At 41.8% G+C, this 72,089-nt stretch overlaps 1 protein-coding gene and 2 pseudogenes across 3 annotated transcripts; all 3 read left to right on the top strand.

Moving 5' to 3' along the window:
* The first annotated feature begins 21,945 nt into the window (after positions 1-21,945).
* Positions 21,946-37,835, top strand: LOC308304520 (myosin heavy chain, fast skeletal muscle-like; annotated as a pseudogene). Its single transcript has 39 exons — positions 21,946-22,152; positions 22,464-22,607; positions 23,009-23,165; positions 23,522-23,549; positions 23,645-23,762; positions 23,867-23,959; positions 24,048-24,111; positions 24,212-24,310; positions 25,013-25,116; positions 25,220-25,358; positions 26,304-26,422; positions 27,003-27,152; positions 27,243-27,413; positions 27,944-28,247; positions 28,451-28,515; positions 28,785-28,872; positions 29,296-29,413; positions 29,493-29,616; positions 29,706-29,801; positions 30,045-30,300; positions 30,758-30,999; positions 31,090-31,266; positions 31,350-31,495; positions 31,580-31,670; positions 31,773-32,162; positions 32,355-32,481; positions 32,640-32,758; positions 32,847-33,068; positions 34,794-34,960; positions 35,048-35,213; positions 35,430-35,554; positions 35,628-35,936; positions 36,046-36,249; positions 36,343-36,468; positions 36,563-36,733; positions 36,823-36,927; positions 37,037-37,132; positions 37,576-37,707; positions 37,815-37,835. The product of its transcript is annotated as a myosin heavy chain, fast skeletal muscle-like (transcript).
* A 4,827-nt stretch (positions 37,836-42,662) lies between these two features.
* LOC308304521 (myosin heavy chain, fast skeletal muscle-like) lies at positions 42,663-58,234 on the top strand (annotated as a pseudogene). The gene is made up of 32 exons: positions 42,663-42,869; positions 43,305-43,448; positions 43,682-43,838; positions 43,933-43,960; positions 44,052-44,169; positions 44,285-44,377; positions 44,467-44,530; positions 44,690-44,788; positions 44,906-45,009; positions 45,128-45,266; positions 45,789-45,907; positions 47,755-47,904; positions 47,998-48,168; positions 49,291-49,594; positions 50,013-50,077; positions 50,214-50,301; positions 50,437-50,554; positions 50,642-50,765; positions 50,985-51,121; positions 52,417-52,672; positions 53,696-53,938; positions 54,040-54,216; positions 54,299-54,444; positions 54,528-54,618; positions 55,260-55,649; positions 55,939-56,065; positions 56,241-56,359; positions 56,540-56,736; positions 57,115-57,298; positions 57,390-57,555; positions 57,799-57,923; positions 58,042-58,234. The product of its transcript is annotated as a myosin heavy chain, fast skeletal muscle-like (transcript).
* A 4,004-nt stretch (positions 58,235-62,238) lies between these two features.
* Positions 62,239-62,559, top strand: LOC308303897 (cytochrome c iso-1/iso-2-like; the record flags this gene model as incomplete). Its single annotated transcript, XM_080748416.1, has 1 exon — positions 62,239-62,559. One exon carries the CDS (start codon positions 62,239-62,241, stop codon positions 62,557-62,559), a length of 321 nt encoding a protein of 106 aa, XP_080604542.1.
* Positions 62,560-72,089: the final 9,530 nt, after the last annotated feature.

The raw sequence follows: 72,089 nt of genomic DNA, 5'->3' as shown, positions 1-72,089 counted from the left end.
ATTTACCTCGTGGGATGAATAAAGGTTAAAGAGTTACCAAGTATTCTTTTTCCCGCAATGAATAAAGATATATAAAATAAACTAAATTAAATTCATTAAAATTACATTTGCGTGGTAATAAAACCTTTCGGTATAGTTTGAGGTCAGTTATGTGCAAAAAAAGTGAGTTGAAGAAGTCTGTTCAACTTTTGCCTCTGAAGTAGGAGTACTTTCTTCTCTGACAGAGATGGTATGTTTTATTCAGCTCAAGACTTTCTTTGATTTAGCTCGATCTGGGTTATGCTAATGTTGCACTAGCTAGGAACGTTGCCTCCTCAACGCCTACACTACGCAGAAAGATCCTTTGCTTATGAGCACAACAGATGATGTCACGATGGATTCACTGGGCCTGATCGTTGCATTATGTAGATGTGATTGAATTTTGATCGGCAGCCTAGCCATGTCTGAAAAGTTTTTCTTTACACTAGAGAGAAGAATCTCAAGACAGAGTTCATAGTGTCCAGAATTCCCCTAAGAGCCTGCTGGTGTTTTATACCTTTTTACTGTCTGCCATTGTGCCAACATAACCCACACTCGTCAAAACATGTTTACATTAAAGCATACAAAACTTGTAATGGATAAAAAGACAGAGTCACAGAGCAGCAGTCCAGTGACCAATGACTCTCTCCTGGCAGAGTGCTGGTGTCCGGTGGTGTCACAGGTCCCCTCACAACAACTTAATTCTGCATATCTGCAATTATACAATGTGCCACAGTGGGAAGTTATTCAGTAAAAGGGCTACAATTGATCTGAAATCGCATCACCATCAGCATATGAACACACCTGACATAACTGTGAAGCCCGTTTGTCACTTTCACAAATCGTATGCTGTATAATAGCATTTTTATGGTGTATCTATATCTATTTAGCCTACAGTACCTTTTGTGACCACACATGTTAAGGGAGGGGCGCTGTTGTTCAGGCCATGCACAATCACACACAAACCCACACACACACACACACACACACACGGGGGGGGGGGGGGTGAGTGTGGTGTGTGCAGGCGGGCAGGCGGGCGGGCGGGGGGGGGGGGGGGGGGGGGGGGGGGTTCTGGCCCTGTTACAGATGTTGTCCAAAATCATGCAGATCGGTACACAGTATCTCTGTAGCCGTTACATGGAACGGGTATTTCTTACATTGATGCTCCTACATATTAGCATGCAAGCACCAGTTAAAGTTACTTTCCATCCCTCATATACTGTGTGCACAGTGCACATCCCATAATCCACACACTGCACATCATTTCGGAGCTCATATCTTTGAACGGGTAAGAGCTAGTTGAATTAAAACAGCATTTTACTCTGTACTAGAGTGATACCAGCCTGACCTCACAGAAGTGCATTGCAATATTTGTCCCTTTTTTATGGAGTTATTATTGTAACTAAATGGAGAGAAGAGATTTCTGATGTTGAGCAGTTGTATATTGAGATTTGTGCAGTCGTACCTCTGAATTTGCAGACTTGTATGATGGAATTTGAACGTGAAAAGGAAAAACAAATACAAATCCCTGTCTACACGTTCACAAATCGTCTTTTGCGACCTCAAATCCCCTTCTACACTTGCTCAAATTAGTTGAGACTGTTGCTCTCTAAATTGAAACATATTCCTCGATATGCCGATGCAATATTTGGCAAAAGCGAGCAGGCGACACTGAAAAAATGCGAGCATCTGCACATGATGATTCGAGAGGTTGTAAACTGACATCTGTACGTACACATTTACTTTTACAACCTCAACTGCCTGTCTACACGTTCACAAATCGTCTTTTGCGACCTCAAATCCCCTTCTACACTTGCTCAAATTAGTTGAGACTGTTGCTCTCTAAATTGAAACATATTCCTCGATATGTCGATGCAATATTTGGCCAAAGCGAGCAGGGGACACTGAAAACATGCGAGCGCTTCTAATCTTGATTTGATAAAGTGTACATGGCGATTTGCGAGCGTGTACAGACGAATCTGAGCGAGCAGAGGTCTGATGCGAGCGAGCGAGAGCACAGTGTCTGTGAGATGTGAGGGAGGGATTTAGAGATGGGATTTATGGCTCTTTGGAGTGAGCCGGATCTCTGGGATCCGTTCCTTTCAAAGAGCCGTTCAAAAGACTCATTCTCATTCTAGTTAGTAGTTACTCTGTAGATGTTTTTTTATAATTACAAATAACTTCAAACCTATATACATTTATTTCGGACATATAAAGGTACATACCTGCCATTTGAAAATAGCCGATCTACAAGCTCACAATACGTCGCATTGTGAGCTTGTAGATCGGCTATTTTCAAATGATTTTTCTAAATTTGTACTCATTGGAAAACATGTGATTATATTATAATCATTATAATACAATATAAATTTGTATTACAACTATCCTAAATTATTGCGACCGTCAGGGAGCAGTTTACTATGAAAACCTCCACCGGCCGTCCGTCCGTCCGTCCGTCACACCTTTGTGACCATCAACAAACGTCACACCTTTGTTGATGTTTAAATCGAAGAGTCTTGGTCAAATACTTCTGTTGGTTTCTGCACTGATCATTTATACAATTCAGCTGTGTTTGCTCGTGTCATCATGATGAGGTCATAAATCAGCCATGCCCAAATATAGATTTTACGGGTTTACATGCTTACTCAGTTATTCGTTATGTGAAAGTCCTATGACGTCTATGATATCTGACATCATCATACATACATTCCCTTTTATGCCCATAAATGGAGATCCCCTCTGTAGAACCAGCCACTGACATCACTGTAATGTCAGGGGAACCAAATCCCTTTTATGCCCATATATGGAGATCCCTGTGATGCCAGGGGAACCAAATCCCTTTTATGCCCATATATGGAGATATGGAGATCCCCGTGTTGCCAGGGTAACCAAATCCATTTTATGCCCATATATGGAGATCCCTGTGATGCCAGGGGAACCAAATCCCTTTTACGCCCATATATGGAGATCCCTTATGTCATCAATATTAAGCCCATATCTGTGAATATCTTTGGGTACCAGATGTCTCCATATATGGTTAAATGGTCCGATATACATCACTGGCCAGAAGACCAAGAAATGGTGCAACCTCGCCCTTTGCTTTTCTCCCTATAGGCATCTTACTGGTAGGTAGTTTAATGAGGAATGCAGTATGGTGGTAGGTAGGTAGTTATGGCCTTTGATGTAAGATTTTCACTTTCTAGGATAACTATATTTGCTATTCCCAGATGATGACCTTTTAGGGTACCCCTCATGCCCATATATGGAGATCCCCAGGCTTTACTAATTAACATAAGTTTTATGCCCATATATGGAGATCATTGTCCCAATGTCATCAGATATATGGGCATAAATGGACACAGGCAAACTAGATGGGCTGTATGGATATCCAGATGTGTGATGTAAGTGTTTTATTCCAAATGTGGCACCCCACAGACATATTTCCAGAAACAAAATCCCTTTCATGCCCATATATGGAGATTTCTGATGTCATCAATCCCAGGCCCTGTAAAAAACATGGTTGCTATGGTATGAGCAACTTATGTCTCCATATATGGAGATTCAACTTCAATGAGTAACCATGGCAAACTGTCAACTGCCCGTATGTCTTGATAATTGGTAAAAAAAACTTTTGGCCTATTTGTGGAGATAAGCGACCAACGGTCGCTTATCTCCCGATTAGGGAGTCTTACTGGTAATACACTATAATGGATTATAACAGTGATTGTAATACAATATAAAGTATTAATGTATTACTATGATAATTATAATACGCTATAATAGATTATAAAAGTGGTTATGACACAATAGGTACATACCTGCCATTTGAAAAATAGCCGATCTACAAGCTCACAATGCGTCGCATTGTGAGCTTGTAGATCGGCTATTTTCAAATGATTTTTCTAAATTTTTACTCATTGGAAAACCTGTGAAACAGGACATTCTGCATAATGAGTACGTTCTAATATTGGTAAGTAGGCCTACATTTCGATACAAATAGACTACTGTTTTGCTTTTACTCAAGACAACATTCCAAACTTCTACTTGATTGCAGTATTGATATTTTTACTTAAGTAGAGAAATTGAGTACTTTTCCCATGCACCACTGTTCATTAGAAAGGAACGGCTCCCTACTATGAACCAAACCCTATTGTTCATTTCAAAGCCGTTCAAAAGACTCGATTCGTTCATGAACGTCCCACCTCTACCGCAGTGTGCTCTGTGTGCTTTAAGCAGTCAACCTGATGCTACTAGGCAGCTAAATGTATCATCATAAGTGGAGATAAGCAGCGTACAGTGTTGGAGGAAGACATTATGTGCGTGTCTGCGTGGGGAAAATAGCCATGATTTTCCAGGTACAGTATACATGTTTTAATGAATACCTTTGCGCGCCGCCGCATCCTGCCATTGTTTACGTGGTTAGCTTGTAGCTAGGTAGCATGGCTAACACTCTAGTGACATCGCTTGTTATTCCTTAAAACGTAATAAATAAAACGTGGTACATGTGTACAGTTTTAGGCTATGAACATGATTTTCTGGAACAGCGTTGGACTGCCCAGAAGTGCAAGATCTCATACTCTCATTACTCCGACCTTAGGCATTGTTTGATTGATTGATTGATTGATTGAAGACATTATTAGAAGTTTGCAATAGAAAAAAGTACAGTTTCATGACAGTACAAATCACTGGTTATCTGGTTACAGGTGCTGAAGGCAGCCTCAGATGAGGTCCTTCTAGCTGGTCTATCGGTTCGCAGTGTGGCACGTGCATACAAAATGTGCCATGTCACATTACATCGATATGTGAAAAGAAGAAAGGCAATGACAACAGAAGGGAGCAGAGAGCTGCCCGTGCGTGCCAGGGTACCGCTCCCATTTTAGGGTCTTCTCTGACGAGCAGGAGCAGGTCTTGGGGACTTACCTGAGCAAGTGTGCAGACCTGTATTTTGGATTATGCCCAAAGGAGGTGAGAATAGATTGAATTATTATAACTTGTTAGTGTAGGCTATGTGTGTTAAAACATTCTTACATAGGACATTGGTCTCCAATTCATAGATAATTTAAATAAATAGGCCTATACATTTATTTTTATTTATTTATATGAATATATAAAATAAGTGTGTGTGTGTGTGTGTGTGTGTGTGTGTGTGTGTGTGTGTGTGTGTGTGTGTGTGTGTGTGTGTGTGTGTGTATGTAGGCCTATATATATATATATATATATATATATATATATATATATATATATATATATATATAAATAAGTGTGTGTGTGTGTGTGTATATATGTAGGCCTATATGGGTAAAAATAAATGTGTGTGTGTGTGTGTGTGTGTGTGTGTGTGTGTGTGTGTGTGTCTCACACACACACACACACACACACACACACACACACACACACACACACACACACACACACACACACACACACACACACACACACACAGTAGGCTATATAAAAACAATATAAACACTATAATTATAAATAAATAGCCATATTTTTATTTACATTTTTCAGGTCCGCAAATTTGCATACCAGCTTGCCAACAGATACAACGTGAAGTATCCAGCGTCATGGAACAAGAAAGAAATGTCAGGGAAAGATTGGTTCCGGGGATTCATGCGGAGGAACCAACAGCTGTCCATACGCCGTCCAAAGGCGACTAGCCTTTCACGTGCAACAAGCTTCAACAGACACAACGTTGACGCTTTCTTCAGAAACCTGTCTACTGTCCTGGAACGCGCCACCCAGCCCTTTGAAGCAATGGATGTCTGGAATATGGACGAGACTGGTATTACAACTGTCCAGACCCCAGACAGAATTGTCTCCAGGAGGGGGGTGAAACAACTGGGGGCAATGGTGTCAGCTGAGAGGGGCACCCTCATCACGATGGCTTTTGCAGTGAACGCCCAAGGAAATAGCATTCCTCCCATGTTCATCTTTCCCAGAGTGAAATTCAAGCCCTTCATGATCAACGGTGGCCCTCCTGGCTGTATTGGGACGGCCAACGGATCAGGATGGATGCAAGCTGAAGATTTCGTTGTGTTTCTGAAACACTTTGTAAAACACACACGACCAACACCAGAGAACAAGGTGATTACTATTTCTATGCATTTGTTATTTATGTTGATGTATTGATGCATTACCTTGCTTATTGTAAATCACTCTGGATTAAGAGTGTCAGCTAATCCTAAATTGTACATTTTAAGGTGATCCTCCTGTTGGACAACCATGGCTCGCACCTGTCTCTGGAGGGAATTGACTTCTGCAGGGACAATGGGGTAGTTCTCCTGTCATTCCCACCCCATTGTTCCCATAAACTGCAGCCGCTAGACAGAATGGTATATGGGCCGTTGAAGCACTATGTCAATGCTGCTGCCGATCGATGGATGAAAAACAATCCAGGTAGCCTAATGATAAATTATATATGTGTGTGTGTACGTAGGCCTATGTGTGCGTGTGTAGCATATGTTCAAAAGCAACTGGAAAACCTGATTTTTGTATTTTCTTTTTTTATTTTCTTTTTTGTTTTACAGGCACAACATTGGGGATCTATGATGTGCCTGGTATTGTGCAGAGTGCTCTGCCATTTGCAGCCACCCCATCAAACATCATGGCTGGGTTCAGAGTGTCCGGGATCCATCCCTTCAACCCCCAAGTTTTTACTGACCAAGAGTATTCCCCGTCGAATGTCACCGACAGGCCTGATCCCTCCGTGATTGTCCCTCAGCCAACCGATGCCCCTCCTCCTGTCTCTCCTGAGGCTCCATCCTCAACTCCTCCTCCTGTCTCCCCTGACGCTCCATCCTCAACTCCTCCTGTCTCCCCTGACGCTCCATCCTCAACTCCTCTCTCCCCTGAGAGTCTGGTCTCCCCTGGCCCCAGTTCTGCTCATCCCACTCCTGCCATTCCTGAGAATTCCTCTCCTATTCAGGTAGGCACCATTGTTTTTCCATTGATTTACTGTACGTATGTAGGCTACAGTATGTATGTGAGTGTGTCTATAGTGCCTAGTAACATTCATAGTTAAGGTCACTGGTCTTCAATTCATAGATCATTTAAATAAATATATTGGCCTAGGCCTGCATATAAATAATATAAATAAGTAATTGGCTAGATAAATTCATAAATAAATTAATTCATAAATAATATGAAAATGATCTCTTCTCCTCAGCCCCCTTCTACTTCTCTTTCTCTTTTTACGATGAAGCCTCTGATGTGACAATCTGATTCTGATTTCAGGATGAGGCAGCGGAGGTGTTCAGTCCGGTTTCACTGCGCCCTTTCCCGAAGGCTGGGGCCAGGAAGGCGACAAACAAGGGGAGAAAGAAGCGGTCAACCGCAATATTGACCGACACACCAGAAAAGCTGGCCTTGGAAGCGGAGAGAGATAAGCGTCTGGCACCACGCAGGCTTAGTATGCCTACCAATGTTCCAACTACCTCAAAGGCGACCGCTGCACGCTCTTCTCTCTCCTCTGCCAAGGCCACCACCTCGAAGGCTACCTCTGCCACGACCACCGCCGCTGCCAAGAGGGTGACCACCAAGAGGGCGAAGACTACCACCTCCTCGGAGGCTGCTGCCACTGCCAAGAGGGTGACCAGCAAGAGGGCGAAGACTACCACCTCCTCGGAGGCTGCTGCCGCTGCCAAGAGGGTGACCACCAAGAGGGCGAAGACTACCAGCTCCTCGGAGGCTGCTGCCTCCTCTGACGAAGAGTGTTGTGTTTGTGGGGAGGACTTCCAGAGTTCAAGGCCTGGAGAAATGTGGGTGAAGTGTAGCTGCGGGGAGTGGGCACATGAAGAGTTCACTGAGGGAGAGGCCATCTTCAGATGTCCCAACTGTTAGCTCCATTTCATCTTTTTTAAAGTAGTGAACATAGCAGATCTACAAGCTCACGACGTGAGCGTGAGCACGTTGTGTGCTTGTAGATCATCTATTTTCACTACTTTGGGGTCTCAAAAAGAAATAAAATATCTCTTTTGGGTCTTAAGCTAAAATGATTGGGAACCACTGGTCAAGATCCAATTTGGATCCATTTAAATAGGCTAGTCAGTGTAGGCCTATATAGTTTATTATACATTTGGGATAAAAAAGGGGTAAATAATAATAATTGGCTTCTCTAATAATAATAATTGGCTACTCTAAAATACTCTAAGTTTGTGTAGTTCATGTTCTGAAAAAGGGGTAAATTATAATAATTGGCTACTCTAAAAAAGGTCAGTTTAATAAAGGCCTAGCTAAAAAGTGTTCTACCTCTAATTGGCTATTCTAAAATAGCCTACTCATTCTGTAGTTCATGTTCTGAATGAATGAATGTAGCCTATGCCTTTTAAGCACTATATTGACCTGAGAGGTCAATTTCATAAAGGCCTAGCTAAAAAAATGTTCTACCTCACCTTGCGAATGTGATAATCCAATGTGATGTGAAGTTTTCATCTGGGGTCTGTCTTAATGTAGGCCTAATGATGTTCTGTTTTTATGCACTTGAACAGTTGTTTACAATATGCACAAGCTATGTGTTAATTGCACTGAAACTACCTGTTCTATTCTTTCCAATGCACCTTTGATGCAATGTTTCCTCTGCATGAATCCCTGGAACCAATCTTTCCCTGACAGTTGCAATAAATTAATGCAAAAGTAAAGGAGTTTCTTTTCTGACATTGACTGTTCTGTTGGTTGATTTGGTGTGTAGTTATTTATTTGAACCTGCAGGGGTCAGTGCAGATATCCATGGTCATATGACAAAAACTCCATATTGCCATATTAACCAATACCGGTATGTTGTGTTCTTCTGTCAGCTGTCATCCAACTATTCTAAATCAGATTGGGATTGTAAACGTCTTTTTTAACACTCAATCAATCAAACTTTAACTTTAAAGGTCTAATCAATGTGTTTTTCCAACAAGGAATGTGGACAAACGTACTGAATGGTAAGTTTGAATAATAATCTCATCTTTGATACATAATTTTATCACATCCTTGGTATGAAAACAAGGTTAAACAGTTGCGTGAACGAAGTATAATTGATTTGACCTTAAAACGAGTAGTTTAATGACGTTTTTTAGCCGTGTTACATTTAAAACACCTGGTGTTACATTTATTACGCTGTGCGCTTTATATGTAACATCGGAACAGCGTCCACTTATGGTTTAATAACTCACGACCGGTTTCATCAATTGAAAAACTTTAAGCGGTTAATGATAGCAGACATGTGTAGGTCCTTGGCTTGCAAGTATTACATATGAAGGTTAAACGGCCACTGAGTAAAATATTCAAACGTGCAAAATGTTACATTTGAAGCGGCTCTCCCCTAGTTGTAATACATGATAATAGATTATATTGTGTCATAACCACTTTTATAGTGTATTATAATTATCATAGTAATACATTAATACTTTATAGTGTATTATAATCACTGTTATAATCCATTATAGTGTATTATAATTTAGGATAGTTGTAATACAAATTTATATTGTATTATAATGATTATAATCACAGGTTTTCCAATGAGTAAAAATTTAGAAAAATCATTTGAAAATAGCCGATCTACAAGCTCACAATGCGTCGTAGATCGGCTATTTTCAAATGGCAGGTATGTACCTTTATATGTCCGAAATAAATGTATATAGGTTTGAAGTTATTTGTAATTATAATAAACATCTACACAGAGTAACCACTAACTAGATTGGAAAACCTGTGAAACAGGACATTCTGCATAATGAGTAGGCCTACGTTCTAATATTGGTAAGTAGGACTACATTTCGATACAAATAGACTACTGTTTTGCTTTTACTCAAGACAACATTCCAAACTTCTACTTGATTGCAGTATTGATATTTTTACTTAAGTAGAGAAATTGAGTACTTTTCCCATGCACCACTGTTCATTAGAAAGGAACGGCTCCCTACTATGAACCAAACCCTATCGTTCATTTCAAAGCCGTTCAAAAGACTCGATTCGTTCATGAACGTCCCACCTATGAGACAGTCTTTTGAACGGCTCTTTGAAAGGAACGGATCCTAGAGATCCGGCTCACTCCAAAGAGCCATAAATCCCATCTCTAAATCCTCCCTCGCGCTCCCTCGCATCAGACACACACACTCTCCTCGCGCTCGACTTAGCCTCTGCTCTCGCACAGATTAGTCTGTACACGCTCGCGAATCGTCCTTTGCGACCTCAAATCCCTCTCTACACTTGCTCAAATTAGTTGAGACTGTTGCTCTCTAAATTGAAACATATTCCTCGATAAGTGGATGCAATATTTGGCAAAAGCGAGCAGGCGACACTGAAAAAATGCGAGTATCTGCACATGATGATTCGAGAGGTTGTAAACTGACATCTGTACGTGTAGAGAGTGTTTTTTTTTCCAGATTCCATTATACACGTATGTGCCCTGCCGTGCTCACGCACACATTTACTTTTACAACCTCAACTGCCTTTCTACGCGCTCGCAAATCCTCATTTTTACATGCTCGCGATATTGCAACATAATCATCGATATGTCCCTTCCAAAATCTGGCAAAACCGTGCAGGGTACAATTTGAGAGCGTGTAGACAGGATTCGTATTTGCAAAGAGAAAAGCGTGCGAGTGTTGGAGTTTTTTTTCCTTTTCACGTTCAGATTCCATCATACAAGTCTGCAAATTCAGAGGTACGACTGCACAACTCTTAATATACAACTGCTCAACATCAGAAATCTCTTCTCTCCATTTAGTTACAATAATAACTCCATACTTTTTTACGTTATTCTTTTGGGCCTTTATTGATAGTACAGTGGAAATTAGACAGGGAACAAGGTGAGCAGGGGTGCTGGAAGTGGGGTGCTGAGGGAGCTGCAGCTCCCCTGGTGGTGGGGAGGGGGAAAAAAAAGAAGAAAAAAAGTTTTTTTTTCTTTTTCTTTTTTCTTTTTAGTTCTTTTTTAAATAAGCCTATATATACACACACAGAGAGCTATACTAAAACAATAATGTATTTGACTTTGGGGAATAAAATATGTTGAAAACAGGTATTTGATTATCACATGGTGACCTAATCACATGGTCACCTTGCCACTTCCGGTCAGAAGGGAAGTCAAATTTAAATCCCGCTTTGATGGCACACCAAAGTCTATTTATTTGAGAACTAGAAACCGTCTATAGGCTCATTGTTGCAAACTAACACCGTTGTATATGGGGAATAAAAAACAGTAGAAAACTGTTACAAAAATAATACCCGATTTTGTAGTGTGTGCGTGAGTGACTGTGTGTGTGCATGCGTGCTGTGTGTTGCACTGTGTGCTAAAATAACTAGTAACTATACAGCTCCTTGTTACACCGTTGTGAGGGGAATAAGCAGTACCCGAAACCGTAATAAAAATAACCCAAAACCGGATAAAAAACGTGAATTTTTCGGCGGAACTCCTCCAGGCTCAGCTCCCCTTGGGATTTGGGAGTTCCAGCGCCCCTGAAGGTGAGTGACGCGCAGCCCGAGAATCTAACAGGGGACTCGCTGTCAGCAGGCAGGTGTCATCCAGAGCCCATGAGGTTTATGCCATAACCTTAGCCATTATCGTCTTGTTTCATGTTTCGTTTTTTTACGTAACCATGTTTCAACGATGATCTTGGTAGGATAGGATGTGAAAGAACAGTGTCAGGATCCTTTAAGAGAGGTGTTGAGATGATGTCCTCCATGGTCCCTTGAGCTATTTGTCAACACTTCTCAAGGTGTACCCAGATGACAGGGTCCCAGGTCCCTGTCCTTGCTCGTCATTATCCCTTGTCCTCCAGCCCTAACACAGATAAATAACCCGACAAGGCCCACAGCGCCAAATACAACCAACGTCCCCATGTTTAACAGCCAGTCTTTCAGAGTGGCTGAATATCAAACAGGCCTTGTCCCGCTGTACCAAAGGAATTGATTTATTCTGCGCTTTAGTATACATTTATATTCAGATAATAAACTCTGGATGTTTTCTTTTTTTATAAAAGTTAAACTTTCTTCTCGTGCCGTGCATGAGGTATTTGTAGCTAGGGTGCCCAGTTGGTTCAAATGGTAACGCTACATACCAGAAAGCTCTTCCTGCACCTGGCTCGGGTTCAAAACCGAAGCACTTTGCTGCGCAACTCCTCTCTCCAGCCTTTTGTCACTATTGAAAAATATAATAAAATATAATAAATACAAATAATTAACTTAAATATTTGGAGCCTTTCTAACAGCCATCCTTGAACACGTCTGTGTGACTTGTTGCATGCTCCAAATGAAAGTCCTCATCCCCAACATTGAACCCCTAATATAGAGGTATTCAATCTTGTATCACAGGTGGTCAGAGTGTACATGTTCATACCACCCCAACACTACAAGGTGATTTAGCTAATTAGTGCAACTTCAAACTCAGAGGGGGGAAGCAAAATGAGTGCACTCACCTTGTGCAGAGTCGTATCGGGTCGGAAAGGAAACCAACTTGGACCTCCGTGGCACATAATTGAATATAATACCCCTGCCCTAGGCCTTCCCTACTCGGCTCTATTCTACTTCCAGCCATGGGAGGGCAGTGGTGCACCTCATGACGGGAATCATCACGCTTGCTGTGTCTTCACCACAGGATGTGCACATGCTTTAATCATGATTTGTGCAGGACGACAGGCTATTTGGGAAGCATATTTTCCCCCAGAGGTCGGCTATTCCATTAAGGACGGTGCAAATTACCAGTTTTGCATCGGCACAAGTCAATCCTTACTTACTAAAGGCAGTGATTATGTTTGTCTGAAATGTCGTTGCCCTTTGTGCAATGACATGGCCTTTGTGATGACCCCCCCCCCCAAATCAAGGAAAAATCAAGGAGAAATGGTCAAAATCAAGGAGACTCCTTGAGAATCCATGAGGGGTGGCACTACAGAGAACATTGCCACCTCTTCCATACTTGTCTACTGTTGTCTACTGTGTGTGTGTGTGTGTGTGTGTGTGTGTGTGTGTGTGTGTGTGTGTGTGTGTGTGTGTGTGTGTGTGTGTGTGTGTGTGTGTGTGTGTGTGTGTGTGTGTGTGTGTGTTTGCTTTTATAATCACCTCAGCAATGAGGTGTGGAGAGCTAGAGAGAAGCCATCATGCAGGGTAATCTATCCTCCCTAACCGCAGAGGTGGCAGTGGTGGCTGAACATAATGGTCTCGTTGTCATCATCATCATCATCATCATGATACACTTTATATCATTACCTTAACCAGCAGAATGAGTCATCTTCTGGAAAGGGCAGGATGCCGAATAACTGTACACACACATAGACACAAATGCATAATTAAAAATCCACTTATCTCTCTTATACGATCCAAACTTATTTAAAGCGTCTGTTGAAGTGCTGTACATTCTAAAATAATAAAAACCCAACGACCAGAAAGGACGATAAATTAAAAGCAATCAGACAACAACAGTCGTAGCAAAAACAGCCAGTGTGTGTGGGGGCCCGTCATGTGAAGTATCATTTTGGACTTTCTCTGCAGAATGACATTGAATTGAACAATGGCATCTGGAGAGAAGACTCAACCGCCGTCAAAGATGTACAGTATGTGTGTTTGCGTATATGTGAGTACAACTATTTGACTTTGTGTGCATGTCCTTGGGTTATGGCTATGATTGCGTGTGTGTGTGTGTGTGTGTGTGTGTGTGTGTGTGTGTGTGTGTGTGTGTGTGTGTGTGTGTGTGTGTGTGTGTGTGTGTGTGTGTGTGTGTGTGTGTGTGTGTGTGTGTGTGTGTGTGTGTGAAAATGACCCCCCAGCCACAGGAGAGCGAACAATGCTTGAAAGAGCATGGTGGCGCCAAGGTCCAGTAATGAGGCAGGCCAGACGCTTACCAGTGGTACCACACTGTGAAATCCCCAGTGTTAATCTGACTCTGAGAGAGTAAAGATTGTCAATTTGTTACTTAAAATGAACACTGTGGATTTTATGGTGTAGGAGGTCAAGAGTTTGAATGTGACAACATACCATGTTCCATTATCTCCTCACACCACTGACCCGTCACCTACACACACACGCACGCACGCACGCACGCACGCACGCACGCACGCACACACGACTCATTAAACATTTCTGCCCTTCTCTGAGGAGGAGTACAGGAGGAATTTGGAATAGGAATTGACGAAGGAGAAGCAGAGATTGGGAAGGATGTACCAAGGTTATTGTAGTTAACTATAACTATGAAAATAACCAAATAACAAAAACTAGAATTGGAAAAACATTTTGGTTAGTATTTACAACTATGTATGTTGTAGAAATGTCCTTGCTTTTAGTCTTTGTCAAAAATGGCAAACAAATTTTAGATCTATTTTTTCTGACCTTGCCGAATCTTTCCCCCTGACTAATTCATATTATTAAAAAAGCTAATTATTAAAAACTAAAGGAGTGAGGCAGTGCGTTGGTGCAAAGGAGGGAAGGTTGGTGTGGTGTGCTTGCTTGAGTCTCAGTGTGGGGTCTCCTGCACAGTACGTGCCTGAAGCATATCGCCGCTGTCGGGATGTTCTAACATTTGGTGTTTTTTCGTAAATTAATGCCCTACTTAATCATCCTTCAGCGTCACACAATGGCATCAAAAGTAGTAGATAACAGTTTTTGTTTTTTTAACATATGAGGTTTCCACCCGAGATGATATGAGAGAGTGAATTTATACTTCTACTCCATAGTGGCACTACATCTCGGAGGCAAATATTGCACTTTAGATTATTATTTCAAAACATAGTTAAGCTAAATCTTATCCTTTCGGCAGCTCCTGTGAGTTAAGTTCATTAAATACATACACATACAGACAAAGCCAGATGTAGGAGTGGTTGGCACAGCTCAAACATCTGAGTATTTCTCCCACCACTGGGTGGGAGCTCTGCCTCTGGTGGGCTCAAGGCTCAGTGTGGGGTCTCCCTGCCTGCAAGCTGATCTAGGGGGTAAGAGGAGAGCGGGGAAGAAGGAAAACAGTGGGGAGGAGTAGCAGTGGTTCTCAAACCTCTTCATGCCCAGGACTCCCAGAAATCTATTTGGCCACGGACCACGATCTTTAAGGGTTTTTTGCCGGGGGGACAGAAGAGAGGATTTGTGGGGAAAAAAAATCTAAATAATGTACAATATTTGGAATAATTTAGAACTGGTGGAGTAGAGGAAGATAGATCGGTGCAGATAGAGGGGAAGAAATGGGCTTGGGGGGAGGGGGCAGAGATGTAAGATGGAGAGAATGAGAGAGAGAGGAGACCTAGATACCCCCTGCCGTGGAAAACAGGGAAGAGATTGATGGAAATGGATGAGAGAGGTGAAGGGGCGTAGTTAGTGCGAGACCCCCGATGCCCCAAGCATATGCAAGGCAGCAAGGGGAGAGATCTCAAGAGGGAGAGCAGGGAGAGAATGTGAGTGATGGAGTGAGAGGAAGGGAAGAGAAAGGAAGTAATTTGCAAGCCCCTCAGAAGACAGGAGTGAGAGAAGAAAATGAGGGAGAGAGAGAAGGGTGGGGGGGGAGTGATCTGACCACCTCTGGTGTCTCAGAGTGTTTCCAACATTTCACTGCTTGTACCTTTATGAGTGAGTGACAAATAAATCCCACTTGATTCTCTTGAATGTTGAGATGAAGGCAAGTCTTGATCACATGACTATAGAGATATAGTCATGTGATCAAGACCGATCTGTCCGATATTTCATATTCCATCCTTGGCTATAATATTGCCTTCCACAAAATGCCTCAAATCATGAACGCAGCTTGAGATTACCATGAAATTTGCCACACATATTCCCACTAAGTCAAGGAACAAATACCACCCTTTTCACATTGGCCTATTATAGCGCAACCTGGACGCCTGACCTGGCGGAGACCTGTGCTCGGAAGAGCACCGTTTCTAGTTCGCTCAGTTTTTTTGTCAGATTGTTCATGTACCTGATTGCAGTATTGCCAGTAGCGTAGCCGTTTTCCATATGTCAACATCTTAAACGGTCTGTGGTTGGGATGGTTTCTACCCTTGATTCCACAAGCTTTGCTGACACAGCATTCATTGTACAGACCTTGGATGGGGGAGATCACATCCGCTGATGTGTTCGGCTGTCCGCACAAACCCTCTGCATTGCTTTGCGGTTGAGGTCGGTGCAGCTGCCACACCTGGCTGGCAGTGAAGCAGCCAGTCAGGATGCACTCTGTGGTGCCTCAGTAGAAAGCTCTTAATTAGGACTTTGGGACCCATGCCAGCTTTCTTCAGTTTTCAGAAAAAGTAGAGGCGTTCTTGTGCTTCCTTCACCACTTGACCAGTCTGCTCTGTCTGCACCACACACACACAAACAACACACACACACACACACACACACACACACACACACACACACACACACACACACACACACACACACACACACACACACACACACACACACACACAGCTGTTAGTTTAACCCATAAACCCAAATGACTCTGGTGACTGCGCAGCTGTTCTCCACCCTTCTCCTCCTTCAGAGAAGGATGCAATGCGATCACAATGCAATGCGATGCATTGTGAGCTTATGGATTGGCTATTTTCAAAAGAGTTTTAGACATTTTTATTCATTTGAAAACTTGTGAAATGGGACATTCTGCATGATGAGTACTTTCTACTTTTGGTACTTTAAGTACATTTTCATACCAATACTTTTGGACTTTTAGGCTACATTTTGAATTCCGGACTTTTACTTATAGGCCTATAGTATTTCTACATCGCAGTATTGATACTTTTACTAAGTAAAACATTTTAGTACCTTTTCCACCACTGATGGTGGGGGTCAGTTTGATAAGGGAGGGTACTGTAGCTCATTCCATAATGTGGCGTCTACTACTGAAAAGGCTCACCTCTGGTCTTTAAACGTGTCTTTGGGACCTCAGGTTTCAACTGGAGCGCAGACCGCAACGACCTAATACCAGTCGGTATGGTCCCAAAGTATTTAGGGGTTAATCTGGAAGGGTTACTTCATTAGGTGTAGTATTTCATTTCATGTGTTCTTTGGAACATGCACCATGATGCATGCTACATGTATGTATCATGACCTTTTTGGACCAACTGCCAACCCCGACCAAGGATATGGGTAGATGGGGGGTCAAGGGGGAGCAGATGTAGCCTGGTATTGCCAGCCTGAGTGAATCCACTTAATCACGCTGGCAATGCCAGGCTATTAGAGCAGATGTACCTCTCTCTACTAATGTTGCAACGCTGCCATCGGACCAGGACAAAAACAATTATTAACATTTCTGGATTCCAATTAAGTAAGGCTGCTGAAACATCCGTTCTCTAAGCACAGGCTTAGCTTTATTAGCTGCAGTTGCATTGCATTCTAATCTGCTGTCCTTTTGAAGATGAACCGGAAAACAAAATCAGCCCAGGGTTTCATGCCCCATGCATGAACTCCTTTAAAGTTGGACACCTTTGAACTCTTTCCTTCTTTGCTTTTGAAACATTTTCTTCTAAACGCAATGTGTTTACCAGTGGTGTATAACTGTACACACCCGTCCCAGACCCAGAGTCATCCCCCCCTACAACCTTAAGCACAGTCTAACATAATAATTTCAACAACAACAACTTAATCATGTAATAATTATAATGATGATGATGATCCAAGTGCTGTATTAATAGTGTATTAATAGTGTCCTCTGCACCCAAGAGTTAGGATGTAATATAAATGCAGAACACGCAAATGATAAATACCCACAAAACAACAATTTCCATCTGCAGAGATTTTAATGCTTGAACCTGTAATGGTATGGTAATGTAATCTAACTCAGCCACAACTAAGGACAACCCCCCCCCCCCCCGCCCCCCAAAAAAAGAGGGTAAAAAAGAGCAAGAAACCTGTGCTACTTTCAGTTTTACGAATATTAGCTGGAGATGTGTAGCACGGATTATCATAGGATTAAGAGTAGTAGCAAATGTTATAAATGACAGAAGCCAGAATAGGCATATCAGCTTTAATAGTGGTATTAACATTAACAGTGTACAATCCTGCATCTCTCACACTCATTAATTGCACAATTATATAAACAGCAGTGAGGACACAAACAGCAAGTGGTCCATGTCTTCACAAGCACGATTACACCCTGTGTACAGGAGTTTCTAAAGGTCTCCGCTCGAGACCCATGAGAGAAATGTGATGTCTCCCCGTGACAATAGCAGACCTACAAGCTCATTGTGACGACGTGGATCTGGAGCTTTCTTAGTGTGTACACTGTACATTGGGCCTACAGTATATGGCATATACGATACTGCTACTACTGTGTTAAATCCTAAAGTTCTATTCTTCTCTCAACACCCAACGATACCACAACAGCCACAAAGGACCCTTCCAGCAGTGTAAGAGACATCTTAGAATGCACAGGGTTGCAATTCTTGCGTAAGTAAGGCACCTTTAAATGGTCATATTCTAAATGTAGGCATGTTACGCTAATAGCCACTATAACACCAGGGTTAAACTGAGAGGTTAATCAGAGAATATGAGAAGTGGTCAGCAGCCATTTACCCAACAGCTGCCGAATAAATGTCTCTCTCCCCCTAGGGGACCAGAAATCAAATACGTTACTCCCTTTCCCACGTAAGACCCTGTCTCTAAAAATAAAAACAAATGAAACAGGCAAAATCATAGTAAAATTGCCCTATATACAATATGTCGTCATACAACAAATAGTGAAAATGGCTGATCTACAAGTTCTCAATGTGCACATTTAAACTTTGTATTGTCCACCAGAGAAGGCTCTGGCCATGGCCCAGTGTGAATTAGCCTAAATACTACTTTAGGAAAAAATGTTATACCATAGCGCTGATGTGTGGAAATAAGAAACTGTCTCACCCCCCTTCTGTGTCGCCCAGAACCGGAGAAGATGGACCTTAGCTGTCTTTGGCCCGCCCTCTAGGCCAGTGGTTCTCAACCTTTTCAGGCAGCGACCCCCCAAACTAATCATATTTGAACTGGGGACCCGCCACCTTGACAGGTACTTGGAATTGTAGGAGTTGAGCATTTTGTTGACTCGGTTCCACAGATAAATACAAGCTAGCTCACAACGGCTATAAATAATTGCTCATTAAACACATGATTGATACCCTGCATTTTGAGCCTTCTGATCGTTCTTTCTAAGCAATGACCAAAATTATAATATACGTATACTGTTCTGTTGAATTTGGTTTTGGATGCAACACACAGACATAAAAAGTTCCCAGTCACACACAATGGTTTCAGTCCCAGCCTCCCAGGCCTTCCACTTTGCTGTAGATAGCCTGGTTGGGGGTATGGTGTTAGAAGGCAGAGCTGTAATCAATAAATAAAAGCCACAGCAAAGAAACACCCTTCTCTGCTGTTGGTAAGCTGTTAGAGTGTGGCATGCTACTATGTTATCTCACATGTGAGATGGTGTCGCCAGTGGATCTGTATGGAGGGTAGGCAAATTGCAGTGGGTCCAAGGTGCTGCGGAATGGCAGAGGGGAGCAGATGAGGTCTTTACTAGCCTCTTCAAGAACTTCATAACCACTGAGGTCAGTGGGTTTTTAGGGAGGAATTTAAACCTTTTAATGGTGGAGCTGGACTTAATGTGCAGTGGAAGATTGTTCCAGAGTGTGGGGCCAATAACTGAAAAGGCCTGGTCACCTGTAGTTACAAGACTTGTTGGGGGAACAGAAAGGATGATTTGGACCAAATGATCCTACAGAAACCAGATCGGAGATGTACTGAGGCGCAAGGCTGTTTAAGGCTTTAAAAGAAGTATATATTAAAAAAAAAGTATATATTTTTTCAATGCAGTGTTTCACTGGTAGCCTGTGCAGTTGGGCCAGAACCGGGGTAATGTGCTCTCCACCTCCTAAATCAGTCAAGAGTCTGGCAGCTGAGTTTTGGACCATCTACTGTAGACTAGGAATGATAAAGGGAATTGCAACAGTCCAACCGAGAGGTGGTAAAAGCATGGATGACAGTGTTAAAATAGGATTCAATTGGTTCTTAACTGATAAAAAACAGAAACGTTAATAATTGTCTGTTCCTGGTCCGATGTGAGCATTACAGCATTAGTAGAGAGACGTACATCTATTCTAGCTGCTCCCCCTTGCCCTTACCTCTCTTCTTGGTTGGTTCTAGCTGCTGGTCCAAAAAGGTCATATATGCAATGTTCCAAATATTTATAAGGCTATATTAAATACTACACCCAATAAAGCAACCCAGCACCTATTTTTGGACCAGAGACTGCAGTGGAATGTAAATGAATGCATTTACCCAAGTACTGTACTTGTAAGTACAATTTAGAAGTACTAGTACTTGAGTATTTCTATTCCATGATACAGTACTTAATATTTCTAGTCCACTACATTTCAGAGGGCAATATTGTACTTTTTACTCCACTAGCTACATTTATTGCTTACTCACCCAGTCACCCTAGCATGTTTGCTCTTGGACTACTGGGATGCATACTGTACAATAATCTGAATTGGAGTAGCTGTAAATAAGCTGTCAAATAAATATAGTGGAGTAAAAAATGCAATCTTTATCTCTAAAACGTATTGGAGTAGAATAATAAAGTAACATTGACAGACTAAATGCCGTTAGTGTTTCACCACTGGTACAGTATGTGCACTCCTTTCAAGCAGATACACTGTTCACATACTGTAACTGTTAATATTGTTGATCATGTGCTTTAACGAGCTGTGTCATTAACCACTTGTGCCCTATTTACTTTGTTATTGTCATTGTTGGTGCATTTTATTAAATAACAATTATTTATTTACGCATTTATTTATTTTTGCCAATAATGACATGTCCAAAATAGGAATACAAATACAAATGCTTTTAACTTGAGTAAGCATTTAAATGCAGGACATTTACTTATATGACAGTATAAAAATAGTCATATTTCTAGTTTTATGAGTCAAAGAACTCTAGCCGCTGGTATGAAGTCATCCACAGTGATACATTTCATAGATGCAGTCGATACCAAGTATGGTATTAAGCATGTTTATAGCATGTGCACATCAACATATTTAGCATGTTTATAGCATGTGCATGTGTCAAAAGAACATGTATTAGCCTTTTAAAGGTGTGTTCTACATTTAGTTTCTGCATACCATGCAATAAAAGCTAGATATAAAAGAGGCTTTTGGTGAGATGGTTTGAGTGCAGTGGAGTTCAGAGTTCCATTCGGTGGTGAGTGAGACTAGCTGCCGTTCAAAGTGAAATGTATGTATTTTTTGACTGCATGGTATGTGGCAAGAATTAAGATTGTTTGACTAATTTAAGGATTTAATCTATTTAGTTATATAATTATTAAATGTCCAGTAAGTGATTTTTTTTTCTTTTTTTCTTTTTAAGTGTTAAATATGATGGTAATCATTGGTTCTCTCCAGCAATTTACTGAACAGAAAATACATGTTTCGGTCAGGATACATATTTCATCCATTCAAGAGAGAGAACACATACAGGACACAGGATAAACAAGTGAAACTGGAAGTGCTGAAACAAATACATGAGCTGAATTGGATTAAACTAAAACACAAGATGATGATTTGTGACGTTCTCGCTCTTGACTGGATTACATTTGTAACCCATCACCCCAAAATACTGTTAGTGTTACTGAACAAATGCATGCTATATAGCAATGGTTAAAATGGAATGTGTGATCATTTTTTGAACAGAGAAAACGTTTTGTTTTAACCAAAAATTATCAAGTATATAATATACATAATACTGTATTAAAAAGCTAAAATCAATTAGAAAAAAACAAAAGTATCAATCAACTTGTGTTTAATCATCAACATGATGTGCTTTTTCCACATTTAGAGGTTGCACTTCTGAAAGGTTCCACAGTTACTGGTAGTGGGAAACAGTGAGTGTTCATTATTTTCTGTCCTATAGTATATACATTTCACACATCTGTGGTAAAATCTTAAGACAGCAAAGGCATCAACACATCTATTTTTCTGTTTGCAGAAAGCCGCCACCATGAGTACGGACGCGGAGATGGAGCAATATGGCAAGGCCGCCATTTACCTCCGTAAGCCAGAGAAGGAGAGGATCGAGGCCCAGGCCGCACCTTTTGATGCCAAAACGGCAGCATATGTGACTGATCCTAAGGAGCTGTATCTCAAATGTAAAATTATAAGCAAGGAAGGTGGCAAAACCACTGTGCAACTGCTCGACACGAACGAGGTAGGCCAATGTGCATCTAAAATCAAATAGTGACACTTACACCAGTGGTTCCCAAACAGTGGGTCAGAACCCATGTGTGGGTCACAGACCATTTTTTTATCAGTCACAACTCAAGCAAAAATCCAAATTTATTTTCCTACATTTTGAAAAAAAAAAAAAATATATATATATATATATTGTTTTTTAAATACGTTTTTAATACATAAAAAACACAAAAACTTCCATGTTTGAGGGCCTTGAGAAAAAGATTTGGGAACCACTGACTTAACTTGATTGAAAGACTTTCAACAGTTGTGTTTTTTGATTTTTAGGAAAGAACTGTAAAGGATGATGATATCCACCCAATGAACCCTCCCAAGTATGACAAAATTGAGGACATGGCCATGATGACCCACCTCAGTGAAGCCACTGTCCTGTATAACCTCAAAGAGCGTTATGCAGCATGGATGATCTATGTAAGATATTCTACCTTGGAACAGTAGGCATGCAACTTGTAACTGTACTCCCTGTTGTCATGTCATGGCCAATGGTGTAAAGTAACCAAGTACATTTACTTAAGTACTCTACTTAAGTACAATTTTGAGGTATGTGTACCTTACTTGAGTGTTTCCAATTTCCAATATTTTTACTTCTCCACTACATTTCGGAGGCAAATATTGCACTTTTACTCCACACATTTATTTGAAAACTTACTTTATAGATTTTGATTATCATGACAAAACATACCTATATATAAATGGTAAATGGTGAATTTATATAGCGTCTTTATCCAAGGCGCTTTACAGAGATTGCGCATTACATTTGATACATTTTTACAGCATGTTGTTATAATGTGTTCGTTTCCTCTTCCTTCCAGACCTACTCTGGCCTGTTCTGTGCCACTGTGAACCCCTACAAGTGGCTCCCAGTGTACGACCAGGAGGTTGTAAATGCCTACAGAGGCAAGAAGCGTGTGGAAGCCCCACCCCACATCTTCTCTGTCTCTGACAACGCCTATCAGTTCATGCTGATGGGTACGTACCACTCAGGACAATGTAAAACAAGACATAACTCAGTCATAGCTATCGGGTTGTGCTTGTAGTAAGTCCAGACATATGTGCTCGTATTTCAATACATGTAAACGTCCTTATTTGTACTGGCATATCGTCGCTGTCAGGCAGAAACCTTGTATCTCCAAGTTTCAAATTTGCAATTTTCTTTTGTAAATTAAAGCCCTGCCTCATCATATGAGACTATGAGACAAAACGAGTGAAAATAACAGATCTACAAGCACACTGCGAGGCGTTGTGTGCTTGTAACTATATAAAGTACATCTGTCTTTAGGTTTTGTGCTGTAGATAAGAACAAAAAATCGCTTTACATTTTACAGATAGGGAGAACCAGTCTGTCTTGATCACGTAAGTTTCTCAACCACGCACAATTCAAAAATAAACAAAACATTTTTATGAAATTCCCTAACTATGTTTCTCTGAACGTATGCACTTGTAACCAGTGGAGAATCCGGGGCAGGAAAGACTGTGAACACCAAGCGTGTCATCCAGTACTTTGCAACAGCAGCAGCAGCCAGTAATTCAGGAAAGAAGACAGAGCAGGCCGCCGGCAAAATGCAGGTATATGTACAGCTTTATACAATATTTTAACACATGTAAACACAATATTGCAATTTATAAGTTGAAATAATAAAGAAAATGTGATGATGTGTAAAACATTCTAGGGGTCACTGGAGGATCAGATTATTGCAGCCAATCCCTTGCTGGAGGCCTATGGTAATGCCAAGACTGTGAGGAATGACAACTCCTCTCGCTTTGTAAGTGTAAAATAATGTAATGGCATGAGAAAACTTGCAATATTTTACGATGTCGAAGGAAGCTACAAATTGTGCTATACCAAAACAGGGTAAATTCATCAGAATTCATTTCGGCTCATCGGGGAAACTGGCCAGCGCTGATATCGAGACATGTAAGTATAACGTTCAAAGATGACAAATTATATCTGCTTTTTTTTTACTGGAAGTAGTGAAAAAGTGAAGAAAAGAAAAATCCATGTACAACCCTTACAGATCTGCTGGAGAAGTCCAGAGTGACCTTCCAGCTTGGTGAAGAGAGAGGCTACCACATCTTCTACCAGATGATGACAGGCCACAAACCTGAGATTGTAGGTGAGTTAGATACAGTAGATCACTCGTCACTTTATGAGTACTGGCAGTGGTGGAAAAAGTACTCACATTTTTTATCATTTATAATAAAAGTATCAACACTGCAGTATAGAAATACTAAGTAAAAGTCTGGAAAAAAAAGGAATAATACAAAATGTATGAAAATACCAGATCTACAAGCTCACAACGTGTCATGATATGACACGTTGTGAGCTTGTAGATCAGCTATTTTCAAAAAGCCAAGTTGTAAAACAGGGCTAAAGTGGTTTATGTATGTTTTATAATATTATAATTTATACCTGTTTTCAAATAAAGTACAATGTTTGGATCTGAGATGTAGTGGAGTAGAAATTGGAAATACTCAAGTAAAGTACAAATACTTCAAAATTGTACTTAAGTACATTCCTTAACAAAATGTACTTAGTTACTTTCTTGCCGGCACCCAATACTCAGTGGTGGAAAGTTTCCACCACTGAGTATTTGGTGCCGGCAAGTTATGGGAGCTGATGGTAGATGTTGCGGCTCCAACTCAGCAATCCAATCCATCTCCCGGAGGTCTAGCACATTGTGAAATGGGAATAGACTCCCGCGCTCTGGCTGATACCGACAATAAGCCTCTCCGACCTACTTACTTAGAACACTGGTGGTACCCTACATTCATGAATAAAAACACATTTTCAACCCTTTTTTTAATCCCTCTTTCAGAAATGGCACTGATCACCACCAACCCGTACGACTTCCCGCTCTGCAGCATGGGTCAGATCAGTGTGGCCAGCATCAACGACAAAGAAGAGTTGGACGCCACTGATGTCAGTAAACACATTTGAGTCTTTCTCAAATTCAGTGTGCAGTCAGTTTCTAGGCAAAGTGTACCGTATAAAGTGATGTTCTATCTCAATCTTTTGAATACAGGATGCCATTGACATTCTGGGCTTCACCGGTGACGAGAAGGTATCGATCTACAAGTTCACAGGTCCAGTGATGCATCATGGGAACTTGAAGTTCAAGCAGAAGCAGCGTGAGGAGCAGGCTGAGCCTGATGGCACAGAGGGTGAGCAGCATCTTCAACCTGGGAATGGTTGTTTGAAACAAAGGCTGACATTAAAAATCACACCCGTGTGAACTGAGCGGTGGTTCCCCCCCCCCCCCGTGTGTGTGTGTGTGTGTGTGTGTGTGTGTGTGTGTGTGTGTGTGTGTGTGTGTGTGTGTGTGTGTGTGTGTGTGTGTGTGTGTGTGTGTGTGTGTGTGTGTGTGTGTGTGTGTGTGTGTGTGTGTGTGTGGCCTGGACAACAGCGCCCCTCCCTTAACATGTGTGGTCAGAAAAGGTACTACACAGTCTTGAGGCTACATAGAGACCCACCCACATACAAACAAACTAACTAACAAACAAACATACCTACACACACGGCCACGCTATGGAGACGGTGTGACCACCGCTCAAAAATAACCTATTTAGACCTGAGGTTTTGATTCTACAAATGTCTTCTAAATCCTAATGGTTTTCTGGAAAAAACTTAACAAAAAACCCATATGTTTGTATATCAGTGGTGCTCAAACCTTTTAATGTCAAGGACCTCCACCCCAAAATATTTAGTTCCAGGGACCCCTCAGAAGCAAAGCATGCACTATACGCTAAACAGTGTGTTGTTTTTATGAGTAGCACTACTGTAAAAATGTATGAATGGATGTGGGTCAAGATCCTGCAGTGATAGCCTATTTTGTATGCATTTCATAACATAATTCAATATTATATTAGAAGATATTAGAGTTCTGATGATTTTTCAAAAATAGCAGATCTACAAGCTCATAGCGCAGCACTCGGTTCCACGCTACGTATCTGCTATTTTTTAATAGCCAATGTATAAATAATGGTTAAAGTCTAAAGTGACACAGATTCTTTCTAGGTCTAAATGAGTATACAAATAATGAGAGTTTTACAAGAGTGAAACTTGTCTTATATCAAAAGTAAGAAATATGTTTTCATGACTTATTTTAGAGGCTGACAAGATTGGCTACCTTTTGGGTCTGAACTCAGCTGACATGCTGAAGGCTTATTGCTACCCCAGAGTGAAGGTCGGAAACGAGTATGTCACTAAGGGACAGACTGTGGAACAGGTGAGTTCTGATCTCATACACACCTTATATGCGTATACATAGGCCTGTGACATATCTTCAGAACACTCACGTATATCGGTATTCGGTACACATTATCTCTGTCAGTCCTATGGTTGACAGATCTGTGTGATTTTTCACATTCCATCCTTATTGGTTAAAAAATGTAACAAAATGCATCAAATCATAAACGCAGTGTCCGATTGCCATAAAACTTTGCATGCACATTCCCACTAGACCATTCCCACTAGAAATGCCAACATTTTCACATTGTCCTGCTATAGTGCCACCAAGAGGCAGATTTTTGTAAAAAAACATTATTTTATATTACTCCTACAAATGTCCAAACATCATGTAACAACAAATACAACAATGAGAGACAAAGGTGCAGGCACCTGCTGCCGATGCCCTGTCGAGAGCCCACTGGTGAGGATTTTCGTGTTAAGCTGGGGCCTGGGCTCCAACTGCTGGACAAAAATAAACTCTAAAATCCTAAAATATCTGACAGTGTAAGACAGTTCATCATGTTTGAAGACCTAAATGAGCTACCCCTCTAAAATGTCTGTCTTTACTATTTCCATAGGTGATGAACTCAGTGGGTGCCTTGGCTAAGTCTATCTATGAGAAGATGTTCTTGTGGATGGTCATTAGAATCAACCAGATGCTGGACACCAAGCAGGAGAGAAACCACTACATTGGTGTGCTGGACATCGCTGGTTTTGAAATCTTTGATGTAAGCATGCCCTTTTTTAAGTGGTAGACTCATTCCTTTTGTCACAATGCCTTCAAAAGATTAGATTTATCACCATGTTTCCACTTACAGTTCAACACCCTGGAGCAGCTGTGCATCAACTTCACCAATGAGAAGCTGCAACAGTTTTTCAACCACACCATGTTTGTATTGGAGCAAGAGGAGTACATGAAAGAGGGAATTCCCTGGGATCTCGTTGACTTTGGCATGGACTTGGCTGCCTGCATTGAGCTCATTGAAAAGGTATACTAGTGTTATTATATTATATTATATTATTATATATTATCATGGACTTGTCTATCTGCATTGAGCTCATTGAGAAGGTATACTAATATTATCTAAGGGATATTGTATGGGTCAGCGGTCATTATCGAGAAATAAAATCCTGACAGGATGATTAGCCATGACAGAGCGGAGGTGGCTTTATCATCCTGAAGGGATATATATGACATTATCGCGCTTATTACATGGCTACTTAATAAATAAATGAATACATTTACCCAAAAGTCAAAACAAAAGAAGTATTTCCTTGCTTACGGCAGTGAAAGTATTTCACAAGTGTTGCACTGCCCGTTCACCCAGCGCAACACGGTCACCTCGGAAAACAAAGAAGTGTTGATCAAATATAATCCATTTTAAAGTATACTAGTGTTTGTCTGTTTGGCACTGTTTGGTCGTTACACTGGTGTCAGAAGTGGGATAGAAACATTCATTGTTTTTGCTGTTTTAAGTTTTTCTTTCTGTGATTTTTCTTTTGTCTCTTTTTTATGAAGCCCTTGGGCATCTTCTCCATCCTTGAAGAGGAGTGCATGTTCCCAAAGGCTTCAGACACCACCTTCAAGAACAAGCTGTACGACCAGCATCTTGGGAAGACTAAAGCCTTTGAGAAGCCCAAGCCTGGCAAGAACAAGAAGGAGTCCCACTTCTCCCTAGTCCACTACGCCGGAACGGTGGACTACAGCATCACAGGCTGGCTGGAGAAGAACAAGGATCCCTTAAACGATTCTGTTGTGCAGCTTTATCAGAAGTCTTCAGTTAAACTGCTGCCCATCCTGTATCCCCCTGCAGAGCCTGAGGGTAATATGTTGAGATGTTTTTGCTTCCTGTAATAAATGAATAAGGGAAAAATATGTCTAACCTAATGTAGTCAATTAACAAATGAAAGAAATCATGAACAAATACTAATACTGTACATTATTTGAACAACAGTCAAAACGGATTATATGATATAGAATCTGCTAATAAGGGTATATTTATTTCTCTGTAAATATACAAAACAGATACCACCAAGAAGGGAGGCAAGAAAAAGGGCGGTTCCATGATGACAGTGTCTGCCGCGTTCAGGGTAAGAATAAAGCATTACTGTAAGATTATCATGTTGGAATTAGTCATTTTTGAGCGGTGTCTGCTCCTACATCTGGCTTTGTCTTTTTGTCCCGCATCTTTCTGGTCAATTTGTGTCTGTTTGTACGGACAGGGTCACAGGGTCGCTTTGCGGGACGCTTAGTGAAATTAACTCATAAATAGAACTGCTCACTTCACACTGGGTGTGATTTTGTTCTTGTTTTAATACCACTAATAATAGGCCTACTTTTCTTCATTATGTCTCTATAGGAGAACTTGGGAAAGCTGATGACGAATTTGAGGAGCACTCATCCTCACTTTGTGCGTTGCCTGATTCCCAACGAGACAAAGACTCCAGGTACACTCCGAGACAGTAAAGGTTGTAAATAACGATTGTGAGGTGGTCAATAATGTGGTCATTTAAAGGAGTAGTTCACCCCCAAAATGACTTTTTTTCTATTGATTAGTCACGCCATGGAGAGTAGAGTTCAATAATATTTTTAGTTTTTTGTCACATTCCTACCCCCATTGATTCCGGATGGGGACCCGTTTCGAAACGGGTCCCCATCCGGAATCAATGGGGGTAAATTTACTCGAATTACATTGTTGTCTTAGGAATGTGACAAAAACCAAAAAATATTATTGAACTCTACTCTCCATGGCTCCGTGACTAATCAATAGAAAAAAAGTCATTTTGAGGGTGAACTACTCCTTTAATGCAACTTAGACTGGTATACTGTATGTATTGTGTCATAATACCAATGAAGCAACCTCTTTACAGGCCTGATGGAGAACTTCCTGGTCATCCACCAGCTGAGGTGTAACGGTGTGCTGGAGGGCATCAGGATTTGTAGGAAGGGCTTCCCCAGCAGAATCACCTACGCTGACTTCAAGCAGAGGTATTAATTATATTTGCATGCAGCTTTTACTTCCATACCTATTAAGAGGAGGAAATTACCATGAACTTCTACAAAACAGGTACAAAGTACTGAATGCCAGCGCATGCCCTGATGGCCAGTTCATGGACAACAAGAAAGCTTCTGAGAAGCTGCTTGGGTCCATTGATGTACCTCAAGACGAGTACCACTTTGGACACACCAAGGTAAATGCAAAGCAAATCTTCTTTATCATCATTTGCAAAAAAAGTCTATTTTTCAAATGATTAATGACAATTGGTAATGTCCTATTCAGGTGTTCTTCAAAGCCGGTCTGCTGGGTGTCCTTGAGGAGATGCGAGATGAGAAGCTAGCGGCTCTGGAAGGAGTTTGTCCAGATGGTGGAGAGGAGGTACAGACAAGTGCTCTAGATTTCAGGGTTAGCCAAATCCGCCATTCCTTCACTGGATGAAAACACAGCGTTCACCATTGGAATTACATTGTATGTTTTTTGGCGTATAGCCTATGTGTAGGCAGAAGAATAGGAATATAGAGCCATGTAAAAACATTTAAAATACAAAATAGTGTACTGCACCTTTATATCTTGTACAATTTCTGACTAAACATTTTCCGTTAATGAAACTGTTTTCCACAGAGAGGCCATATTCACCCTCCAATTCAACCTCCGCTCATTCTGCAATGTGAAGAGCTGGCCCTGGATGAAGCTCTACTACAAGATCAAGCCTCTTCTGCAGAGCGCTGAGACTGAGAAGGAGTTGTCCGAACTGAAGGAGAAACATAAGAAGATGGAGGTTGACCTGGCAGCTGCCCTGGCCAAGAAGAAGGAGCTGGAGGAGAAAATGGTGGTTCTAACTCAGGAGAAGAACGATCTGACTTCGGCAGCCTCATCAGTAAGTACATATGAATATTTTTGACCTGATTCTATAAATGTCTTCTAAATCAGTGGTTCTCAAACCTTTTCATGTCAAGGACCCCCAGAGTTTAATGCATTTGGCCGCGGAACCCCATCTCAAAACATGTTGTACCAGGGACCACCCAGAAGCAAATATTCAAGTTCAAATGTTCGCTTTTAAAAAGATATATTCAAAGACTTGCAAAAGAAATCTCGATTTTTCAAAAATAGAAGATCTATAAGCTCACAGCGTGGCACTCCGTATCACGCTGTGAGCTTGTACTCTGTGTCACGCTGTGAGCTTGTATATCTGCTATTTTCCAATAGTTAAAGTATAAAATAATTCTAGGCCTAAATAGGTTAAATCTTATCTCATATACTGTATAACTTCCAGAACAAATACTGACATGTTTCCACCCACATTAATGTTTTATCTTTTTTTCATTGACAAACAGGGAGACGAGGCTCTGAACGATGCCGAGGAGAGATGTGAGGGTCTTATCAAAAGTAAGATCCAGTTGGAGGCGAAACTCAAAGAGACGACGAGAGACTGGAGGACGAGGAGGAGATCAACGCCGAGCTGACCGCCAAGAAGAGGAAGCTGGAAGATGAATGCTCTGAGCTCAAGAAGGACATTGATGACCTGGAGCTCACCTTGGCCAAAGTGGAGAAGGAGAAACATGCCACTGAAAACAAGGTTTGTGATCATAAACTCTATGGATTTTTATCAAATACATAGTACAACAATGATCTATTGATGGCAACAAACCATGTTCTGCTTATTTAGGTGAAGAACCTGACAGAGGAGATGGCCGCTCAGGATGAAGGACTTGCTAAGCTGACAAAGGAGAAGAAAGCCCTCCAAGAGGCACATCAGCAGACTCTTGATGACCTGCAGGCAGAGGAAGACAAAGTCAACACTCTGTCCAAGGCCAAGACCAAGCTTGAGCAGCAAGTCGATGATGTGAGTTCATCATGTGAAGATGTTTTGAACACATTTTGTCTATTCATGGTTGTACTGAATAATTAGAATGTGTTATTGTGCAGTTGGAGGGTTCTCTGGAGCAAGAGAAGAAGCTTCGCATGGACCTCGAGAGAACCAAGAGGAAACTTGAGGGTGATCTGAAACTGGCCCAGGAGGCCATCATGGATCTGGAGAACGACAAACAGCAGTCGGAGGAGAAGATAAAGAAGTAATGTGGACAACAACATGAAATGACATGTCCAAAAACGACCTGTAGAACGACAGTAACGTATTATGTACTGTATTATTACAGGAAGGACTTTGAAGTAAGCCAGCTTCTGAGTAAGATTGAGGATGAACAGTCGATGGGGGCTCAGCTACAGAAGAAGATCAAGGAGCTCCAGGTATTTTAAAATGTCTTTGAAGTCCAAAGTTTTAAAATGTCATAATAAGTATGAGCAAATTGTTATTTTCACATTTACCTAATCTAATGATTCCTTTGAAAGGCTGGTATTGAAGAACTGGAAGAGGAGATAGAGGCGGAGCGTGCGGCTCGTGCCAAGGTAGAGAAACAGAGAGCCGACCTCTCCAGGGAACTGGAGGAGATCAGCGAGAGGCTGGAGGAGGCCGGTGGAGCCACCGCCGCTCAGATCGAGATGAACAAGAAGCGAGAGGCAGAGTTCCAGAAGCTGCGCCGTGACCTTGAAGAGTCCACGCTGCAGCACGAAGCCACCTCCGCCGCTCTCCGCAAGAAGCAGGCTGACAGCGTGGCAGAGCTGGGAGAGCAGATCGACAACCTCCAGAGAGTCAAGCAGAAGCTTGAGAAGGAGAAGAGCGAGTACAAGATGGAGACCGATGACCTGTCCAGCAACATGGAAGCTGTTGCTAAGGCAAAGGTATGAGCAAAAAAGTTATGTATATATAATCTATAAATTACACAACCAATGAAGCCTTGAATTCATGGCTATTTTTGTTTTTGTTGCATTCCTAAGCCAATAATTTGACGACCGGCAGAGTCTCCAACTGAGTCTCCTTATGACCAATGACCCGGCCAGTGGTTATTCAATCTGTACAATGTTAATCCACAGGGAAATCTTGAGAAGGTGTGCCGCACCCTTGAGGACCAATATAGTGAACTCAAGGCCAAGCATGATGAGACCGCTCGCCAGATAAATGATGTAGGAGCTCAGAGAGCAAGACTGTTGACAGAAAATGGTAAATATTATTTTTAAAGTCTACTTTACCTAAATTGTTTGTCGATGGTACAGGACCAACTAACACATTTAAAAAATGATTATTTGATTGACAGTTACCCCAGGCCTTTTTAGGATGATGTATATATTCTTTTAACAAATATTCCAATTTCTGACTAGGTGAGTTTGCTCGTCAACTTGAGGAGAAAGAGGCTCTTGTCTCACAACTCACCAGAGGCAAGCAGGCCTACACCCAACAGATTGAGGAGTTGAAGAGACTCAACGAAGAGGAGGTCAAGGTGAGGAACAGATCTCCCCCCTACAGACAGGCCTAATTATTATGATTTTGTATTTATTGACAATATCTTGGAAAATGTCTTTTGACAGGCAAAGAACGCCCTTTCCCACGCTGTGCAGTCAGCTCGCCATGACTGTGAGCTCCTGAGGGAGCAGTTTGAGGAGGAGCAGGAGGCCAAGGCAGAACTCCAGAGAGGAATGTCCAAGGCAAACGGTGAAGTGGCTCAGTGGAGGAGCAAGTATGAGACTGATGCTGTCCAGAGGACTGAGGAGCTGGAGGAAGCCAAGTAAGTCAAGGTTTTACCCTATCAGGTACCACTCTACAATAAGCAAACAATAATTTGATTCCATTTGATCCATTTGTCATTATTCTGTGGGTTGATAATGGCTTTTTCTATTTTATCCCAGCTACTGCTATTGAAAACGAAACTTAGGCTCAGTAGGTGTTTTGTCATCATTCTGTGGCCGGCCACTGCAATTGAAAACAAATACGGTAGGCCCCATTGATTCGATCATACCAGTCACGTGACCATTGCCTTTTTTTCCCCACAGCAAAAATAAAAATAATATTATACAAAATTGTCTGCATTATATTGTGTTTTGGCACCCGATCCCCAAGTTATCATCCCATAGATCTGGGCCAGTTGGGCCCAAGCGCCCCAGCTAGATGGGGCGTTTGGTTGATATCTGCCCATAGATTGGACTGTTTGGGGCAAACCAGCTTTTCTAGGGGGTCACGTGACCGAAAATGTCACGTTGTTTTAGCGCTGGTTCGAATCTGGGGAGGGGAGAAAAATTATAATAATGACATTATTTAAATGTACTTTTCTCTGTGGCAAATATATGATAAGGTTATATGAATATGGGCATTGTATGGCTCAACAGTTTAAAGTTTGTTACAGTTGCTATGGCAACCATAACAACGTGATTTTTGTTTTGTTTATGTTTCTTTAAATTAATTCCCCTCCAATCCACAAAATGCAGCTTCTGGGTGATTCCCCCATGGGATAAATAAAGGAATCTATCTATCAATCAATCAATCAATCAATCAATCAATCAATCAATCAAACAAGTTTATACAACACAGCTTTTTTTTTTTTGTAATCTTTTTCGGATTTGTCAGAGCCTGTTCACACATTTTTTCTCTTTAATTGAGAAGGAGCATGGTAGTCTACTGGTTAAGACTCTTGTCCTGTAAACCTTCTTCTTATCCTCAGGGCGGAGGTTCAATTCCCCGAAGGGGCTGTGAATGGAACATAATTATTTCACCACATAGTTTCCACTTTTGCTTTTTTTGATTGATTGATTGATAGATAGATTCCTTTATTTATCCCATGGGGGAATCACCCAGAAGCTGCATTTTGTGGATTGGAGGGGAATTAATTTAAAGAAACATAAACAAAAAAAAATCACGTTGTTATGGTTGCCATAGCAACTGTAACAAACTTTAAACTGTTGAGCCATACAATGCCCATATTCATATAACCTTATCATATATTTGCCACGGAGAAAAGTACATTTAAATAATGTCATTATTATAATTTTTCTCCCCTCCCCAGATTCGAACCAGCGCTAAAACAACGTGACATTTTCGGTCACGTGACCCCCTAGAAAAGCTGGTTTGCCCCAAACAGTCCAATCTATGGGCAGATATCAACCAAACGCCCCATCTAGCTGGGGCGCTTGGGCCCAACTGGCCCAGATCTATGGGATGATAATTTGGGGATCGGGTGCCAAAACACAATATAATGCAGACAATTTTGTATAATATTATTTTTATTTTTGCTGTGGGAAAAAAAAGGCAATGGTCACGTGACTGGTATGATCGAATCAATGGGGCCTACCGTATTTGTTTTCAATTGCAGTGGCCGGCCACAGAATGATGACAAAACACCTACTGAGCCTAAGTTTCGTTTTCAATAGCAGTAGCTGGGATAAAATAGAAAAAGCCATCTACCGGGTAGACAGTATGCCAGCTACTCTCACCATTCAAGGCTCTTATTACACATGACAAATTCCCTTTGAATGGATTGATAGCATTTGAAGCCGGTGGAGGAGCAAATCGAGGCTGTGAATTCCAAGTGTGCCTCTCTGGAGAAGACCAAGCAGAGACTCCAGGGTGAAGTAGAAGACCTCATGATTGATGTGGAGGGGCCAACGGTTTGGCCGCCAACCTTGACAAGAAACAGAGGAACTTTGATAAGGTGCTTTGATTGATTATTTTAAATTATAATAATTTTAGTCTCCTTAAAGTGGCGTACATTACACATTTAATTACAAACACTGTGCAGGTCCTGGCAGAATGGAAGCAGAAGTTTGAAGAAGGTCAGGCAGAGCTGGAGGGAGCTCAGAAAGAGGCTCGTTCTCTCGGCACAGAGTTGTTTAAGATGAAGAACTCCTATGAGGAGTCTCTGGACCAACTGGAGACCATGAAGCGAGAGAACAAGAACCTGCAACGTGAGTATTCTGCTTTCAATAAGTAGCCTACATTTAGTTTAACGATGTTTTGCACCAAGGCTGGTGTTGGTCAAACACAGTCATAATTTTAATCAGTTTATTTCAAAATTAGGTTCATAGAAAGTCTTTAAATGTCCAAGATCAGTTGTGGATTAGGCTACAAGACATTTCTGCTCATTGAACCTTTCCTCATTAATTATTTTCTATCAACTGCAGAGGAGATCTCAGATCTGACTGAACAGCTTGGCGAGACTGGAAAGAGCATCCATGAGCTGGAGAAGTCCAAGAAGCAGGTGGAGACAGAGAAGTCAGAGATCCAGACAGCCCTGGAGGAAGCTGAGGTGAAAACATTTAAGGATGACGAAGAGAATATATTCGATTCAAACAGTGGAGTAATACAGTATTATATTTCAGGGAACTCTGGAGCACGAGGAAGGCAAGATTCTTCGTGTGCAGCTCGAACTCAACCAGATCAAGGGTGAGGTTGACAGGAAGCTGGCAGAGAAGGACGAGGAGATGGAACAGATCAAGAGGAACAGTCAGAGGGTGATTGACTCCATGCAGAGCACTCTGGACTCAGAGGTCAGGAGCAGAAACGATGCCCTGAGAATCAAGAAGAAGATGGAGGGAGACCTGAACGAGTTGGAGGTTCAGCTGAGTCACGCCAACCGCCAGGCTGCTGAGGCCCAGAAGCAACTGAAGAACATCCAGGGACAGCTCAAGGTGCAAAACATAGTAGTTACTCTATATACACACAGTATTCAAACAGTGGAACTGCTCTGAAGAATGAGGTGTTTCAGATCATGACCATGTCAAATGTGATTTGTTTTAGGATGCCCAACTGCACCTTGATGACGCACTCAGAGCCCAAGAAGATCTGAAGGAGCAAGCTGCCATGGTGGACCGCAAGAACGGCCTCATGGTTGCAGAAATTGAGGAGCTGAGAGTGGCTCTGGAGCAGACGGAGAGAGGCCGCAAATTGGCCGAACAAGAACTGGTGGATGCTAGTGAACGCGCTGGACTGTTGCACTCTCAGGTAAGTCAATACAAAAATAACTCTCTACACTTTTTCAGGATAACATATATTACATACAAGTCACACAATTGTTAAACTGGATCTTTATTTTAGAACACAAGCCTTTTGAACGCCAAGAAGAAAATCGAGGGTGACCTGGTCCAGGTCCAAGGTGAAGTGGACGACAGCATTCAAGAAGCAAGGAATGCTGAGGAGAAGGCCAAGAAAGCCATCACTGACGTAAGTTGGAATGTCCTCCTCATGTACATTAGAAGATAGCATCATGTCTTTATATAAACACACAGTAAAATGCAATACAAACATGACTTTCCAGGCTGCTATGATGGCTGAGGAGCTGAAGAAGGAGCAGGACACCAGTGCTCATCTGGAGAGGATGAAGAAGAACCTGGAGGTCACCGCGAAGGACCTGCAGCACCGTCTGGACGAGGCTGAGAACCTGGCCATGAAGGGAGGCAAGAAGCAGCTCCAGAAACTGGAAGGCAGGGTAAGATGGAGTTTAATCCATGGGTTATTATAGTAATACAAAATTAAATCAGAGGAACGGATTTCATAGACCATAATTCATTTCCAAAGGTGCGTGAACTGGAGACAGAGGTCGAAGCTGCACAGAGAGGTGGAGCAGATGCTGTTAAAGGTGTTCGCAAATATGAGAGGAGGGTGAAGGAACTCACATACCAGGTACTGTATGCCCCTTCACTTCACTGCATGAACATAATATCTACTTTACTTTACAATTTACTACTAGATACTTTACTGATCTAATTTGATCATTTCCCTCTCACTTTAGACTGAAGAGGACAAGAAGAATCTTGGCAGGCTTCAGGATCTGGTAGACAAACTGCAGCTGAAGGTGAAGGCCTACAAGAGACAGGCTGAGGAAGCGGTAAGAAACATAATGATATGTTTTTCATTTGTGTGGTTCCAACCACAGTAGGGGATCATAGGAATCACTTTATTTTCATCATAGGAATTGGTTACTGATATTATCATGAATCACTGTATTTTGCTGCTTTCAATGAACAGCATGCATAAATAGGCAGCATCTTTAAAGGTCTCATGACATGCTGTTTATATTAAACATAAAGGCTTGTCCTTCAAACGAGTATTAAAAGGTTTTACCTGAAAAATCCACTCCAGTGAGCAATTGTATTTTCTGAGCGTAATTATTCAGAAAACCCCAGACCACTGAAAATCCACTGAATGTTCAAAGTTGGTTTTTTTGGGGTGTAATTGAGTTCAGGAAACCTAAAACACAATACAAATACAATTTCCTGAAACTGTAAATTTTGGACTATAATCTACTGTAAATGATCTATCATATTGTAGGAGGAACAAGCCAACACTCATCTGTCCAAGTTAAGAAAGGTTCAACATGAGCTGGAGGAGGCTGAGGAACGTGCTGACATCGCTGAATCCCAGGTCAACAAGATGAGAGCCAAAACCCGTGACGCTGGCAAGGTAAATAAATAACCAATATGAAGGCACATTATATTGATTATCATTAACAAATATTTGACTAAAGATTAATGTTTATTATAGACTAAAAGTATTCCTTTTTTTCACAGGGAAAAGAAGCTGCTGAATAAGCTCTTCAATTCAAGTCACCATTAAATGTCATAAAATATGACACATTGTTTTCAATAAAGGTTACAATAAATGCACTTTGTCATTGTTTGCCTTACTGTTTAGTCAATCATTTTTTGTTGTTCAGGTTTGTCATTTTCCAGGCTTTCCTCGCCAACTGACCCAGTTTATCATAGATGTTGATCAGTTGATTATTGCAGCGCCTATAATTCAGGTCCAGGCTCAAATTAGGTCCAATGAATTTGCCTTCTGTAACAGAGACATCAAGGTGTGCTGTACTCAAATCTGAGATTCGAGATTTCGTTATGAATATTCAACAATGATTTTTCTTTTTTTATATAGGCTATATTGGTCTTCATGACCAACTGAAGAATGTTTGTGTGTGTGTGTGTGTGTGTGTGTGTGTGTGTGTGTGTGGGGGGGGGGGGGGGGGGGGGTGGGGGGGGGGGCGCACATTATATTAACACCCAGGAATTGGGGTTCAAGTTCAATCACTAATGTATTTTATGAGTTATTTCATTTTGAAGCATTTTGAATTGTGTTTGCACTACAGGGCGATAGCAGGATTGAATTGATATGAATAATGGAGTTCCACAGTGAATTCTGAATGTATTGAAAGCATAGCATCTTGAGATGAAGCATCTCATTATCAAGGGGTCCTATCGACATAAATAGAAAATAACAGACTAACAAAAGAACATTTCACACATATTAATGTATGACGCTTCAGGTTCATTTGACCTCTTAAACTCATTTTATACTGTGGATGCGCTGTAAACAACAACTTTGTTTAGTTTAGTTTTACTATTGCAGTGTACCACTTTCATATCACCCAGATAATGTCAGCTGAGCTTCCCACATTTCAAAAGACGAGGAGCGCCAGATTATTTTTGGACCATTGCCACTGGTATGTGCATGTCACCAAGAAGTCAAACAACCCTTTAATGTTAATATGACCTACTTATTGTCTCTGCATGCCATGCAATAAACACTCAATATATAGGAGACTTGTGGTGACATAGTTGGAGTGCAGAGGATTCCAGAGCTCCATTCAGTGGTGAGTTGTTAGTGAGTCAGCAGCAGTTGTCAAAGACATGTTAACTGCCTGGCAAACAATTTAGGCTACCTGTAATTTATTATAGTTATTCATAATGGAGCTTTGAATTGTGAAATACTGAAAGGATAGCCATAGTTCAATTTTGTATGGTAAATTAAAGAAAGAAAAAGCATTACATAACAAACATACTCTGCAAATACAGATAACCAGTGGTGGACAAAGTCAATACTTCAGCATTCAAAAGTACAAATTATGAAGTAAAACAAAATCTTCAGATATGTTAATAGTGAAAACAGCAGATCTTCAAGCTCACAACTCGCCGCAGCTGCACAACCCGTGTGTGTGTGTGTGTGTGTGTGTGTGTGTGTGTGTGTGTGTGTGTGTGTGTGTGCGTGCGCGCGCGCGCTTGTGTGTGTGTGTGCGCGCGTGCGTGCAAGGCAACATACAGAGGCTACAGTATTTCCTGTAGCCCAAGGGTTCCCAAACTTTCAGGCCGCGACCCCCCAATAATTATATTTGAACTGGGGACCCCCCACCCTGTTGCTCAAAAGTAGTGAAAACAGCCACGAGGCGGCGTTGTGTGCTTGTAGATCGGCTGTTTTCACTATAGTTCATTTTTACGATGAAACGATGAATACAAAACGAAAGGTCTTGGACATACAAAGTTTCCACCCGACAACGACGATATTTAGAATAGAATGACACGTGCATTCACACTGTAGTTTGAAACAGAACCGTATGGTCAAAGAGCCACGTTCTATGAAAATGATGACCTCGGTCAGGTTGTGCCAGAGACAAGCAGCAAAGAAAGGAGAGAGTGTGTCCATCTTAAAAGCTCACATCCCTCTTCCAGCACTTCGATATCCACATTGCAAGAAAACCTTGTGGTTCCAAAGTTGGCCTTTCCGTCATCTGAGGACCAAAAATAAGGCCACCCCGGGAAGACCATCATACTGTAGTGAAGTGATCGCTGATGTTGACATCAATATGTCAGAGTTCTACAGTACCTGCATAAACCCGAGAGCCAACAACATACTGCATAATGCAAGCCTCACCTCACATCGTACACACATTTCACTGGTGAGAGAGAGAGAGATAGAGAGGGAGAGAGAGCTCTTCCATCATTTAGAGGTGATCCTTGTTGAATGTTGAACATAATCTACGCACACTCAAGAGCATCAAGAGCATACTCACATTTGAGTGCTGACATGTTTGAGCAAAGGCCTTTTGAGCAAATTTCTCAAAGGAGTATTTCACCAAAAGAATGATGTATTTTCTAACTAACCTACTCGCCGATGATGAGATTTTTTTGTTATGTACCATTCCTGAGCCAATAATTCTATGACTGGGTCAACATGTCTGAAAATACACATGAATCCAACACAGTGTTAATAGCAAAGATAATGTGTACTAAAACAAAATTACACAGCACTGATGATGCAAAACTTGACAACTTTGGCTACAAGTAATAAAACCTCTGTATGTAGGTAGTTATAATGTAGTGCACTGTAGTAAAGTTGCACGGTGTGCAGGAACCACAATGACAGTTACCATCCGGGACATCTAAGCAATACCTTACTGAATCAGATTTCACCAACATGGTTCTTATTTTAGGGGGTCGTTTACACTACCTTCGGGCAGGGTTTCTCAAAGTGGGTCCAGGGATGCTGCTGAATACTACTAATATTTGGAATTAATCAATATCACTTCAGTTTAACCCCAGTTAAAATATGATTATTTTGGAGGTCGCGGCCTGAAAAGGTTGAGAACCACTGTACCGGCGATAAAGTAATTACAGTATATGCACACATTACAACCTGTGTTTCAAAACGGTGTGTCAAACCCTGGGTGGCACACAGTGGGGGAAAAAAAAAAAAAAAGACTGAACACAGTGAACAGGTGTGCATGTTTAATAAGCTGACCTGAAGAAGTTGTGGATCGGAACATAAACTTAATCAACTAAAGTTGTCCTTTCCCATGCAGTGGAGTGTGGAGTGGTGTTCAATTGTGGTCTAAGAACATGTCATGATGTTGACCAGTCTTAGGAATCTTCTAAGGAATTGTTTTAAGATAAAATGTGTTTCCCAAAGCCCATTGTTCCTTGTTGAGCTGTCAAAACAGCTATCTCTCAGTCTGTGAGTGTGTGTGTGTGTGTGTGTGTGTGTGTGTGTGTGTGTGTGTGTGTGTGTGTGTGTGTGTGTGTGTGTGTGTGTGTGTGTGTGTGTGTGTGTGTGTGTGTGTGTGTGTGTGTGTGTGTGTGTGTGTGTGTGTGTCTCTCTCTCTCTCTCTATCTTATAGCTTCTTCAAATGGAGGTAACTTTAGTGGCTGATGAACAAATGCCTTGGAGCATCCTTTACAGTAAAACATATTATTGTTGTAGCTGTAATCAAACAATACATTAGGGACCTGGACCACAGAGTAGTGGTCCAGGCATCGAAGCTGGTAATCCGGCCTGGTAGCGTGTTGCAGGTTCGCGTCCCGATCCTGACGACCCTTACTGTGTGTCACTATGCTGTAGCACTTTGCGGATGTGCTATAAAGTACAATTTAGCTTCGTTTTTGTTTTACTATGAGTTTGCAATCTCTGTCTTTTATCTCTTATGACAGTGGTTCTCAACCTTTTCAGGCCGTGACCCCCAAAATAATCATATTTTAACTGGGAACCCCCCCACCCTACGAGCACTTTAGAGTTACATTTTGTTAAAAAGTTCTTAAATTGTCACCTTAGAAATGTGCAGATACCCTCTATACACTTAAACTTTACGTTGGTTTGTTTACTGTTGAGTGAGAAAACAATGTTGCACACTAAGTTAATCATCTGGGGACCCCCCAAAATAATTTGGGGACCCACATGTTGAGAACCACTGTCTTATGACACCGTAATGCCAGCTCAGCAGCAATCCCCTTCTCATTACAAGAGATTTGGTGGGCCCATTATTTTGGGACCGTACCCCCACCCACACAAACACACAAACACACCCACTCAGACAAAGAGAGGTCGCAGGTTGGCTATGGGCATGTCACCAGAATAGTGAAGGAAGCCTTTAAAGGTATGGCCTAGCAGCTGCATACCATTCAATAAACACGCCAGTATAAAAGGGGCTTACAGTGACATGGTTGAGTTCAGAGGATCCTAGAGTTCCGTTCAGTGGTGAGTGACTTCAAGCTTCAACCTTACATAGCAAAATACTGCAAATGTGTTAGAGATGTTAACTGCCTGGCATTTAGCTTACCGGTTGTTGTCTTAAAAAAAAACAAATAATGACCTTAATTTGGAATAGAATATGAATTGAAAGTGTTTATACTGTATGAGAAGAAAAGGAACGTGGTAGAATTAAGGATACAGATAATTGAATAATAGTAATTGATGATTTCACTGCAAATATTTACTAAAATTGATCACAACTGAGATGTGGAACTATTGAGATGTGATTTTTAGCAATTTGTTGCAATAATTAACATTGCCTTATTCTCATTAGAATTTATATAATCTAATTTAATGTATGTATATGAGTATTGAAGTATATTGAAAACTATCGTTCAACTCATGTAAGTCATCAACATGATGTGTTTTATTCCACAATTAAGGGTTGCACTTCTGAAAGGTTCCAAAGTTACTGCATAGTGGGAAAAAAGTAAGTGTTCTTTATTAATTCTCTTTTAACAATGTCAGAATAACCTTACAGAGTCATACAGTTTTCTGGTCAGATCTGAAGTCAGCAAAGGCATCAACACCAACATCTTTTTGTCTGTCTACAGAAAGCCGCCAACATGAGTACCGACGCAGAGATGGAAGTTTACGGCAAAGCCGCCATTTATCTCCGTAAGCCAGAGAGGGAGAGACTCGAGGCTCAGAGTGCACCCTTTGATGCCAAGACTGCAGGATTTGTGACTGACGTCAAGGAGCTGTACCTCAAATGTAAACTTCTCAAGAAGGAAGGTGACAAAGTAACTGTGGAACTGCTCGACACGAAGGAGGTAGGACTCAGGAGAATGTGTAACTCAAATCAAATAGTGACACTTACCAGTGGTGGAAAAACACTCAAGTGCTTTACTTACTAAAGTATCAATACTGCAACATAGAAATACTGATTAGGCAGTTTCAAGTTTTCAAATGTATAAAAATCTTTTGAAAATAGCAGATCTACATTACAAGCTCACAATGTTGTGAGGTTGTAGATTGGCTATTTTCAAATGGCCGAAATATATAGGGCTGATGTGGTTAATATATATTTTGTAATAATAACCTAAATAAAGTAACAAGTAGCTTTAAGTTTTCAAATAATTGTAGTTGAGTAAAAGTACAATAGTTGTCTCAGAGATCTTAGTACTTAGTTACTTTCCACCACTATCAAACACTTACTTACGGCTGTGATTGAAAGACATTTCTAATGCTGTGTTTTGGATTTTTAGGAGAGAACTGTCAAGGAGACAGAGATTCATCCAATGAACCCTCCCAAGTATGACAAAATTGAGGACATGGCCATGATGACCCACCTCAACGAAGCCACTGTCCTGTATAACCTCAAAGAGCGTTATGCAGCATGGATGATCTATGTAAGATATTCTGCATGCTGAGAACAGTACAGTATTCTGGTCTGACTTGTCAATAGCAATGAAAAAATGGTGGGATGATGGATCTGACATTATGAATTCACAAAATGTAACGAATATTTCTAGAAGCTTTGTCTCACTGCCACTCATAACCTGTGACTGTATTCCTAGATGTGTGTTGTGCTCACTGTTAGTGTGGTATGTTGTTACAATGTGTTCTTTCTTCTTCCTTCCAGACCTACTCTGGCCTGTTCTGTGCCACTGTGAACCCCTACAAGTGGCTCCCAGTGTACGACCAGGAGGTTGTAAATGCCTACAGAGGCAAGAAGCGTGTGGAAGCCCCACCCCACATCTTCTCTGTCTCTGACAACGCCTATCAGTTCATGCTTATTGGTACGTGCCACTCAGGACAATGTAAAAAACATTTAATTACAACAGTATTGTGCTGTATTAATAACCAAAAGTGCTTTTGCTTTACCTTTTACAGATAGGGAGAACCAGTCTGTTTTGATCACGTAAGTTTCTCGTCTACTAGGCATTTTAAAAACAAAAACAAACAATGTAATAAAATGTACTAACTGCTTTTCTCTCCCTCACCCTAACCAGTGGAGAATCCGGGGCTGGAAAGACTGTAAACACCAAGCGTGTCATCCAGTACTTTGCAACAGCGGCTAGTTCCTCAAAGAAGCCTGGTGAAAGTGATGGTTCCTCTGGAAAAATAAAGGTACAGTATATTTATAGTTTTGTATTTGAACAAATTACAATATTTAAACATAATAGCAATTGACTGTATAATACTGACCATTATTAAAACTGTGGTGTTGTCTAAAACATTCTAGGGGTCACTGGAGGATCAGATTATTGCAGCCAATCCCTTGCTGGAGGCCTATGGTAATGCCAAGACTGTGAGGAATGACAACTCCTCTCGCTTTGTAAGTGGAAAACAAACTAATGTATGAGAAAACTTGCAATCACTTTACAATGTAGAAGGGATGCTAAATATTTTTGCTATGTCAAACAGGGTAAATTCATCAGAATCCACTTTGCTTCAACGGGTAAACTGGCCAGTGCTGATATTGAAACATGTAAGTAAGAAGTTCACAGATGATTCTTTAGAGGATTACATTTTTGTATTACATTATTATTATTAATAATAATAATACATTTTATTTGTAACTCATTTTTAGCTTTGTAACTCATGTGTAACTTTATATTTGACATGAAACATATTTCAATCCTTACAGATCTGCTGGAGAAGTCCAGAGTGACCTACCAGCTTCCCGCTGAGAGAGGCTACCACATCTTCTACCAGATGATGACAGGCCACAAACCTGAGATCGTTGGTAAATTGGATCACTAATCCATGAAGATACAATAAATACAATACAATGAATCTTCATCAACGTACAATCCACTGAAATCTAATGAAACTACATCCATTTTTTTTATCCCTCTTTCAGAAATGGCACTGATCACCACCAACCCGTACGACTTCCCACTCTGCAGCATGGGTCAGATTGTTGTTGCCAGTATCAACGACAAAGAAGAGTTGGACGCCACCGATGTCAGTAAACATACTTTAATCTTTGTAATATCATATTTGTCCGTGTACGCACATAATGATGACCCTTGGTCTTAAGTGACGTTTGCTCTAATACTTTATTATTATTTTTTAAATACAGGATGCTATTGATATTCTGGGCTTCAGTCCTGAGGAGAAGGTAACGATCTACAAGCTCACAGGTGCAGTGATGCACCATGGTGTCATGAGGTTCAAGCAGAAGCAGCGTGAGGAACAAGCCGAACCAGACGGCACAGAGGGTGAGCATTATCCAGTGTTGATTCTGACAGCAAATTTTGATTTATAGTTTTAGCCATAGTTTTTTTTATAGAATTCCATTTAGTTTTAGTCATATTTTAGTGATATGAAAAGTTTTAATTTTCGTTGCATGCAGAAAATACCCTATCTACAAGCTCACAACGCGACATGTTGTATTTGTAAGCTTGTAGATCAGCTATTTTCATAGTGCGAGCACAGCCAAACATAAAATGAGTAATTTAGTTATACTGGATCTCTTCTCCACTAGTCCCTCCCTATATATATATTTTAGTCATCGTAGCTTAGTTTTTATTTAGTTTTCATCAGTGAAAAAGGGTAGTTGACGAATATTTTTCATCATAGTTTTAGTCGACGGAATCAACACTGTAAGCATTATCTTCAACCTATGGTGGTTTGAAAATGGTTGTCATGAAAATAGTAAATGGTTCATCACGAGAGTAAATGTTTTATTTTCTTGAATACCTTAGTAAATATATGACATGTGTTTTCATGACTTATTTTAGAGGCTGACAAGATTGCCTACCTGCTGGGTCTGAACTCAGCTGACATGCTGAAGGCTTTCTGCTACCCAAGAGTGAAGGTCGGAAATGAGTATGTCACTAAGGGACAGACTGTGCCACAGGTGAGCAAGATGCAATGTTTACTTGTTCTGATTCCATGCACATTGAGATTTGTTTCAAATGTAAAGTGCATTATAAATAAAATGTATTGTTATAATTATAATCATAATCATAATCATCATCATCATTATGACGTACACCTCATCTATCTATAAATGCGACAAATCTCTGTCTGTTTGTTTGTAATCCGCGTATCTCGAGAACCGTTCGTCCCACCGGCTTCAGATTCGGCACGCGCGTTCCCCGCTGCGGCGCGGAGTGCAGTGCCGGGCCTCGGCCCGACTCGGCATGCGGTTTTCCCGAAGCGGCGCGAAACGTTCGGAATCTCCTTACGCGGAGCTGATTGTTAACATCAGGCTGTTCCTGAGGAAATCGGCACAATCGCTGACTCATTGTGACATCACTTCATAAAAGGCTCTGACATCACGTACGCCAGGAGTCAACAAAGAATCTCTGTGAATGTGTATGTATGTATGTGAATCTCGAGAACCGTTCTTCCCACCGGCACGCGCGTTCTCCAGATATGGGCATAAAATGAATCCCCGAATGCGGAGCTGATGTCTGACATCAAAGTTTTCCGCAACCGGTACTGTGTGTGCAGAGATCTCCATATATTGGGGTTTGCACCGACTCGGCATGCGGTTTTCCCGAAGCGGCGCGAAACGTTCGGAATCTCCTTACGCGGAGCTGATTGTTAACATCAGGCTGTTCCTGAGGAAATCGGCACAATCGCTGACTCATTGTGACATCACTTCATAAAAGGCTCTGACATCACGTACGCCAGGAGTCAACAAAAAATCTCTGTGAATGTGTATGTATGTATGTGAATCTCGAGAACCGTTCTTCCCACCGGCACGCGCGTTCTCCAGATATGGGCATAAAATGAATCCCCGAATGCGGAGCTGATGTCTGACATCAGAGTTTTCCGCAACCGGTACTGTGTGTGCAGAGATCTCCATATATTGGGGTTTGCATTAAAGGGTGGGGACAAAGGCTAACAGAAGGCAAACAGATGGTCAAAACGGGTCCTATGACAACATGACAACAGGTATATTGGGGTTTGCATTAAAGGGTGGGGACAAAGGCTAACAGAAGGCAAACAGATGGTCAAAACGGGTCCTATGACAACAGGTATATTGGGGTTTGCATTAAAGGGTGGGGACAAAGGCTAACAGATGGTCAAAACGGGTCCTATGACAACAGGTATATTGGGGTTTGCATTAAAGGATGGGGCAGGCATAAAATGGACGCAAATAGACAGATATCTCCATATATGGGCATATGGGCATAAAATGGACCCAGAACTATATCTGCAGTGATCTCCATATATGGACATAAAATGGACGCCGACAGACAGACAGATACAGATATCTCCATATATGGGCATAAATGGACACAGGCAAACAGATGGTCAAAACAGGTCCTATGACAACAGGTATAATGGGGTTTGCATTAAAGGGCGGGGCATTCATTCTCTATTTACATTCGGGCGGCCCAGCGTCTAGTATTCTTAACACAGCATACCATCAGAACAGAATTATGGTATGAAATGCATAAAAAAAAACTATCACTGCAGGATTTTGACCCGTATCCATTCACCATTTTTTAAGTAATGCTACCCATAAAAACAACACTGTATAGCATATGGTGCATGTACTGTATGATAGGCAACTGCTGCCAATTTTTCGCAACCTGCACACCTAGTAACTGCTATCCACAGCTACAGATTGCACAGGGATGTCACACTGTGATTATTGTAGATCTTGTCTTGTTTCACATGCTTCCTACCAGTTAAACATACACATTTTAGAAAAGGGAGAGGTTACCATTATATTTTCTATTTCCATAGGTGATGAACTCAGTGGGTGCCTTGGCTAAGTCCATCTACGAGAAGATGTTCTTGTGGATGGTCATTAAAATCAACCACCAGCTGGACACCAAGCAAGCGAGAAACTACTACATTGGTGTGCTGGACATCGCTGGTTTTGAGATATTTGACGTAAGCATGGACTTGTTTTTAAGTGGTAGACTCATTCCTTTTGTCACAATGCCTTCAAGAGATTTGACTGATCACCATTATTTCCACATACAGTTCAACACATTGGAGCAGCTGTGCATCAACTTCACCAATGAGAAACTGCAACAGTTCTTCAACCACACCATGTTTGTTCTGGAGCAAGAGGAGTACAAGAAGGAGGGCATCCCCTGGGACCTCATTGACTTCGGCATGGACTTGGCTGCCTGCATTGAGCTCATTGAGAAGGTATACTAGTGTTATTGCGACCGTAAGGTCGCAGTTTAGTATGAAAACCTCCACCGGCCGTCCGTCGGTCACACGTGCGGTCGACCGCACGTCACACGTGCGGTCGACGTGTGATGAGGTCACGATGAGTCATCTATGCCCAAATATAGATTTCTAGGTCAGATGGCCCATAGAGTTTGTGATGTCAAACCTAGCAACCCAATATAAACAAACCTGATGTCAGACCTGAAGTATCCTTTTATACCCATATATGGAGATACAGAGCTCTCCATATATGGGCATATTAGAAAGCCCATATATGGGCATATACGGATGACATCAGGGATATCCATATATGGGCATAAAAGGGACAAGGGCTTACAGTTAAGAGATCTCCATATATGGGCATATCAGAAAGCCCATATATGTTCATATACTGATGACATCAGGAATATCCATATATGGGCATAAAAGGGACAAGGACTTACAGTTAAGAGATCTCCATATATGGGCATAAAGGGACAAGGACTGTTACAGTAGATATAGAGATGTCCATATATGGGCATAAATGAACAAGGACTGACAAACACTGAGATCTCCATATAACCTATGGGAATATAAGGGACGAGGACTGTCAGCTTGTAGACCTATTTTCTAAATATTGTTGTACATTAAAAACTTGAAATGGGTCGTTCTGCATAGTACTTGGGATTTGTTGATGTAAATGTTCACATAGAGTGTAATAATTGGTAAAACAAACTTTTGGCCTATTTGTGGAGATAAGCGACCAACGGTCGCTTATCTCCCGATTAGGGAGTCTTACTGGTTATATTATATTATTATATATTATCATGGACTTTGCTGCCTGCATTGAGCTCATTGAGACGGTAGCCTATTATTTTGTATTTTGTACCCATCAAGACCGGGAAAGCTATATATATTTTACATTTAAAACCGGAAAAGCATATTCTGTATCAAGTTAGATGTTGCTATGTACAGTATATAGCAACAGGACTTTTCTGAACACTTAGATTTAGAAGGCATTTTTTGAAACTCAGGTCTAAATGGGTTAACGGAAATATACCAAAAAATATATAGTTTTTGTTATCGTATTAAGTTTTCACTTTTGTCTCCTTCACAAAGCCCCTGGGCATCTTCTCCATCCTTGAAGAGGAGTGCATGTTCCCCAAAGCCTCAGACACCACCTTCAAGAACAAGCTGTACGACCAGCATCTTGGCAAGAACAAGGCGTTCGAGAAGCCCAAGCCTGGCAAGAACAAGAAGGAGTCCCACTTCTCCCTGGTCCACTACGCCGGAACGGTGGACTACAGCATCACAGGCTGGCTGGAGAAGAACAAGGACCCCTTAAACGACTCTGTCATCCAGCTGTACCAGAAGTCTTCAGTCAAACTGCTGCCCGTCCTGTATCCCGCCGCAGAGCCTGAAGGTAATATAATTTACATTTTGTGTCAGCACGAGATGTATATCCGAGTACGGCAACAACAGCTGCAAAAATAGCAGATATAAACGCTCACAGTGCATCACTTCGTGCCGCGCTGCAAGCTTGTGCATCTGCTATTTTTGAACCATTTTTGAAAAATATGTGAGAATTACTGATTTAGAAGGCATAATTTGTAGAATCGCCCTCAGGCCTTAATAGGTTAAGGTTTCTTTATGTAATAAATACAAATATCAAAAACAACACACATCATTTAATCAATTATCAAAGGCATTTTCTCTAAAAAAAACATCTGCTGACTTAAAAATATATATGAATCTGCACAAAAGAATGGCAAATTGAATCGCATTTTTAAGAAAAGAAGAAATCGTTTAACTGTCAAATCGTGATTCTAACCAATAAACAGATACCACAAAGAAAGGAGGCAAGAAGAAGGGTGGCTCTATGCAGACTGTGTCTGCAGCATTCAGGGTAAGAATCAAGCACTATTACCAACAATGCTGTCATGTAATACATAGGCACAATATCTTATCATGTTGTAATTACTTAAGTGTAACACTTTTTTTTAAATTACTAATAATATGCTTGCTGTATTATGTCTCTGTAGGATAACTTGGGAAAGCTGATGACCAATTTGAGGAGCACCCATCCTCACTTTGTGCGTTGCCTGATTCCCAACGAGACCAAAACACCAGGTAGGCTACACTCAGGGACAGAAAAGTTGTAAATAACGATTGTGGTCGAGGTGGTCATTTAAGGTGGTCATTTAATGCACCTTATACTGGTACGTATTTATTGTGTCATAATAACAATGAGCAACCTCTTTACAGGCCTGATGGAGAACTTCCTGGTCATCCACCAGCTGAGGTGTAACGGTGTGCTGGAGGGCATCAGAATTTGCAGGAAGGGCTTCCCCAGCAGAATCCCCTACGCTGACTTCAAGCAGAGGTACAGATGAGTTTTCACAGCAGCTTCTAGTTCCATAGCCATTAACGGCGGGTGCACAAAGTGACCATGAACCTTTTTGCACAACAGGTACAAAGTACTGAACGCCAGTGCGTGCCCTGAGGGCCAGTTCATGGACAACAAGAAAGCTTCTGAGAAGCTGCTTGGGTCCATTGATGTACCTATAGATGAGTACAAGTTTGGACACACTAAGGTAAACACACTGAAAATCTTTAAACTCATTAACTGTGTATGAAAAGTTTGATTTCACGGTTGATTAATGATATAGTAGTTTATACAGTATATGTTGTTATTGTATGATCAAATGAATTGTGCTGATGCTGGGACAGGGCTCCCTCGTAAAAATAAATCTTCTATCTTCAAAGTGTTTTTACCTATTATAAATTAAAATACTTTGTAATGTCCTATTCAGGTGTTCTTCAAAGCTGGTCTGCTGGGAGTCCTTGAGGAGATGCGAGATGAGAAGCTTGCGGCTCTGGTGGGAATGACTCAGGCTCTCGGTAGAGGTTACCTCATGAGGAAAGCCTTTGTCAAGATGATGGCGACTAGGTATGTTGTGAAAACAAAATATATTTAATATTTCGCCCACTGTCGGGTGGAAACCTCATACAGTATGTCCAAAACTGTCCAAAATCAGTGGTGTAAAGTAACTAAGTACATTTACTTAAGTGCAGTACGATTTTGAGGTATTTGTACTCTGCTGGAGTATTTCAAATTTCCAATACTTTACTTATACTCCACTACATTCCGGACCCAAACATTGTACTTTTACTCCTCTACATTTATTTGAAAACTTTATAGTTAGTTGCTATGTAGATTTTGATTTTTACCAGTAAGACTCCCTAATCGGGAGATAAGCGACCGTCAGGTCGCAGCGTGATTTTAGGGCAAAATGTGTGGAGCAGTGTCCAAAAATGTGGTTGAAAAAAATCGGCCTGATGGTGGCGCTGAGTGTAGACATAGTGTGTACCGATTTGTGTGATTTTAGGGCAAAATCTGTAGTAGCAGTGTCCAAAAATGTGTTAGAAAAAATCGGCCTGAAGGTGGCGCTATATGGGACAGATCCATGTTGATGAGATGAGTGTAGACATACTGTGTAGCGATTTGCGTGATTTTAGGGCAAAAATTGTAGGAGCAGTTTGCAAAAATATGTTTTAAAAAATCGGCCTGAAGGTGGCGCTATATGGGACAGATCCATGTTGATGACATGAGTGTAGACATATTGTGTACCGATTTGAGTGATTTTAGGGCAAAAATTGTAGGAGCAGTGTCCAAAAATGTGTTTTGCAAGAATCCGCCACATGGTTGCGCTAGAAGAGGGCCATGTGAGAAATGAGGGGTGGGGTCTCCGCGCCGCCGAGGCGGACGAATAGGTACCGGCCCCGGCTCTCCCGGTCGCTCCTAGCCCGAGTTACGGCATTTTATGTGCGCTGCAGTGGCAGGAGGTCCTCCACTGACGGTCGCAATTACAAAACATTAACCACTTCAGCCCCTATATACGTTTCGTTAGCCGATAACTCACTCAATAGCTGATCACTCACAATAAGTTGTGATGCGACACACTGTGAGCTTGTAGATTGCTATTTTCAAAAGATTTGTATACATTTGAAAACTTGCTAAATGTGACATTCTGTATGAGTACTTTCTACTTTTGGTACTTTTAGTACATTTTGATAGCAATACTTTTGTACTTTTACTCAAGTCATTTTTTTTGAATTCCAGACTTTTACTTGTAACAGAGTATTTCTACATTGCAGTATTGATACTTTTATTCAAGTGAGAAATGCAAGTACTTTTTTCCACTGCTGCAAACTGTTCTCATCCCAGCAACTTGTCTTCCACAGAGATGCCTGCTACACCATCCAGTTCAACCTCCGCTCCTTTGTCAGTGTGAAACACTGGCCCTGGATGAAGCTCTACTACAAGATCAAACCTCTTCTCCAGAGCGCTGAAACCGAGAAGGAGTTGATGGAAATAAAGGAGAAATATGATAAGATGGTTGTTGACCTGGCCGCTGCCCTGTCCAAGAAGAAGGAGCTGGAGCAGAAGATGGTGTCCCTGGTTCAGGAGAAGAATGATCTGCAGATGGCAGCATCTTCAGTAAGTATACTACAATAGGTACCTACTATGTACCAGTAAGACTCCCTAATCGGGAGATAAGCGACCGTAGGTCACTTATCTCCACAAATAGGGCAAAAATGTGTTTTGCCAAAATCTTCCTGATCCATGTTGATGACATGAGTGTAGACATACTGTGTAGTGATTTTCGTGATTTTAGGGCAAAATCTGTAGGAGCAGTGTCCAAAAATGTGTTTTTAAAAATCGGCCTGGAGGTGGCGCTATATGGGAGAGATTCATGTTGATGGGATGAGTGTAGACATACTGTGTACCGATTTGCGTGATTTTAGGGCAAAAATTGTAGGAGCAGTGTCCAAAAATGTGTTTTGCAAGAATCGGCCTCATGGTGGCGCTAGAAGAGGGCCATGTGAGAAATGAGGGGTGGGGTCTCCGCGCCGGCAAGGCGGACGAATAGGTACCGGCCCCGGCTGTCCCGGTCGCTCCTAGCCGGAGTGACGGCATTTTATGTGAGCTGCAGTGTAGGGGGTCCTCCACTGGGGGCGCCACCACTTTTGCATCCGTTCTGGAGCACCAGGAGTCGGTGGTCCCCGGGAATTCCCCGTGAGCAGCCCCGTTGGGGTGGTCATTTGGTCAGTTTAGCACATTTGGTCATTTTTTACATCTGGGGGTCCCCCAGGGACCCCCAGGTCCCTGGAGCTCCGGGGGTCCTTGGAGGTTGTAGTTTGGCAGGTAAGGAGTGTGTGTGCAAAATTTGGCATGGATCGGGGCAACGGTTGCGGAGATATGAGCAGGGCAAGAGTGTGACGTGTGAGGTGTGAGAGACAGACTGACTGACTGACTGACTGACTGACTGACTGACTGACTGACTGACGGACTTACACTTTGTGCAGGGTTTGATAGTAAATGCGACCTACGGTCGCAACTACTACTAGGTACCTAAAGTCGCTTTACATAATAAGAAAAGGAACCAACTTTGTTAATAGAGAGTCATCCATAAGAAATGCTGACATGTTTCTTACCTTATTTCTTTTCATTGACAACCAGGGAGAAGAAACTCTGAACGACGCTGAGGAGAGATGTGAGGGTCTTATCAAAAGTAAGATCCAGTTAGAGGCGAAACTCAAAGAGACGACAGAGAGGCTGGAGGATGAGGAGGAGATGAACGCTGAGTTGACCGCCAAGAAGAGGAAGCTGGAAGATGAATGCTCTGAGCTCAAGAAGGACATCGATGACCTGGAGCTCACCTTGGCCAAAGTGGAGAAGGAGAAACACGCCACTGAAAACAAGGTTTGTGATCATACACACCAGGGGTTTTATCTTTATACAATTTAGGCATTTAGCACAATAATACAATGATGATGACAACAAATTCTGTTCTGCCGATTTAGGTTAAGAACCTGACGGAGGAGATGGCCTCTCAGGATGAGAGCATTGCTAAGCTGACCAAGGAGAAGAAAGCTCTCCAAGAGGCACATCAGCAGACTCTTGATGACCTGCAGTCAGAGGAAGACAAAGTCAACACTCTGTCCAAGGCCAAGACCAAGCTTGAGCAGCAAGTCGATGACGTGAGTTTATCAAGCGAATTGTTTTCAACACATTATATTTATTGTTGGACTTAATAATTAAGATACATTTATCGTTGTGCAGTTGGAGGGTTCTCTGGAGCAAGAGAAGAAGCTTCGCATGGACCTGGAGAGAACCAAGAGGAAGCTGGAGGGTGATCTGAAACTGGCCCAGGAGAACATCATGGATCTGGAGAACGACAAACAGCAGTCGGAGGAGAAGATCAAGAAGTAAAGTGTGACAACCATATGAAATGCTAAGTCCAAAAAACTACCTTCTAGAATTTTACACTAAAATGTTATGAATTTCACAGGAAGGACTTTGAAACAAGCCAGCTTCTGAGCAAGATTGAGGATGAACAGTCCATGGGCGCTCAGCTCCAGAAGAAGATCAAAGAGCTGCAGGTAATTTGAGAGGAAGGTTTAGCGTTTATCAAGAAGGATATTCACATAAATATGTAATCCAGGGGTCATTGCCATGAGGGAGAGCGAGCCACTTCCGGTCCTACTGCCGGTCCTACTGCAGGCAGTTACCGGCGACGCCGGTCCGTGTGGTGGTGCCTGCCACGGCTATTGTCGGCAGTTACTGGCGACGCCACGGCTGTTGCCGCTGCCGGAGAATACACTTGCTCCTTCTGATTGCAATGATGGTTGTGGTGGACATTTTTGTCAAGATTAAATTTTTGCCACAGACATACAAAATGAGTGGACAATAATATTACCAGAAACACATAAAGAATTAGAATAAAAGGTTAGAACCGTCTGAGCTGCTCCAGTATCTCTCTCTTCTACATAAAGAATTAGCCCTGAATGACCATAACAGGTCTGTAACTCTGAGAGGATCAGTGTCACACACATTCTGAAGAAAACCTGGAGACTTGACATTCAGTATTTGGGTCTTATGATCAAAATAAGAACATTATAATTGTGTGTAGAAAAGAATATCGAAATCTTGCCACGGACAAGATTAAGTCTTTGCCACGGACACATTTGTACTTACATATTGATGACCCCTGATGTAATCTTTACCAATATGTTTTTGAAAGGCTCGTATTGAAGAACTGGAGGAGGAGATAGAGGCGGAGCGTGCGGCTCGTGCTAAGGTAGAGAAGCAGAGAGCCGACCTCTCCAGGGAACTGGAGGAGATCAGCGAGAGGCTGGAGGAGTCCGGTGGAGCCACCGCCGCTCAGATCGAGATGAACAAGAAGCGAGAGGCAGAGTTCCAGAAGCTGCGCCGTGACCTTGAAGAGTCCACGCTGCAGCACGAAGCCACCTCTGCCGCTCTCCGCAAGAAGCAGGCCGACAGCGTGGCAGAGCTGGGAGAGCAGATCGACAACCTCCAGAGAGTCAAGCAGAAGCTTGAGAAGGAGAAGAGCGAGTTCAAGATGGAGATCGATGACCTGTCCAGCAACATGGAAGCTGTTGCTAAGGCAAAGGTATGATATAACATATTTAGTTTCATTGGACTTGGTTGTTTTATAAGGTTTACGAAGCATAATTAAGTAAGACATGAATAAATAAAAATCTTATCAGAAATATGAAAACACAGATAAAAGTGTAAATGCATCTTTAAATGGGGCGGGGATCATATACTGTACATATTCTAAACACAGTTGAGTTTAACTAGACCATTGGGAGTAATTTGTAGAATATTGAACTACTGTGACAGAGGGGAATAAATGCATGTAAACACAATGATTGAATATGTCCAATATTAATTTTCAGGGAAATCTTGAAAAGATGTGCCGCACCCTTGAGGACCAACTTAGCGAAATCAACAGCAAGAATGACGAGAATACACGCCAGATAAATGACGTTGGCGCTCAGAGAGCAAGACTGTTGACAGAAAATGGTAAGAAAACCAAATTCCATAATTAGTGATGATCCTGTCATTATCAGTTATCCCAGGCTATTTTAGAAATATGAATTCAATAAAGAGTATTTAAACATTACAAGCATGATTGAATGAATGAATGAAAGTAAACGAATACGTAAATGAATAATACATTGATACAATTTCTAAATAGGTGAGTTTGCTCGTCAACTTGAGGAGAAAGAAGCCCTTGTCTCACAACTCACCAGAGGCAAGCAGGCCTACACCCAACAGATTGAGGAGTTGAAGAGACTTAACGAAGAGGAGGTCAAGGTGAGGAACAGATCTCCCCCTACAGACAGGCCTAATTATTATGATTTTGTATTTAGTTGACAATATCTTGGAAAATCCGTTCTTTGAGGGACAGATTTTCCACCCATACAAATAGGCCTATGTGTGATGTAGTGTTATGGTATTCAAGTTGACATAATCTTTCCAATTTTCTTTTGACAGGCAAAGAACGCCCTTGCCCACGCTGTGCAGTCAGCTCGCCATGACTGTGACCTCCTGAGGGAGCAGTTTGAGGAGGAGCAGGAGGCCAAGGCAGAACTCCAGAGAGGAATGTCCAAGGCTAACGGTGAGGTGGCTCAGTGGAGGAGCAAGTATGAGACTGATGCTGTCCAACGCACTGAGGAGCTGGAGGAAGCCAAGTAAGTCATCAGGGTTTTACAATATCAGGTACCACTCTCTATCAGTGGTGGGAAGAAGTTCTACTCAAATACTGTACTTAAGTCAAGTTTTGTGGAATTTGTACTTTATTGGAGCCTATTTCTAATTTCCAATAATTTATTTTTACTCCACTACATCTCCGATCCAAACATTGTACTTTTACTCCTCTACATTTATTTGAAAACTTTACTTTCGAATTACTTTGTAGATTATGATTATTATTACAAAACATACATTAACCACTTCAGCCCATACATTTCGGCCATTTGAAAATAGCCGATCTACAAGCTCACAATGCGTGGCATACTTTTTCCACCACTGCCCACAATAATATGATTCCATTCATAACTGACTTATAGGAAGAAGCTGGCCCAGCGCCTTCAGGATGCTGAGGAGCAAATCGAGGCTGTGAATTCCAAGTGCGCCTCTCTGGAGAAGACCAAGCAGAGACTCCAGGGTGAAGTGGAAGACCTCATGATTGATGTGGAGCGGGCCAACGGTTTGGCCGCCAACCTTGACAAGAAACAGAGGAACTTTGACAAGGTGCTTTGACATATTTTAAATTAATATAATATATATTTTTTATCCTTCATGAAGTTGGGTAAATTACATAATTCATTACACATCTGTGCAGGTCCTGGCAGAATGGAAGCAGAAGTTTGAAGAAGGTCAGGCAGAGCTGGAGGGAACTCAGAAAGAGGCTCGTTCTCTAGGTACCGAGTTGTTTAAGATGAAGAACTCCTATGAGGAGTCTCTGGACCAGCTGGAGACCATGAAGCGAGAGAACAAGAATCTGCAACGTGAGTTTTTCTACGTAATGCTTTGAATAACTGTTAATTTGATCAAATGTTTTTTGCGTATCTTATTCAATGTCAATATACATATGCCTTAAAAAGTATTTAAAAGCTAAATATTGTGGGATGGATGGATGGATGGATGGATGGATGGATGGATATTGTGGATTAGGCTGGACTCACTATTCAAAAATAGGTACTACAATCAAATGCTGATTGATCTCATTCATTATTTTCTATCAACTGCAGAGGAGATCTCAGACCTGACAGAACAGATGGGCGAGACTGGGAAGAGCATCCATGAGCTGGAGAAATCCAAGAAGCAGGTGGAGACAGAGAAGTCAGAGCTCCAGACAGCCCTGGAGGAAGCTGAGGTAAACCATTTTATGATGCAGAATGCACTTGTATCAATATATTAGGCTTTATTTTTCAATTAGATTTATGTTCATTCATTGCCTTTGACCATATCAACATTTTATCCTTACATTTTAGGGAACTCTGGAGCATGAGGAAGGCAAGATTCTCCGTGTCCAGCTGGAGCTCAACCAGATCAAGGGAGAGGTTGACAGGAAGCTGGCAGAGAAGGACGAGGAGATGGAACAGATCAAGAGGAACAGCCAGAGGATGACTGACTCCATGCAGAGCACTCTGGACTCAGAGGTCAGGAGCAGAAACGATGCCCTGAGAATCAAGAAGAAGATGGAGGGAGATATGAATGAGATGGAGGTTCAGCTGAGTCACGCCAACCGCCAGGCTGCTGAGGCCCAGAAGCAACTGAGGAACGTCCAGGGACAGCTCAAGGTAAAAAAAACAACAACAAAACAGTAGTTGGACATAACCAAACTGTGGAACTGCTCTGAAGAATCAGTGGCCACGTTCTGATTTTTCTCTGATCGTGACCATCTCAAATGTGATTTGTTTTAGGATGCCCAACTGCACCTTGATGATGCTGTCAGAGCCCAAGAAGATCTGAGAGAGCAAGAGGCCATGGTGGACCGTAGGAACGGCCTAATGATGGCAGAGATTGAGGAGCTGAGAGCGGCTCTGGAACAGACAGAGAGAGGCCGCAAAGTGGCCGAGCAAGAGCTGATAGATGTTAGTGAGCGCGCTGGACTGTTGCACTCTCAGGTAAGTCAATGAAAAACACCAATCATCATCATCATCATCATCATCATCATATATTTTACATACAAGTCATACAGATTTACATTGTTCAACTGAATCTTTATTTTAGAACACAAGCCTTTTGAACACCAAGAAGAAAATCGAGGGTGACCTGATTCAGGTCCAAGGTGAAGTGGATGACAGTGTTCAAGAAGCAAGGAATGCTGAGGAGAAGGCCAAGAAAGCCATCACTGACGTAAGTTAGAATGTCCTCCTCTTGTACATTAGAAGATAGCATCATGTATTAATATAAACACACAATAAAATGCAATACAAACATGACTTTCCAGGCTGCTATGATGGCTGAGGAGCTGAAGAAGGAGCAGGACACCAGTGCTCATCTGGAGAGGATGAAGAAGAACCTGGAGGTCACCGTGAAGGACCTGCAGCACCGTCTGGACGAGGCTGAGAACCTGGCCATGAAGGGAGGCAAGAAGCAGCTCCAGAAACTGGAGGGCAGGGTAAGATGGAGTTTATTACAACATGGGTTATAGTAATACATAATTAAATCAGAAGAACTATATTTCATAGTGCATCTTTCGATTCTAAAAGGTGCGTGAACTGGAGGCAGAGGTTGAAGGCGAACAGAGACGCGGAGCAGATTCCATTAAGGGTGTTCGCAAATACGAGAGGAGAGTGAAGGAACTCTCATACCAGGTACTGTATACCGTGTTCACTTCACGCCACTTCACCTCACTGCATGAACATAATATCTACTTTACTACTTACTAATAGCTACTTTACCGATCTAATTTGATAATTTCCCTCTCACTTTAGACTGAAGAGGACAAGAAGAATCTTGGCAGGCTTCAGGATCTGGTCGACAAACTGCAGCTGAAGGTGAAGGCCTACAAGAGACAAGCTGAGGAAGCGGTAAGAGAGATATACCCAATCACGTGTTTTTAATTTGTGTGGCTGCTGTACAGTCGTTGCCATACGCAACCACACTAAGGAACCATAGGAATCGGTTTGTAAATAATCCTGGTATGATGTCAATATGACCATCAACAGCATATTTCCTGCTGTCTATTTGAATCCACAACACACACATGCTGTATACATGCTGTAAGCTTTAATCCTGGCCGCTACTTTCCCTCTGCCAACCTGGTAGTCAGGGAAAATTAGCAGAACACCTGTCAAATCTGGGAATAAATTCCTTACCAAACAATTTCTTCACCAATGTGTTCGTAAAGGTGTCTAGTAACATATCTAACAAAGATTGAAATTCAACATCCGTAGGAAAATCTTTGACAGCTAGGGTAATGCTGGGTCTCATTCACTTACTATACACTATACTATAAGGGAAAAAATGACTCCCAAAAAAATATGCTTCACGTGGGATGTGAGGGGTCCAACTAGGTGTTTTGCACGAAAAACATTCCTTGGGCTAAAAATGGACCCCCATACCACTTTGAAAAGTGATGACTCATCACTAAACTATCATTTTTATGGGCTGTTTTTAGCCCAATGTATGTTTTTCGTGCAAAACAAATACTTGCAATGGATTCAGAATAATTAAAAACACCTAGTTAGACCCCTCACATCCCACTTAAAGCCTATTGTTTGGGAGTCATTTTTTCCCTTATAGTATAGTGTATAGTGAGTGAATGAGACCCAAAATTACCCTAGCTGTCAAAGATTTTCCTAGGGATGTTGAATTTCAATCTTTGTTAGATACTGTACTGTATGTTACTGCCTTTACGAACACATTAGTGAAGAAATCGTTTGGTAAGGAATTTATTCCCAGGTTTTTATTAATATTCCCTGACTGAGCCCCAAACTGAGCACTAAATTGTTTTAAGATGCTCCATTCAAATAATCAGACTCTGAACCATCTCTGTCATATTGTAGGAGGAACAGTCCAACACTCATCTGTCCAAGTTCAGGAAGGTTCAGCATGAGCTGGAGGAGGCTGAGGAACGTGCAGACATTGCTGAAACTCAGGTCAACAAGATGAGAGCCAAAACCCGTGACGTTGGCAAGGTAAATACCATAAATAAGCAATATGAAGGCAAATTATGTTGATTATCATTAACTGAGATTTAATTAAAGTTTTGGTTTGAATATAGCCTAAGTATATTAATTATTTTCACAGGGAAAAGAATGTGCTGAATAAGTTCTCCAATGACATCATCTTCAATTCAAGTCACCATAGAAGATTATGAAACAAATGACACAATAAAGGTTTCAACAAAGATAAAGAAAAAAGTTTGTTGTTGTGTTCATTACTTTGTCTTCTCAATGTAGGCTACCATTCTGTAAAGCCATTGCAAAGATATGTTTGTACTTTTTAATTAATTAAACTTGGAGAACACAGGATAGAAACAGGTTAAATAATCAAGATATATACTGTACATGTATATACAGTAGTAGCACAGGGACATACAGTACATGTGTAGAACATTAGCATCATATGCAGGTGTGTACATAGGCCTACTGTTCCATGCCGCCATGAGGCGAGTTTATGAAAAAGTACATATACAGTGTTCTTAAAGTGCAGTTCACTCAGTTTGTGCAACAAGGAAAGGTAAAATCCACCTCAGGTAGAAAAACTAAAACAAAACAAAGGTAAATCCACATAAGGAAGTATGAATGCAATCTACTTGAGGGAAACCGGCATAAGGGAAAGTATTCCAGTGCGGCAGTCCTGTCAGCCCTGCCAGTTTAACTTCAGGCCTTGTTCAACGGCTAGAAACTGTTAAGAAACTGTATTAAAACTGCATTAATAATGCAGCCCTTCCCTTTTCATACACATGCACAACCTCAAAACAGTGTCATCACATGTCCCACAAACAGAGAGGTGGAGGGGGTACACTAGGGAGGAAGGCGGATGGAGGTGTGCTCAAGTGCCTCCTTCCTAGCACTAGCTAATTATATACACACACACACACACACACACACACACACACACACACACACACACACACACACACACACACACACACACACACACACACACACACACATATATATATATATATATATATATGTATATATATATATATATATATATATATATATATATATATATATATTGGCATTCACACATATGGGCTTAATATTGATGACATCAGGAATCTCCATATAAAAGGGATTTGGTTCCCCTGGCATCACAGGGATCTCCATATCTCCATAATGGGCATAAAAGGGTATTTGGTTCCCCTGGCATCACAGGGATCTCCATATATGGCAATACAAGGGGATTTGGTTCTCCTGACATCACAGTGATGTCAGAGTATGATGTCATCATTCCTGAGGTGCAGAGTGAGAAGTATTGATAAATCTGCAATAAAGTACCATGATGCCATCAGTATGACCTCATACTGACTTCATAGACTGGCCTGAACTGTAACTGGACTGAAAACAGCAGCCAATCACAGAGATTTAAGACAGGTGATGTCATCAAGATTCTTCGTGATGTGTCAGAGTGACATAATACAAGTAGACACATATAAAAGTCAGAATCGCTACACTTTGCCAGTATAAAAGTCTGAATCACAACACTTTGCCAACAACTCTGTAACCATGCCTGGTGACATTGAAAAAGGAAAGCAAACATTCATCAAGAAGTGTGCCCAGTGCCACACCGTAGAGAAGGATGGAAAGCACAAGGTCGGGCCTAATCTGTGGGGCCTGTTCGGACGCCCGTCAGGGCAGGCCGTGGGCTATGCTTACACCGATGCCAACAAAAGCAAAGGTGTTGTCTGGGAAGAGGAAACCCTTAATGTTTACCTGGAGAACCCCAAGAAATACATTCCAGGAACCAAAATGATCTTTGCTGGTATCAAGAAGAAGAAAGAGCGTGATGATCTTGTAGCGTTTCTGAAGTCTGCTACTTCAGAGTAGCAGCTGAAGTCTGCTACTTCAGATGGCTAGGACAAACAGGCTCTTTCAGACGGTGTTTGTTAATGCGGGCGTTCTCGTTGGATCAGTGGGGATCGTGCCACGGTCTCATCAGAGTCTCATGTGAAGACGTGTAGGAAGAGGCGCTTTACAGAGATTGTGCATTACATTCACCCATTCACGCACACATAAACCGATGGCGGAGGAAACCATGCAAGGCAACAACCTGCTCACCAGGAGCAACTACTGTAGTTATAGGGGTTCAGAGTCTTGCTCAAGGACTCTTCGACACTAACTCTGGGGGAGCCCGGGATCGAACTGGGAACCCTTCGGGAACCCTTCGTGTTCTAAGACGGCAACTCTACCCCTGAGCCACTGCCACAAACAGCGACATTTTTCTTTATTTGGGATCGGATGACGAAAAGGAAGAAGATGGACAAAATGTGAAGCAGCGCTTTAATGACGATGTAGATGATGAAGCAGAGGCAGAGCTTTGATGGGTTGCATTTGAAAAGAAGGAAAAGGAGAGCAGCGTGTGGACATTCCTCAGCTGGAAGAGACAAAGCAATGATGGACCAAGACATTGTCAAATCAAGTGTCACATTTTTTTTGAGCGGTGCAAACTGCTCTTTATGTGTATGTATGAGTGTTCGTATGAGCACGAAACTCCATGTACTGTATGGAGATATTTGACGTGACGTCACGTACTTGAGTGTCCATATGAGCAACGAACTCCATATATGGAGATAACTGACTTCACAGACACAACGGCCCATACAAGGAGAAGTGGACACGTGTGTCGTGTTTGAAACCATGCGAAGTGGGCACTGCTCATTTCGCACAGGTCAGATGTTTTTGTTTCTTTTTTATTTCCCTGCTACGGTGAACATTATTCTGTCGTTGTTTACATGATTATTATAAAACAATATACAGTATATACTGTACTGTATATTGTCCATATGAGCACGAGGCTAACGTCACACGAGACTAACGTCAGACATCACCACAGCTGATGTCACGGACGGATCGGCCCATATAAGGAGATATGCACATGTGTCATTTTCTGATACCATGCGAACAGGTGCGTTTTTTTTTTACGCATCACTTCCAGGTGAAAGGGAGTGGCAGGTGACGCCATGTGCATCATAGGATCAGAGCATCCATGTGGTTGTCTACATCAGAGGTTTTGCGTCCGATGTACACCATTGGGCGGGAATTATAAATCAAAAGGCACGTCTATATTCATAGCAAACATAAGCTCACAATGTGTCACAATCACATAGTGACACCCATTGAACCCGTCTGTCTGTCCTCTTATGCCCATATTGCCCATATATGGAGATCCCTAATGTCATTAATATGATGCCGTAGTTCTGACATCAGTCGGATGGTTCACACAAAGATTCTGTGCTAGCCTGACACTCAGACAGAATTGACATTTTGTTTCACTCCATTATTCAGTCTGAACGTGCTTACATCCACAGCAGTTTCTGGGATGGGCGTTGCCAAATAGGCAGTCTTCTGCAATTGGTTCACCGCCTGACCAATCACAACAGTAGCAAAGCAGATGACGTTATTGGTGTTGTTATGTGGCTGGCTAGTGGCTAGCTTGCTACTTGCTAACCAAAGAAACAGAATATGAGTGCTACGAATTAGTAATCGAACACAGTAAAACATGTCCGCTACTGATGTTTCATAGCGAGATCGATACGATCGCATGTTACCGCGGCAGGTGACGCGATGTTTATGTTTGGGAATGTGCGGTGCGGTCCGGCGGTGGCACTGGGTTACTTGGAATCGTACATGAGTTCTGGGAAAACCCCACGTCAAACGGATTTTGCATAGACTGCGGTTTCTCGCACCTGTGAGTGATGCACAGACTACAATACCCATGATGCAGCTGGACATTACGTCATCCAAAAATCTACCACTCCATCCAGACCTTATGTTATGAAATTCAGATGTATCTCGGATTCTTCTCCCAGAATGCGTTATTGGTCAAAACAAGACTTTTTCTACGGACCATAACTAAAGCACGGATGATCGCGGTCATAATTTTTTTTTTCCGAGGGAAAGAAAAGACGATCCCGACAGCTTGTGTGTACATCTGGTCACATGGTGTGTTCCTATTGCTTTGGAAAATATTTTTTTCAAGGCTTCTGAAAATAGATACGATCTAATGTCACGATGCAACAAGTTGTGAGCTTGTAGACCAGCTATCTCAGCACATTATGACCTGCACATGTGCTTGCCTGCCAGTGTGTGTGTGTCTCTCCTGAGAAGGCTTAAATCCTTTAATGTGTGTACTAGGCTACTGCAGATGTTTTATCAGTCTGTGGTAGCCAGCACACTGTTCTATGGTGTGGCATGTTGTGGGGATGACATTTAGGCTTCTTGGGAGCTGCACAAGCTCAACAGCATTATAAAGACACAAGTTGTTTAAACAAACAATGCGTGTGGTGGCGTTGCTCACGCACGTGGGATTGAGTCCATGGAGTCCATGTTTGTTGTGAGTACAGTATATGTGTGTGTGTGTGTGTGTGTGTGTGTGTGTGTGTGTGTGTGTGTGTGTGTGTGGTTGTGATGGTGTTGGTATCATATTTCTTGTACTGCTCTTTGCTTATTGTATTGATGCTGCTGTGTTATTGATGCTGCTGTAACACCCTAATGTCCCCGCGATTAATAAAGTGCATCTCTCATCTCATCTCATCTATTGGGTTTTCTACATCTATGATTGCACGTGTGTATGATGTTGTGCATTTTGTGCATACCAGTGAATCTGTGTATGTACGGTATGGGTGTTCATGTGTATCCATGTTATGTAGAGTATCCTAGATTTCAAACATACAGTATGTAACTATGGAATCTCTGAAAAGGTTGTGGGGTCCCTGCTTCATCTCTCTCTCTCTCTCTCTCAACTAAGGGGCCCTGAAAACATTGAAGACACCTGGTATAGATGGAAAATAAGTGGTCCAGGACCAGGTATAGAGGTTAAGCATCTACTCTGCACACTGGATCTCAGAGCTGCAGATAATGGTATTGCAACGCGACAAGCTCTCCTTCACTTCTTTCTCCTTCATTTCCACCTGCTCATTTAGCATGTCACCCCACCCCTCTCATTCACTTTCAACCTGGTGTGTGTGCGCGTTTGTGTGTGTACACGTGTGTGTGCGTGCGTGCACGTGTGTCGTGTCGTGTGTTGTGTGCATGCATGTGTCCTAGCCAGGGGCGGGCTGTGTCCATATCAGATGAAACAGAGCAGGACGAGTTCATCGTTCACCTGTACTTCTGCGCACACGCACACGCACGCACGCACGCACGCACGCACACACACACACACACACACACACACACACACACACACACACCTATCAATAACCCATGTCAGAGAGTTGTTAAGTTCAAGCTGACCTACAACAACACTTCAGTATTTTTTACTAGACATTTTTTGGTATCCAATTCCCTCCCTCCCTCCCTCCCTCCCTTCCTTCCTTCCTTTCTTTCACGCCATCTCTCGATTTCCACCCACTGTCCATCTGAGCTATAGGACCGCAACCGCAGATGTCATGGCCCTTGGGATAGAGGATTTTTTTCTATTTAATAGTAGGATAGGATGTTCTCGGGTTACTGATGCAAATCCTGAGAAATAATTTAACGCGTAATTACTCAAATTAACGTCCATGATTTTACAGTGTGTGGTTATACAGCCAGGTGTTTTGCTTTGTATCTGCTTGCTGAGGCAAAGAGCTTTCCTGACAGCGCTGCTGTCTGTGGTACTAAAAGGTGCACATGAATGGGAAGTCTGCATCTATACACTGTGATTATAGGGTTATAAGAGCGCACTGTGCACCAATTGGTATCTGAAGCGAGCACACAGCATAATGAAACAGCATTTTTGTTTTAGCCAGATATGGTAATGCCATGGCTGTCACTTTCAAAATATGGGGGCCGCAGCCAGATTCTATGGCTATCGGGGGGTCCTTGGCATGGAAACTCTTGCATTTTCATTCGCAAACAATAGTACATTACTTATAACGGACGGGCCATGAGCTAAAGTTGATGGCAAGTTAAAGTTAAAGGGATAGTTCACCTCAAAAATTACTTTTTTCTATCGATTACTCACCTCATGGAGACTTGAATTCATGGATATTCTTTAGTTTTGGTTGCATTCCTAAACCAATAATTTGAGGAGACTATTTGTGTCCATAGGGAACAAAGCAGGCTCTTTGTGTCTCCATAGGGAACAAAGCAGGCTCTTTGTGTCTCCATAGCGAACCACTGGTTATCAATTATTGGCTTAGGAATGCAAAAAAAAAAAGAAAAAAAAAGAAAAAAAAAAAGAATGAATTCAAGTCTGCATGGGGTGATCAATCAAAAAACTATCCTTTTAAAGAAAACTTTGCAAAGAATATAAATTCCCCATAGAGTTAACTGCTTGATCATCCTACTCTTGTGTAATGGTGTATGGTTTTCGTGACATTTACGAGCAATCAATAATTTAGATGTATGACATTTGCAAGCACTTGCTAATTTGTGGAGAGGGTTTCTTTTGTAGTTTTTGACCGGCGTATGTACAGTATGTACGTCAGCACCGAAAAGGGTAAGAACCAGTGATCCGCACAGTGCAGCTACATTCTAATTGTTTGTCATTTCTGTTTCGAACATAGTATAAGTGTTTGGGTATTTGTGCATGTACACGTGTGTATGTGTATGTGTATGTTTGTGCGTGTGCGTGTGTGCGTGTGTGTGTACGTGTGCGCATGTGAGCGTGCCTGCCTTCCTGCTTGCCTGAATGTATTATGCATGTTGTGTGTGGGTTTTGGGGTGTCCATCCACCATCTACATGTATGCAGCTATTCAATATTAAAATCAAATGCTCAGAAACAAAATAATGAATCCATGAATTAATGCCCAGGAGCTGGTAAGCAAAAAGCAAACAAACAAACAAAATGATGCAGTTCTCTAGTCGCTATCTTCTGATACCCCAGAGTTATGTTCATTCAAAATGCATTATCAGAATCTGAATTATTTTTTACTGCCAGGTATGTTTTCTCTTAGATTAGATTGTATTGTACCAGGGGGGGATTTGTTTACACAGCCCGTACAACATACTGTAGGAATATATACAGTACAGTAAACACAAGAACATAAAGATAAGACAATACACAGAATCTCGATAAATACATCCATACATCCTAGCACACAACAAGGAAGCGAGTCGACAAAACTGTGACTTAATCAGAGCGTCCAAAAGTGGACGCTCTGATTAAGTCACAGTTTTGTGTGAGATTATCCTTATTACCAGTGGTGTAAAAAGTACTTCATACTTCAGCAAAAGTATAAATTCTGTAATGTAGAAACTAAAGTTTTCAAATAATTGTAGGGGAGTAAAAGTACAATATTTGGATCACTTCTGTTCCTCTCTCCCACAGTAGGTGGCAGGTCTGACGCAATGAAAGGAAAAAAAGCTTCTTCCATGAACGTCGGGAAGACCAAGGAGATGATTGTGGACTTCTGTACGTAGAGTAGAGACAAAGGTCATGCCTCACCTGATCAACAGAGAGCCAGTGAAGAGGGTGGGCAGCTTCAAGTACCTTAGGGTGCACATCATCCAGGACCCGACTTGGAGTTTGCACACAGAGGCTGTGGCAAAGAAAGCGAGGCAGCGTCTGTGTCACATCTGAACAGCTGAATTTCTTTTAAGATATCACTGAAGATCGAAAAAAGATTTCTACCTTGCCAAAGCCCAGAGCATCCTGTCAGGGGGCATGGCAATGTGGTAAGGACAGAGCTCTTCCTAAGACCTAAGACTGCTGAAGAATCATGAGTTGGACAGCTCATGTGGATTTTTCCTGGTTGAAAATCAGAAGCATGGGGGCACAGTTTCTGCGCCCTACCTCAGATGCCACCCTAGGCGGCTGCCAATGTCACCCAATCTCACCACTTGGCTGCACCTCATCAGGAACTATTACAGTATCCAGTTGCACATACTCGGGTGCAAGCCAGGGTGTGATAAACAAAGAAACATCTGCATGCAACTGCTGCTCTGTGGATGAAAACACCTTACTACTGAGAGAGGTTGGAGAACGGTCAGAGACACTCAAGCTAACAGGAAAACCTCAATATAAAAGTGATGAAGAAAGGCAAACCTTGAAGCAGAAGGGGAGGGGCGGATGTTTTGTTTGGTTTTTGGTTTCGCTGTTGATCAGTTTTCATAAACTGAAAACGGTTTTCAGCACTATTTGCACATGTATTATTTTTGTAAAGGTTAGTTGAGCTTATTCAGCTACAAAATCAAACAAGCACACTCACAGACAGAGAGAGAGCAGATGTAACAGCAGATTGGGGATCATGGCGCTGTCTTTGAAAATGATGAGATAATGTCACATAATGCCTTAGTTCTACCATTCTCCATGAGATGGAACGTTTAAAAAGAAAACAAGAAAAAATACAACGTACCACTGGGACATGGAAATTAGTTTGTAATGCGATACGAAATGAGAGCTTTCATTGCAAATCTCGACTGTGGTAGTGCTGGGCCAGTCCTCCAAGATGCTGTGAATGATGTAAATGAATATAGCATGTCTCCAGACAAACTATCTGCATAACTGCTTTATAAACATATTCCATGAATATTGTAATGCACTTACTCAGACAATAAATGCCATGGCATGGTTTAAGTGTCACACACACACACGCACACGCACACGCGCGCGCGCGCGCGCGCGCACGCACGCACGCACGCACGCACGCACGCACGCACGCACGCACGCACACACACACACACACACACACACACACACACACACACACACACACACAGTGAATAAGCAACCTCTGCTGTCAGTTCAGCATTACTGTACTTGAATGGTGCATTTGAATGGTTCATTTACGGTATATAGCACAGGGGTCTTCAAAGTTTTACACCCAAGACCCCTAAGTTGACAGAGAGATGAAGCAGGAACCCCCACTATATAGTGTAGAAAATAGGTTGCTGATTAAACTTTTACATAGATTTCATAGATAGTTTCATAGTCTTGTTTGACAGCACTATCATGTTGTATTCATGGTAGGCTAATGTGTTTTTTCAGACATTTAACCACGTAAACCATCAATACTTACGAAACTTGACCTTTCACTCTTTACATAGTCTGCTCTTTTCCCCCCTACACCAAACCTCTGACGAAAATAGACGATCTACAGGCTCACAGTGTTGTGAACTTGTATATGTGCTATTTTTGGCTAAAGTTCTCCTCCGAATATAGGGACGCTAAGGTTAATGTTAAAAAAAGAAAGAAAAAGGGTTCCAATCAGATTCACACAACGATGGAAACCATGCAAGGCTCAGAGTCTTGCTCAACTCTGGGGGAGCCGAGATCGAACTGAGAACGCTTCAGTAACCATCTGTGTTCTAAGACGGTGACTCTCACTCTACCCCTGAGCCACTGCCGCCCCTTGGTAACAAAAGCTGTTTTGGCATCTTAATGTCTCCCCGTATAGGAGCTACTGGGTACCATGTGTGGTTAGCAGGATGCTGGGTAGAGACCTGTAGCCATAGAGAGCATCCACACATTTAACTTATCCATTCTTCAGCTCCCCATATCAGGAGGATGTGGAATTCAATAGGCTTGCAGAATACAGAGTGCCAAGGTCTGGCTAGACAACACCTTGACAGTCAGTGATATCAAAATGTATTTCTTGTGTTTCAGATGTGACTTAGTTAGGCCTAACTGGAGGCCTATAAAAGCACCTCAACTATGTTAATCCACTTGATGCAACGACTCATGTGCCTTGTGTCAACTCGTCACAATTTCTTAAATAAATGACACAATAATTGTAATGTCATGTTTGTCCTAGTGATGACAACATGTACTTCAACACTACTTCAATGTGTTCAATCTTCAGATTTGTCCCTGTACAGCCTGTCACTCTGGTTGAACCGTAATGATGTCATAACAGACAAATACATACAAACTGACTGTGCATACATAAATACAAATAATCGAGTTGTGTTTGTGTTTGACATATGTGCTCTCATAGATGTCCACCAACCACCAACTGTCCTCTGTCCTCAGTGTCCCCTCTCTGTCCTCTTTCTACATCACTCTCTCAAGTCTGGCATGGTTTAAATATGTGTAGACAGGATGAGAGAGGCTTGAACTGTCAGTAACTATATTGACTACCAATAGTAACTGTATTGTATATTCTTCTCTTGTAATGATTATCTTTATCAGGGACGTGCTGGCCATTGGGAAAAGCGGGACAACTCCCGAACGGCCGGTTCATTCTCGGGCCGGTCCATGCCGGGCCATTAGGAAGAAATTAAACTGTTTGCACAAAAGTAAAAATTAAACTGTTTGCACAAAAGTAGTGAAAACAGCAGATCTACAAGCACACAACGCCTCGCATCGCGAGGCGTTGTATGCTTGTAGATCGGCTGTTTTCACTAGTTTAAATCATTTTTTAAATGATAAATACAAAACAAACGGTTTTGGACATACAAAGTTTCCACCCGACAACAACGAAATATAGGCCAAATTCATGTAATTGGCCCACTGGCTTGTCACTTGTCATGATCTGAAATGGCAAATCTTTGAGTAACAGCAGCGCTATAGAGAGAGATCTCTCTATAGCGCGCAATGAGGGCCTCTCCAACTCTTTTTTCCCGGGCTGAATCAGGGGCCCAGCACGTCCCTGATCTTTATCAAAATAACTACACACAGTGACGTGGGAGTGCTGTGTAAAAAGTTACTGCGGTGGATGAGGCAGAATCACTGGGGCTTTACGTGAACTGTCAGAGTTGGGTGACTCCCCCATCAGACACATGCTACATAGGAGCCAACCAGTGCTCGGGCACCTGACCAATTGCCTTCATAGGGGAAACTGGCCATTTCTATGTCTAAATAAGGGTAGTTTGTTGTGTTTCCTCCTCCTGACATTATAGCAGCGGATTATCATCGTTTCAGAGACGTGATGTGGGCTGGTGTGAGAGATGTGAAGTCCATTTTTCGGTCATGTGATTTCCTATCTCGCCTCAAAACATGCTGCAGCGAGAAGGTTTGAGGATGTGGTTTAACACTGTATCTCATGCACGTCACCGTCGTCATGCTGGAACATTTGAACATGCCAAGTCCCTTTCGTTTTTAAATCAGCCAAATATGCTACTGTATGTGTATTTTCATTTACTTTCATATTAGATATTTATCGTTCTGCATTTGATGACAATGTCTGAATCAGAGTATGAGTGATCGTGATCATTAGAGCCTCAACTGGAGGTTCTTGAAAAGTCATACTGGAGTCTGGACATGCATGTTATCCCAGTTCAGCCTGTTTATACCAGACATAATATACGTGGATACCGCTATGCTTAATTGTATGGCCATTGGTTCAGCTCAATCTTAAAAATTACAAAACAGACTGAGTCACATTTTCAACCAATGCTGGTGAACTACACAGCCTTTTAAGTTTGCAGTCAAAATCATTTTGGGCTTATGTATTATGTACTTATCTACATTGGACAATGTTTATGCATT

This window comes from Nannobrachium achirus (genome assembly GCF_963921795.1).
Source record: "Nannobrachium achirus genome assembly, chromosome: 19".
NCBI lineage: Eukaryota > Metazoa > Chordata > Actinopteri > Myctophiformes > Myctophidae > Nannobrachium > Nannobrachium achirus.
The sequence above is the reverse complement of the archived record's forward strand: the minus strand, read 5'-3'. Positions and strand labels throughout refer to the sequence as shown.